General features: G+C 48.7%; 5 protein-coding genes and 1 non-coding gene across 14 annotated transcripts in view; 5 read left to right on the top strand and 1 right to left on the bottom strand.

Moving 5' to 3' along the window:
- The window catches only part of ACRBP (acrosin binding protein), a 17374-nt gene extending 15212 nt beyond the window's left edge, over positions 1 to 2162 (top strand). The window contains exons 6-10 of the mRNA XM_021292677.2: positions 1 to 112; positions 336 to 512; positions 612 to 779; positions 851 to 937; positions 1492 to 2162. The exon at positions 1 to 112 is cut by the window's left edge and continues 21 nt beyond it. Of these exons, the coding sequence (XP_021148352.2) occupies positions 1 to 112; positions 336 to 512; positions 612 to 779; positions 851 to 937; positions 1492 to 1605 (658 nt within the window). The 3' untranslated portion in view covers positions 1606 to 2162. The remainder of the gene's footprint in view (positions 113 to 335; positions 513 to 611; positions 780 to 850; positions 938 to 1491) is intronic.
- Positions 2163 to 2294: 132 nt separating this feature from the next.
- LOC102083488 (protein Wnt-4) lies at positions 2295 to 5812 on the bottom strand. Its single transcript, XM_021292692.2, has 5 exons — positions 5679 to 5812; positions 5089 to 5327; positions 4093 to 4224; positions 3801 to 3943; positions 2295 to 3082 (listed from the first exon to the last, which is right to left on the bottom strand). The coding sequence occupies exons 1-5, from the start codon at positions 5741 to 5743 to the stop codon at positions 2615 to 2617; spliced, it is 1047 nt and encodes a 348-aa protein (XP_021148367.2). The 5' UTR covers positions 5744 to 5812; the 3' UTR covers positions 2295 to 2614.
- An 8400-nt stretch (positions 5813 to 14212) lies between these two features.
- LPAR5 (lysophosphatidic acid receptor 5) lies at positions 14213 to 15325 on the top strand. Its single transcript, XM_005506276.3, has one exon. The coding sequence runs from the start codon at positions 14213 to 14215 to the stop codon at positions 15323 to 15325; it is 1113 nt and encodes a 370-aa protein (XP_005506333.1).
- A 21901-nt stretch (positions 15326 to 37226) lies between these two features.
- CHD4 (chromodomain helicase DNA binding protein 4) lies at positions 37227 to 60615 on the top strand. Of its 9 annotated transcripts, none has more exons than XM_065049982.1 (40): positions 37227 to 37251; positions 38507 to 38668; positions 40679 to 40806; positions 41015 to 41206; positions 41600 to 41718; positions 42154 to 42395; positions 42482 to 42609; positions 43981 to 44116; positions 44561 to 44742; positions 44900 to 45139; positions 46061 to 46264; positions 46371 to 46576; positions 46799 to 46930; positions 47246 to 47342; positions 47715 to 47906; positions 47994 to 48194; positions 49167 to 49304; positions 51381 to 51502; positions 51672 to 51845; positions 52169 to 52310; positions 52784 to 52915; positions 53028 to 53145; positions 53372 to 53496; positions 53792 to 54029; positions 54200 to 54372; positions 54531 to 54711; positions 54788 to 54898; positions 55067 to 55155; positions 55238 to 55371; positions 55889 to 56033; positions 56215 to 56380; positions 56768 to 56877; positions 57117 to 57252; positions 57511 to 57588; positions 57709 to 57846; positions 57948 to 58056; positions 58377 to 58509; positions 59476 to 59671; positions 59786 to 59961; positions 60037 to 60615. In XM_065049982.1, the coding sequence occupies exons 2-40, from the start codon at positions 38572 to 38574 to the stop codon at positions 60118 to 60120; spliced, it is 5844 nt and encodes a 1947-aa protein (XP_064906054.1). In that variant the 5' UTR covers positions 37227 to 37251; positions 38507 to 38571; the 3' UTR covers positions 60121 to 60615. The 9 variants fall into 9 exon arrangements, with proteins under 9 accessions (XP_064906054.1, XP_064906061.1, XP_064906057.1 ...); XM_065049989.1 differs by lacking the exon at positions 37227 to 37251 and adding an exon at positions 37320 to 37475 and having other exon boundaries at positions 54812 to 54898; positions 55070 to 55155; positions 60059 to 60615; XM_065049985.1 differs by lacking the exon at positions 37227 to 37251 and adding an exon at positions 37320 to 37475 and having other exon boundaries at positions 54812 to 54898; positions 55070 to 55155.
- On the top strand, positions 56406 to 56545 carry LOC135578375 (small Cajal body-specific RNA 11). The gene has a single exon (XR_010469889.1). It is a non-coding gene; the product is annotated as a small Cajal body-specific RNA 11 (non-coding RNA).
- Positions 60616 to 61475: 860 nt separating the features above from the next.
- On the top strand, positions 61476 to 67156 carry NOP2 (NOP2 nucleolar protein). Its single transcript, XM_065049996.1, has 16 exons — positions 61476 to 61676; positions 61761 to 61806; positions 61880 to 61956; positions 62573 to 62835; positions 63130 to 63173; positions 63339 to 63514; positions 64301 to 64500; positions 64600 to 64689; positions 64771 to 64858; positions 64958 to 65098; positions 65289 to 65428; positions 65695 to 65784; positions 66064 to 66186; positions 66271 to 66368; positions 66460 to 66590; positions 66701 to 67156. Exons 1-16 carry the CDS (start codon positions 61571 to 61573, stop codon positions 66952 to 66954), a joined length of 2067 nt encoding a protein of 688 aa, XP_064906068.1. The 5' UTR covers positions 61476 to 61570; the 3' UTR covers positions 66955 to 67156.
- The last annotated feature ends 654 nt before the right edge of the window (positions 67157 to 67810 follow it).

The raw sequence follows: 67810 nt of genomic DNA, 5'->3' as shown, positions 1-67810 counted from the left end.
GGAGGCAGTGACAATCCTGTGCTATGCAATGCTGGAGGGAAACTGTCTCTCGTCAGTGGTCACCCAGGCCTGGAAGGAAGTGGAAGAAAGAATCCTTGGGTTTGGAGATTCGGTAAAGATGCTGAGGTCCACCTTTGACCCCCACTGTGTGCAGAGCTCCCTGCAGTGCTGACCACAATGCTCTGGGAGCCAGAGCTCGCCAGCACTGTTCTTTCAGGTGCCACCTCCTGTGAGAAGCTGACCTGGGTGACTAGGTAGATGAAGTCCAAGCCAGGGATAAGGGATCTCCTCACTCTCCTCCTTCCCTCCTGACCTCCCCACTGCACCCATCTTAGGTGTGTGACAGCCTCGGACGGCATCACATGGACCTCTGCCCTGCCTGTGCTTTCTGCTCACTGAAGAGGGAGCAGTGTCAGAACATCAAAATCCTGAACCGTGTTCACTGCAAGACAGGCGGCTTCATCCCCTACATCAACCCTCAGATCTCAGCCCAGTACCACGCTGCAGACAAGGTACAGAGCGTGTCTTGCTGGCCTCTGAGGAGGAGCCTGCACTGGGTGGTGGGAAAGGGGAGGAAGAAGCACAACTTTCTTTATCCCACCCCATTGCAGACCAGCTCTCCAGAGACCTCAGAGTACTATGGCATGGAGGTTTTCAGAGGGCTGAGGGTAGAGTACTGGTGCAGCCGGATAGCCACCCACAGCTGTGAGGACCCTCGTGTGACCCTGTGGCTGAAGGCAGAGTACACTGCCTTCCAAGACGGAGATGCCCCAAGCCAGGTTGGTGCCCGGTGGATGCTCCCATCCCTTCCCTCCTCTTTATTCCCTGGCTTTCATTCCCATCTCCCCAGATCTGTGACTCGGACGGAATTCAGCACCCCAGCTACTGTGTGTTCAAGAGCCACCAATGCCTCCAGCTGAGTCTCTACAACCAGAGGGTGAGAAGCAACCAGCACTGCCCTTTACACAGTCTTCTCCTCCATATCTGGTCCCTCCACAGCCAGCACCAAGTCCCCGCAGAACTCACTGGCCCACTACTTTTTGTTTCCAGTAGAACAGAATTGGGTGTGGCTGGTGGGGGGAATGACAAATAGTGACCCAAGTGCAGTTGGCTTGTAATTGAGGTGGTGGGATTTGTACAGACACTGTAAGAGATGGCAGGGGAGACAGCCACTAATGTTGAGACAGAGGAGCTGTGGGGAGCCTCCCACCTATCAGAGTAACTCTGTATATCCCTGCAGGGGAGGGTCTCCCCCACCTACTAGGTGCTTCCTAGGTGTTAACAAAAGCCAAAAAACACGGGAGCAGGACAGAGGACTAGCTGTATCTTAGGAAGCACACAGTGCAGCTATCATCCTCTCCCTCCCACTTCCTGGCTGGTTCTCCCCTCCTCCCCCTGGTGCCCCCATCATCCCAGACTTCAGATGCCATCCATCATGGGGGTCCTTTTTCCCTGGGGGAAATCCTGTATGAACTCAGGCTCTCCTTGCAGGTGTCTCGCCTCAGCTGCCACAAAAACAAGACGTACCGGGTGCTGAGTGAGAAGGAGGGAGAGGAGGAGGTGCGGCTGTGGCGCCAGAGATACCTTAGCCTCACCAAGGGGTGACGCACAGTAGTGGGGAGATGTGCAGGAAGCTCAGGGCTCCGGAGCAGGTTCCCTGGGGCTGTGGTGGGGCAGAGAGCCTGGATAGACTTGGACAGCTCTTCCCAAACCCTTGCTGGCCAGCCAGCTCATCATGGCCACATCTCACCTTTTGAGTACCTGTGTTGTGCGTGCGGCAGTGGCACACCATGAGGGGATCCTCACTCTACAGCATTTCACTGTAGCACCTGCTAGTACTACTCCTGAAAACATTTTCTCCAGCCAAAGGAGCGCTGAGCATCAGAGAAGGCATCAGCCCTGGGAACCTGGATTTAGAGCCTTTGGCCCAAGCGTCCTTGTCTGAAATCCCCAGCGATCTCTTGCCTCCCTGCCCCTGCAGGCCTATACCAGCTGACAGATCTCCCAAGGATGAGTCTTATTGTATAAAGAACCCATTTATTCCACAAACCTAATTTGCTGCCTTCTCTCTGATGCTGCTGCTCTATTACACTTCTCAGTGACCCCTCTCATGTGGGTGGGTCCCCACTCCCCCCTGTTCCTCTCACTGGTGATTCTCACCCGCTGCAGCCCATGGCTGCTGACCAGGAGCACTTCAGTGTGACCTTGTCCCCTCCCAGCCCACAGAAGGGAGCAGAGCCAGGCACCCTCCAGGTCAGAAATGCAGCACATGAGGTAGGAGTTGACATACACAATTTCCTTTCCATCACAGCTGGTTTATTTCTAAAGTCTAAGAGTTCGTTGGGCTTGTGTCCTCCAACCCTCCATCCAGAAAAATAATTCAAACCACAAAAGAGCCCAAAGAGGCTGTCAAGAGCATGCTGTGTGGGGAACACCCGGGAGCTGATGGCTCCCCCAGCACCAGGGACTGCTGTCAGTCAGGGCAGCAAAACCTCACATGTCCTCTGCTCCCTCTCAGGCTGTGTGTCTCCCCCACGCCCCCCTATGTCTTTCCCTGGGCTTTTCCTCTCCTTGCAGCCCCCCTCAGCCTCCCACTGCCCAGGTGCGCTCCCGCTCAGCAGCAGCTGTGCACCTCTACCAGGTGCTGGCACTGCTTGCACTTGATGGAGCAGCACCAGCGAAACTTGCAGCTGCATCGCTCCACCACCTCTGCCTGGGCCGTCTGGAAGCCCCTGCCGCAGCACAGGAGCTCACAGCCATACATGGCCAGGGATGTCCGGTTGCACTGGTGGCCAGAGGTACCAAAGACACCGCTCTGGGGATCCTGGTCACAGAAGTCTGGGCTGGCCAACAGGTAGACCAGGTCATGAGCTGTGTAGGACTTGAAGTGAGAGCTCTTGGGTACCAGGAGGTTGCGGGAACCAACCCACTTGGGGTGAACCTCTGTCGCCCCCTCAAATTTTTCCTTGAGGATGTTGCCCACTTTCCGGAAAGGAGGCATGACCTTCCAGCTTGTGCGTACCTGGCAGGAACCAGACATGCCGTGGCACTTGCACTCCACCTTCATGTGGGCCAGGAGAGCCTGGGGAGCAGGATGCAGCTGCCAGTCAGACCTGGGACACCTTGTTCTACACCTCCCATGCCTGCGGGCACCCCAGCAGGCACTGCTCCCCCACAGACCTCCCATGGGGCTGGAGGGCAGGATGAGCCCAAGGGAAGGGAAAGAAAGGAAGGCGCATTAAAAGTCTTTTTAAGCCAAGCCAATATGACACAGAAGGTGATCCTCTCTGTTGGAAATAGGCTGGCTTGGGTCTGTAAGAGAAATCCCTGAGGCAGGGGAAGAGACAGGGACCTGCTCTGATCCTTAGGGAAGGGGACTGACTGTGAGGAAGAGGAACAGATCTGCCCAGAGCCAGAGGATGCTCAAGGGACCAGATCTTACAGCAGCCCTTACAGAGGATGGTGTCTTTGCTCAGGAGGGACTAGAGGGGCAGCAAGACTGATTTCCTTTGCAGAAAATTCCAAGGGAGGTAAATCACAAATGGGCTCTGTGGGGAAAAAGACTCTGCACAGAGGCAGATAAGGGGAGGCTGGGACCCCCCTCTGTACAGGTGAGGAGCCAGCTTGGTGTGAGCAGCACAGTGCTGGGCTGAGGAAAGGCAGCAGGACACAGACCTGCCCTAGGAACCTGTGGCTGCCCCAAACTGCTTCTTGAGGTAACAGCCTGGACCAAGCCCTGTCTAGCCAGGGAGAAGCCCCTGAAGTCAGGCTTGTTTCCCAGCCCTTTTTCCTGCCCTTACCTTCCTCCCAGCCTCGTTGTTGGGCAGGTTCATGAGTGCTCGGCTGGAGGACACACCACGGTTCCTCTCAGGGTTGTCTACAAAGGCTTGAGAAAAGGCAATCCCATAAGACAGGTTATCAGAGCAGCCTGACCATTCGAAACCTGCAGAGGGAAAGCAACCATGAGGTGAAGAGGGACAAGCCCTGTGAGGAACTCCCAAAGGGCTGAGGTGCCCTCACCCCCTGGTGACTGTCTCCCCCATGGATTTTCTCCTCTGCCACCCCCTCCCTGCCACCAGCCTCCTCCTTCACCTTCTGGGCTGACTCCTCGAATCTTGCGGTCACAGCCACACTTCTCCAGCTCCCCACGGCTGCAGACACAAGTCACAGCAAAGGCAATGCTGGAGGCAGAGATGGCGAGGATGAAAGCAGACTCCTGCGTGCCTGCAGTGGGGCGAGAAGTGGCACCAGTCTGTGGAGGGGGAAGGCATCAATAGAACATGGCGGGGGGGAAAGAGGCTGTGACTGCATGCAGGAAGGGTGTATTCAAATAGGGACTGCTTGGGAGAAATCACTGTCAGGATGCTGCAGTTCCCAAGGCCTGGAGCCAGCAAGGGGAACAGCTCTGTGGGGTTCTTCTGGCTCAGTGCCCTCATGTTGGGCACCCTCAATTCCTGAACTGGGTGTCCTATTGAGGGAGAGAAGTCAGCAGCCCCCAAGGGAAGTGAAAGGGGAGCCATGGTGCAGGACATCAGGGGCTGAGATTCCCATGCAGAGTGCTTTGTCAGGGAGAATCCTGCCACCTTGTCACTGGGAGCCAGAGAGACCCTGCTCATAGCTCCTTCTGTGCAAACACATGCAAAATCTGTTTCATGCTGTTTTGGGGATACAGGCAGATCCTTTTTCCCTGGCCTGCAATAAAAAGGGACTTCAGCTTCAGAGAAAAAGATTTGATATGAGCTGCTACTCCAAAGGACTGGGCTGATGGCAAGGTGGAGGAGAAGATCCATCAGTCTGCAGAGCTGGTACCCAGAATCATTCAGATGGGACCAAAAAGCTAAGCCTGGTCAAATGAGAAAGAAGTTTAGCCAGAATATTAATATTTGTAACAGTATGTGCATTTGGTTCAGTTTGCTCTGTGTTGACAGCTTTGTTAGCCTGTGGAGGAAGGTAATGGCCACTCTTGGGCTAGTTCCTGTGTGGCACTTGAACACTAGCCCAGGAAAGGCTAATGTGTCAAGCATACCCCATGGACACACTGAAGGGACCCCATGCCAACTCTGCCTGCACCATCTCCTCCTCGCTCACTTTGGATGGCAACCTTGCCAAAGACCTGCAGCCCCTGCAGAGTGGAGCAGTTCCACCGGCAAGCGTGAAACTGATGCTGACACTCCTCAACAGCCAGCTCTGCACCTCGCTTCACTGCATCCATGGCTTCCACCTGTCGCTGGCAAACATAGACCTGCTCTTCCACTAGCCCCATCAGAACCTCACAGCCACTGGGGTCCTGGAGGACCATCCACAGAGAAGGCTCCTTGGCCAGGTACCTGTGGGGCAGGGAAGAGAGTCAGTGGCAAGAGAGGCTAGAGCGAAGGCCAGGTCTGTGCAGGACTATCCCTCTATAGCCTTATGTTAGAGCAGAACCAGGGCAGGGAAGGGGATGTGCTGCCTCTTGTCTATGCCAAATTGGACATTCCTGCTCCCCACCCTGGTCTTCACTTCTTCAGCTTCATCATCCCTCTCTCTTCATGCTCCCAGAGATGTCCCTCCTAATGTGCTGCCTTTGGGTTGCCCAGGTTCTTTCTTCCACCCTTTGCTCTCAAATCTGTTTTCCTGGGAGACAGCCCCTCCCCAGGTGACTTTCCAATCCAAATAATACAAGCGCAAAGCATACTTACAGCCAGGCCACAGCAAGAACGTGCTGCACAGGGACCAGCACCAAGCACAGCCACACCATCTCCATCCTGTTCCTGGCAAAACTCCACCTTCAGCCACGGTGCAGCAGCCACCTGAATGCCCTCCTGCGATCTCCCACTGCTTGTGCTCGACCGTCGCTCTCGCAGTAGTTCTTACAAAGCACGGGTAGCCCCTTCCTTGGGCAATGACCATGGGCTGCCCTGGTGTGCCTGGCAGCATTGGAGACACAGCAGCTAAGCAGAAACCCTGCAGGTTGTCCCCTGAAGGGGCATCCATGCCAGTCCTGTTCTCTATCTACAGCTCAGACAGCATTGTGAGAGAGCTCAGAACTAGGGCTCTGGAGCAGGCATCCATCAGAGGGAGCTCACATGGCATCATTGTCAGACCCCCGGTCTCTGCTGTCCTGTCAGCAGATGATCTGGTTGTCTTCCTCCACAGTCAAGTCACTTCATCAGCAGGAAGCAGCCCAAGACCCAGTCAGCAGCAGACAGAGCCTTCCACACAAGAAAAACCTGGCAGCACCAAGCAGCTGTCGCTAGATCCGCCAGCTTGTCATCATTTTGTCACCAAGCCCGTTAGGGAGCTGGAGAGTTTCCCTGCAGTGACAGCTCATGGGAGCAGAGAGGGGAAGACCCACTGCCTCCTTCATCCCCAGCCACTGTCCTTGAGGACCCTCCCTCATCTGCCTCATCCAAGCTAGAGATTCTTCTTTTCTACCCTGCAGCCCACATAGTTACAGCAAACAGACACAGCCTGGCTGCTCCCTAAGTCTCTTAACTCTTTTCCTGGCAGCTCTTCCTTTGCCCACCTCATTTTCTTCCCCATGGCAAAAGGAACAATCCTTGCCCTTCTCCTAAGAAGGTATAATGGGGTGCCTGCCCCTCTTCTCAGTGGGTAGCTGTTTCCTAAGAGCCCCTGGGAGTCCAGGAAAATGCGAGATATGTGACCAGGCAGCTGAAACATCCTGGGAGAAATCCTGCTTCCTCCAGCAGGACTGGGAAGTGCCGGCTGGCCCCATCCCCCTGGAAGGTGAAACTCCTCATGCAGCTTGGAGGTTTCTGCTTTTCCTGTCTGAATCATTCAGAAAGTGCAACGTGGTTGCTCTGGCCCTGCTTATGGTTTTTCCACCATGGTCCTGCATGTGGGTTAACCCCTTTGCTGTACCCTTCCACTTTTCCCTGCACAAAGGGGTCTGAAGAGCACTGGGGATTATCAGTCATCCTTTTGAACCTGAGCAGCCCCTCTGTGGTAGTACACTTTCCACCTCCTTGCCTTCCCAGCTTCCCGCATCCCTCATTCTGTTGGGTCCTTGCTCCTGCTTTCTGGAGTCAGCACCCTGGGGCAGCAGGCATGTTGGGATCTGCAGCATCAGGGTGTAGCCTCTGACACACATTCCAGTAATCTGGTCCTACCTGCTGCCGACTCAGACAGTGGTGAGGAAATGCCGGGGGTTGCACTGCTCTTCCCCACTAGCTGAGCCTCCAGGAGACAGCGAGGGGCAAAAGTGTGAGCCCACCTGGGTGGGAGGAGACGGAGTTTGCAAGCTGATGCACCGAGACCCGGTGAGGTGAGTGAACCTGGCTGGGTGAGGGATGCTGTGGGGCAGCATGGGCTCACAGGCAAGGCTAAGTGCCACTGTGTCCTCCTCTTCTGACACACATGGTAAAGCCAGGACAGCTCAGCCAGGTGTGTGCACATGTGTGCAGGGCGTGGGGGTTGCAGGGGAGGGGACAGTTCACAACAGAGGGTGTCAGAGAATCCTTTTGCAAAGGAAGAACAACACCCCCCTGGTATATCTGCAGGCCTTCATCAGTCCCAAAGCCTTGATGGGAACTGAAGAGACACAAAAAGGTATGAGAACAAAGATCCCAGCAACTAGGAAGTGAGAAAGGGGGTCTGGTTTAAAAAAAGAGGCACTAAAAAGAAGCAGGGTGAGGTCAGTGATTCGGGTGCTATTGTACCCTTCAAGGATTTATGAGCAGCAGGAACATATATCCCCTGGCGTGTCACTCCCTAAATGAGGAGACAGTTTATGGCAGAACAAGGGAGGCAGGGAGTGAGAAAGTCAAATACGAGCAGCAGCAGCCAGCAGGCAGAGGAGCCTGCAAGGGCTGCAGAGAAAGATGGAGCCCACAGGCTCCTTCTCGGGGCAGCTGCTCCTGGGCAAGGACAACAGTAGGATTAGGAGTGTCCCAATGACATGTGTCTTCTTCCAGGTGTGCTGGGACTGGCAAGGCAGAAATTGGACTTGGAGGAACAGAGTGCCAGATGGGCTCTGCAGAGGGCCAGATCCCTTCCCAGCTGCACTTGGCGGTGCCACATCACAGATGTCCTGCTAAATCAGCTCTTGTACTTTCCTAGTGCTGTGCCTCCTGCAAGACTTTATTGACAGGGACTGATGTCTGTGGCAAACACGCCTTCGCCTGCTGTGGGCACCTCTTCAGAGACTGGTTCTTTTTGAATCAGAGCCACACACCAGTGATATGCAGGTTGGTCCCACCCCAGGCAGGGACTTGGCCCCAAAGTACCCAAGCCCATGGGAGTGACAGGATCTGAGCCTTTGCACTGGCCAGAAATTAAATCAACTTTGCTTTCACTTCCTGTATTTCACTTCAACCTCCTGTTTTGCAATATTTTGGGGAGGGGGATGTTTTAATTTTCCCCTGTCATCCCTGGGTGGGTCAGAGTTAGCATGGGGGCAAAGACGAGCAAGTAGTTGGCACTATGACCCAGGGCAGGTCTCCTCAGTTGCAAGGGTACTTGGGTGTTCCTTCTTTCATTATTATGTTTGCTTTCATAATACGTGGTTTAGCCTATCAGCTTTGGATAGCAAAGTTCATGCTTTGTGGCCAGACAAAACTGCATCAGGAAGTGAGAAAGAAGGGCAGATGAACTGCAGCACGACAGGCATAGAACCAGCCATGGCACAGTAGAGGACAGCTGTGATTCGGATGAGCAAGCAGCCAAAGACCTTGTCTGGCTCTGTTTTGATTCAAGCTGCTTGCAGTTTGGGTGTCTGGATCGAGACCTCTGCGGTGACAGCGATCACTACCCAGCAAGCCTGCCTGCGCCCTTGAGTCTGCACCAGCAGAGAGGTGAGATGGAAACATCTGGAGAGCTGGATGGTCTGGGCATGCTGGGCACTGGTCCCTGTGACCTGCTGCCCATGTGCTGCCAGACCTGACCACAGGGCACAGGGGAACCCTCAATGCCACTTCAGTTGCCGGGTGAACCAAGAGGTACAAATAGCAGTGTTTAGTCAAATGAAGGCTTTCTTTGGGATCCTGTGATGCTATAAACGCACGGGCAGCCAGTAGAGCTTACTTGCCAAGATGCCCATAATGGAAGTCCTCTTCCATGGGAAGAAGGAGGTTAAACTTCTGAGGTCTAGGCAGTAGCACTGTGATCAGACCTTGTGGGTTAAATACAGGGGTCTCAGCTCTGATGCTGTGTACCTCTCATTAAAAACGAGCCATCCTAAGTCTTTCATGTCTTCACAGTTCTAATCACCATAACAATCAAATTTCTTAGTTAGAAAAAAAGGTGAAAAGTGGGGCTTAATTATCACCTACAGCAGCTAAAAAGCATCCACATTTATGAAAAAATATACTTTCAATTTGTAAAAAAAAGTTGAGTGGGTTTTTTTGAGGTTTCGTGCACTCTGTTATTTCCTCTAGATTTCAGATTTACTACATGAGCTTGTGCAGTTTGTATTTTCAGCTGCACTGCTCTGCACTCCAGTGTCACATTCTCTGTCTGCATCCCCAGGGCAAGCCGCAAAGTCTTCCAGGGTTTAAATGACAAGTCATTCTCGGAAACACTGACCCCAGCTCAGCAAGATTTGCTAGATGTCTTTTTCCACCACATTTCTCAACCGCGTGCGTAACCCTGTGTCCCACCACACCGTGCTCTTCCATGATTTTTGCAGTGGCTATTGGTGAGGCAGAGTCAGGAGAGGAGATGGATGGATGGGTCAGGAGGAGAGGATGGGGCCAGATTCCTTTCAGTGGTGCCCAGCAATAGGATGAGGGGCAACAGGCACAGAATGAAGCACAGGAGGTTCCATCTGAATATGGGGAGAAACTACTCTGAAGGTGACAGAGCACTGGAACAGGCTGCCCAGAGAGGTTGTGGAGTCTCCTTCTCTGGACACATTCAAAATCTGCCTGGACACGTTCCTGTGTGATCTGCTCTGGGTGAACCTGCTTTAGCAGGTGGGTTGGACTCGATGATCTCCAGCGATCCCTGCCAACCCCAACAAGTCTGTGATTCCGTGACATGCCTAGGACCAGGCAGCAAGATGCCACCTTGGTATGAGCCTCTAGCTCATCTCAGTCCAGCACCCCATGCCAGCCAGGGCCCTGGGCAGCCCCTGAGCCCTTGAGGGAGGCACATGGCTGTCATCTGAGTGGGGTGGTCACAGGAGGGGGTGTGGGGGAGGGCATGGTGGTGCATTGTTTTCAACAGGCTTTTGGGGGTTGTCTGCCCATCCTCCAGCTGCATGTTCTCCTCTCCTCTCCCACAGCAACAGCAGTCAGTGTTGCCCTCATCTCACACCTATACCAGCACCTCTTCCTCCCTCACTGGTGCTTTCCCTTCCTTCTGGTTTCTGCAGCTCCTTCTGCCCTGCAGCGGTTGCTTACAGTGTATGTGTGTGTGTCCACACATACACATGCACATATGTTGCGTCTTTGTTATTTCTTCTGTGCCCCTCCTAGGGCAAGAATACTAGTTACAAATTCATTTTCCACCTGAAAACAGAAAGAAGTATCTGGCTAGGTAACATCTGTAGTTTGAATTGCTCTTTTCTGTTCCTGCTTGGGAAAAGGCCACGCTCTCAGCAGATGGCTTTCAGGGCTCATGTTGATCTTCACAGAGAAATAAAAAGATGCTTCCTCCACCTCCCTGGCCACATAAGGCCAGTCACCAGAAAGTTCCTTCAGGATTTCAAGACAGCATCTCTTAATGAAGAGGAGGATGATTCAGCTGTGGTACCATTGCTTGCTTACACAGCTGATGACTTGAGACCTCTCAGCAGCTTTCATGTAGAGCAAGGGTGTCAGACTCATTTTCACCGGGGGCCACGTCAGCCTCACGGTTGCCTTCAAAGGGAGTAGTTACATTTATACAGTCCTAAAATTACATTCGGCCCTTTGAAGGCAACCGCGAGGCTGACGTGTCTCCCGGTGAAAATGAGTTTGATGCCCCTGGTGTAGAGCAACAAGTACTTGAGGTTCTTTTAGAGGCAGCCACAAAGAACATGGCCTGTGGCTCTCTGACATTAACCAACATGGGTAATCCAACCAGTTTAAACTCTTCTGTCTCCCTGCTAGCAGCCTGCTTTACCCATAGCTTTCCTCTTCAGTGAGGGACAGTCAAAACAGTACCTCCAGAGCTCTGTGAAGAAATGCTCCATCCCCACATCTTCATCTTCCCAAAGACCGTGCACGTATGCATCTCATTTCAGGTCTCTCAGATCTTGATCTGTATCTGTCATGTCAGATTTGAGACTATCAGCTCAGCTTCAATAACACCACCGCTAGTGAATTCTTGATTCTGTGTTTCCATCCACCCACAAAAAAAACCCAAAACAAAATCCCCTCAAAAAGCCCCAATCTATTTTCCACTCTCAGTGATCTTTGCTGTCAGCTTAAACTCTCTTGTTTGGTATCTAGAAGGCTGAAGGGCTGGTATGTAAGGAAAGACCACTCAGGAAAAAAAAAAAAGTGATGGTCAGCAGAGAACTAAACAGATTTCTTGCACTGATGTTGATAGCAGGAAAGCCTGGAAGATTTTCACAGCAGAAACTCTCTTTGCAGGGAAATGCATCAAAGGACTGTCTCTGATCAACATGGTGGTAGGAATGGTTGTGGAGCAGCAAGATGCAGTGTCTGACACCACATGGCTTCTACCCCAGAGGTCCAAAAACAACTGAAGGGTGAAATACCTGACTAAATGCGGTGTAGAAACATTTGCTTGAAACTGCTTTTAAAGGCTCACTAGCATACACAATTTGAAAAAACACTTCTTGGGAATTTCAGACCAAGGAGCTTGATGTCTGTGCTGAGCAAATTAGTAGAAGCTATAATAAAGGAAAAAATCAATTGGCATGCAGTCACATCTAATTACTGGGGAAGAGTCTTGATGGCTTTTATAAAGGGATGCTGTGCCTCACAATCCTTCTTTGAGTGAGTCAACAAGCACACAAACAGTGACCCATGTGGATTTCAAAAAGGCTTTCAAAAGGGCTTTCACCAGTGGTGCTTAAGAAAATTTAGAGAAAATGTTCTTACCTGGATAAAAAGTGCCTAAAAGATAGGACAGAGCATGAGGGTAGATGTTCAGTTTTCCCAATAGAGTTCTAAGACACCAGTGCTGAGGCCTGACCTGTTTAACTTATTCATGAGGGATGAATAATGAAATAACAAATCTGTTGGAGACATAAAATTATTCAAGTTATAGAAGATGAGGGTTGGCTGCAAAGAACTGCAGAGATTAAGAGAAATGTGAGTGACTGGCCTTAAAATAACAACTGAAATTTCATCTAGCTATGTGATGAGAAAAAAACAATCTGAACTGACCATTACCCTCTGCAAACAAGATCTACGCCTACTCAGCTCAGTGCATCCACATCATCAACATTGTGTATGTTTTGAGCACCCCACCACGGGTCTCACAAAGGCTGCAGCAGAACTGGAAAGGTTCTGAGAAGGGCAACAAGGACAGAAAGGATCCTCTGTGAGGAACAACAGTGAAGACAATGACCCTTTAGCCTCAAAAAATTAAAAAAGGTCATTGGGGGGGGAATATGGTAGACATTTATAAAATCGGCAGTGATAAGGTGAAGGAGAATAGGGAATTTTCTTTTTCCACAGTGTCTTCCAGCACTAAAACTAGGAACTGAATCTAGCAGGTAATATTTCAAAAATGAGTACAAGGAAGCAGTTCTTCACCTGAGATGTGATTAAGCTGTGGAAGTCATTGGCACTCCTGGCACTGGATCTTGTAGATGGTAAATTTTACACAGACCCAAAAGTAACAGGAAAAAAGTAATGAAAGAAATGTTGCCAGAGGACTACTGATTATAAATAGGTCACCTCTGGCTCAGGAAATCCCTGAGCTACAATATTTTGGAAGCAGAAAGAGAACTTGAGGGAGCATAACTACATGGTTGCACTGTTCTTATGCCATTATCTCTTCATCATCCACAATCTGAGATAGAATACTAGCTGTAGATAGACCAGTGATCTCAAATAGTATGGACCACGCTTACACGTTGTATTCACTAGAGGTGGTTGTTGAATACCTCTTGATAAAAATACCTTGTTTGTGAAGACAAATCACCTTCACCTGACACCTTGTTGGTCTGGGCACGCATGTTAGAGCACGTCATGTTCTCTCACAGACTCTCGGTCTCACTCAGTCTCAGTCAAGACAAAGGTACTCACCAGTCTGTTCAGTCTGCAGTCATTGCAGGGGGGAAGGAGCTAGGGTGGAGTCAAGTCTAATTGTAGTATAATTCTTCTTATCTGCAATGGATATACAAAGTCCTGTTTCTCTGATATAAAAGAATACTACGCAGCTTTTTTAAAGTTCCTTCCAGTCAGCATTTTTCCCTCAAAACACTTTCTTTCTTTTTCTCTTTCTTTTCTTTTTCTTTCTTTCTTTCTTTCCTTTTTTCGTTCTTTCTTTCTTTCTTTCTTTCTTCTTTCTTTTCTCTCTCTTTCTTTCCTTCTCTCTTTCTTTCTCTCTTTCTTTCTTTTTTTCTTTCTTTCTCTCTCTCTCTTCCTCTCTTTCTCTCTCTCTCTCTCTTTCATTGCTTTTTTTTCCTGCTTACTTCTTTTCCTGCTTGCTTGCTTTCTTCCTCTTTTTCTGGAGCTGCCTTGACTACTCTCCCCATGTGCTCTTGTGCTGCCCTTTTCTTGTATACATGTGCTTTCAGCGATGACCCAAGCAACATGCATTTTCTGGGGCTGAGCAATAAATGGTTCTGTACAACAATTACTTTGTCTGTGCTCTGGCTCCTTCTGCCATGTAATTACTTACTTTTTTACTGTCCATTTTTCTTAGTCTTTTGGTTTCTTTGTGAGTTCTTACAGCAGAAGCCATCATGGTGAGATTTTGACTTTTTAAGATATTTTCTCCTCTAACTTAAACTCTCCTGTCTTGGTCTTCCACTCTGACCAGGAACTGTACTGACAATCAACAACTGGCAATGAGGCTTCATTGTATCAGCAACCCCATAACCACTGGAAACAACTGCTGAACTAGAGGCAGAAGCTGACTCTAGCTGACCACATTACCATTCATGCTAGATGACCACTGACCAGCAATCCAAAGCAGCACCAGTCAAGAGAGAGATGTGCCTATCTACCACCCAGCTGCAGATGAGGAAATGACCAGCCCTTATCTTCTTAAAGGGGAATGACTTCTCTCAGTGCTTTTCTTTGTGCCTCCTTAGCCTGTGAGCAGGCTCAGCCATCTCAACAAGACCCTCCCCTGATCCTCGCTGGGCATGTCAGCTTCCAATGTGTCTCAGACATGCAAGGATTACAGCTTCAACCACCACCTCCTCCTGCCTGGATACATCCTGATATTCATTACAGGTCTGACACTGAATGTGATGGCCCTATGGATATTCATCCGCTACCTGCGCCTGAAGTCTGTGGTGATGATCTACATGTTCAACCTGGCCATAAGCGACCTCACCTTCACGCTCCCTCTGCCACTGCGACTCTACTACTATTCCAACCACCACTGGCCCTTTGGTAGCACTCTGTGCCAGGTCTCTGGCTCCGTCTTCCAGATTAACATGTATGGTAGCTGCCTCTTCCTCCTGTGCATCAACCTGGATCGCTATGTTGCCATTGTCCACCCACTTCGCTGGAGGCATCTGCGACGCCCCAAGGTGGCCAAGCTTCTCTGCCTGATTGTCTGGGTTGTGATCTTCATGGGCTCCATCCCCACAGCCATAGTCCACAAGCAAAACCACTGTGAGGTACAGAACCAGACCATTTATCTGTGCTTTGAAAGCTTTAGTGACAACATGTGGCAGAATAACCTCTTCCCCCTAGTTGTCTTGGCTGAAATCTTGGGGTTTCTCCTGCCTCTCGGCTGTGTGACATACTGCTCAATTCAGATCTTTCAGGAGCTCTGCAAGGACAGCCAGACAAAGACCCTGCGACAGCAGAAAACCATCCGTCTGCTTTTGTTCAATCTGGTCATCTTCATCATCTGCTTTGTGCCCTACAACACTACCCTGGCAGTTTATGGGCTGATAAAGGCCCATGTGATTGAGGTTGAGCAAGAAACACAGACCTCTGTGCGCCAAGTGTTAATTACAACGATGCTGTTGGCCAGCATGAACTGCACGCTGGACCCCTTGATCTACTACTTCAGTACTGAGGGTTTCCGTAACACCTTTAAGAAACTGCGGCGGGGACAAACCTGGGACTCAGATACAGGGACTCTTAAGAATCAGGTTGTGGAGAATAAGTCAACCCGAGACCATGCTGTCTCAAAAGTAAAACAGTTGCCAGCCAAAAATTTTATCCGTCCTGATGAACCTTTGCCATCACTTTCTACTGCAGTATTTTTGAATGGGCCTATTGAGGACTCGGAAATATAGCCATAGAGAGGTTATGCCATTGCTGAGTCATCCCTTCAATAATCACAGCAAGACTGTGTGAAACAGCCCGGGGTGACTTAGCAAACTGCTCGAGGGACCACAGCAGAACATATGTGGGTGAACACGGTGATACAAAGCTGAAGGATGAAAGGTTGTTTTGAATAAACAGAGATGTTGGTGACATGGTCCCACCTGACTCTTTTGATACAGGAAACATAGTGGGAAATAAGGACTTGAAACAAACCTGATATGTCTAGGTCTGGTCGGCACAGATTCCTAGGAGTCCATTCTGCCTGAGCACGTCCTGGCTGCACAGGAACGTGAAGCAGTTCTGGGGATAATCAGAGCACAGATATAGTACTTGCTGCTGACAGAAGGAATTTAGTAATAATGACTGAGGGAGACTTTATTGTTTGTTTGTTTACTTGTTTTTAACTAGGTACTTCAATTTGAGTCTTAAGTCCAGCTTGTCTTAGTTTTCTGAAAGGGTTGAAGCATTTATCAGTCCTTGTTGGGGTCAAGGAGAATAGCTGAGTGTGTTCACTGCTCTTGCAGAAAACAGGTTCCTAATTGTACAGAAATCACTGATCTTAGTAGAACTGTCTTTAGTAGGTATGTCAAATGTGCTTGTGCAACTGTATACACACACTTGCAGCACAGTGGCTATACATTTACCTAAAGCAAAATGGCTTGGGAAACACTGGTATACCTAAAAATGCACCCAGCATTTATAATGGCCCCAGAAAAAAAGAGAAGGATACTAATACCGTCATCGTTTCTGAAGCTTACATTGACATTAGTGGTTTGTATTTTCTTGTCGCTCGGCCATAGGGTGATTGATTTCAGGTCTGAGTGACTTTCAGTGTTAAAAACAAATGATGTCACAGAATGAGGCTGTGGTGATATGTATTTGCTTGCACTATTTGTACATGCTTTTTCAGCCAGCACTGTATGTGAAAGCCCTATAAATCTCCCCAGAAGCAAGAGATCCAGCTGTACACAGACAGTTCCAGAATCCACAGTTATTTTCACTCCTGCTAGTGACCAAGAGTTGTCTTTCCACCCGTGCAGCAAGACAGCCTCACTGTGGCTTCCAGAAGGACTCAGGCTATCCCAGAGTGGGTCCGTTATGGCATACCTTTGGGGTTTTTGGAAAATGTTGAAGGAATAGTAAGAAGAAATGCTGTTCAGAGGGACGTCCTGGTTCTTAGGCTTCTGAATTAGCAATTAATCTTATTTCATGTCCCTACCTCATGACTACTGCAGGAATAAATGTATTGCAATGCATCATGGTTTTGTGTTGCAATACAGTTTAAGAGACACAGAGCTTAAAATTCATCTTTCCAGTCTCCCTCGAAGACCTCCTCATTTACTACAGGAGGCTGTAGAAGCAGGTCCTTGAGAAGATCTGTGGAAGATTATGAGCCTCTCCACAGAGAGATCCTTGTGCCACAGTCTGCCCTGGGAGACAGATGCCCTAGGCAAGCCAGCTCTGTCCCATTTCTCAGCCCATGCATCACCAGCAGACCAGCCTTGAAATATGACTGGAGATGAAGGACATCTAATGGTGTGTGAGAGACTCAGTGAGAGAGGAGAAGGAGAGTGTGTGGGGCAGCAGGTATTTCTGTTTTGAAAATTCAGGACTGCCCTGTGAATGTGAATCATTTGTGGCATGGTGCAGCTGGAGAGGAAACAGCTGTGTGCATGCCTTCTGCTAGGGTCTTATGTTATCTTTTTTTTTTCTGGCATATATGAGGTAGTGGAGTGACACTGCAGAAACTGCACTGCTGTGTTTTGCCACATCTTCCTCCCCTTTTCTCTTTCCTAGACCCCTTTCCTCGTCCCTGCTCCTCTGGTGCTTTCTCCCTTCCCCAGACCTAACATTCCACACACCTGAGCATCAGTTCAGTGTCTTCACTGCTATGTTTTCTTCCCTGTCCAGGTAAGTTGTTTTTTGTCTTTTCTTTTAACTTGGCTAGAGCACTGTCACAGATTCACAGAAAGATCTGGGTGGGAGGGGACCTCTGGAGGTCTCTACCCCAACTCCCTGCTCACAGCAGGTTGTTGGGGGCAGCAAGCGCTGGCCATTCCCTAAAAGAAGGGCAGCTGAGAGCCAGGCATGGTACCAAGGCAGGAGGAGGAAGGGCCTTCCCCAGCAAGGGCCCCATCCCACATCCCCTGAGCAAGGCAAGCAAGGTGAGTATGGGAATGGCAGCTGAGTTCAGCTGAGAATCCAGATAGTCAGACAAGTCTGTGGTGATGAGGCAGGTGCAAGGTCAATCTAAGAAGTCAGCATCAGCAACAGGTCCAGAGATTGCCAGACAAGTCCATCATGACAAGACAGGTCTCAGGTCAAGCCAGGAAGTCTACCAATGCATCTGGATTAATGCAATGCATGGTCAGGCACAGGCAAGAGTGCTCAGGCAGGAGCCAAGGGCAAGAGCACCAGCTTAAAAGCAGCTCCTGGGGCAGGAGGTCAGCCCTGGCTTAAGCTCCAGCAGAGCTTTCTGGAAATTCTCCACAAAATCCTCAGAAGGAAGAGGCAGCCCACAGCTGCATGGTCTGTGACCTGGCCCCAAGCTGAGCAGGGAGGATGCACTCAGGACCCTGAGCTAGTTCAGGTTCCTCAGGGCCTTGTCTAGGTGTCTTCTGAGCACCTCCAAGGATGGAGATGCCTCAGCGTCTCAGGGCACCCACGCCAGTGCTGAAACATGCCCTGAGGAGAGGATTTTCCTAATGCTGCCTTGTCGTAAGTCATGGCTGTTGCCTCTTGTGCTTTCTCATGGCTACTACAAGCAGAGTCTGGCTCCATCTTTTCTTGGCAAGCTTGCCAAACATGAATGAAATGTCAGGTGGCAGATGCCACTCCTTCGGAAGAGGCTACTCCTCTGCCAAAGTTACCGTATCCCCCCCCAAACACAACACAGAACTTCTCAAAAAAAAAAAAAAAAATCATCTTCTCTTATAGTTTCATTCCTGAAAATAGCAGAACTATTTTTACCTGGAACATTTTATAAATATTCCACCTCCAGCAGAGGAAATTTTAGCTCAAATATTTTGACAAAACTATAAATAACTGAAAAGCTGATCTCTTAATGAATCTCATCAACAGTTTAACAATAAAGGGGGCTGCTGGTCATGCTACACACAGCAGAAAAGTTCCTGACTTTGGGTTTCTGAAGGCTTTCCTTAATTGTTATAAAGGCAATAGTGTGCCCGGCATGAGGTGTTGCATTTTTCCTTTGGATTTTCAGTATTTTTCAGCTTGCATTGTTTCATTTTTGAAGATCCTAGTGTAGCTCACTTGCTTTGGATTCTGGAAGGGATTTGGGGTGTTCTCTCTGTCTGCCAGAGAGAATCAGTGTTAGATAGGTCTTCTGCGTTTTTGCCTTTGTTAGGCTGAGGTTTTTTTATTCCATCATGCAGTGATAAAGAAGTGAACACGCACGTACTGACTCTCAGTGAAATGAGTCATTTACCCTATCTTGCTTTATAGCTTCTGTTTAATGAGTATGTATAAAACAAACAACAACAACAAAAAACCAACCAAATCTGAAAGTCCTAGGGTATGATGGTGTCCAACAATAAAGATTGCTACAAAATGGAACCGCTTTAAAGCCTGTGTTTAAAACAACAGGAAAAAGCTACCTGAAGCAATGGTATTCAAGAAAGGAAAGTTAAATGGGAATGTAAGCTCAGCAAAGCCTTTTCAACCTGTGTAATTGAGCCTCTACTTCCTATTGCAATAATTCTTGCATTAGTATTCTTGCTAAGTATGTCAGGGGTAAAGGACACCATACGCTGCTTGCCTGCACTTGGTGTCATCCGCAGATGTGAACATTAAACAAATGTCTTCTTTTCAAGTAAGACTAAACAAGTGAAAGGTCAGAGACATGGCAAAGGAGCACAAAATACTTATTCTGTTAATATATGGATCAGACAGGGTATCTGCAAAAATGTATAAATATATTAGGATTTCAAGTCTTTTGACTTCCAGAACAGATATGCCAGTCACTTCTGAAACTGGTTCCTTATTTGGATAATGTAGAAACATGTTCTTATGACTGTTAGTTGTGATCTTAAATGTATTTTGTATTTTCTAGAAACATACTGATGCTCTGGGTTCTTTAAGTCAATTTGAAAAGATGTTTCAGAAGTTCCAGAACAAGCCAGACTTAATCTTCAAATTGTTTTTATTACTGCTTATATTCCTTCCACCGCTTGATGTATGTATGCTGTATGTCTCCCACTGCTTGATGTATCCCTCCAAGGAAATGTATTTTGTATTACAAATGCTCTGAGCAACTTAAGCTGTGCCTGCTCTGGGCTTCAGAGGTTACCTCCCTCCTCCGCTGGAAACAGATGTCCTCCAGAGGTCCTTCCAACCTAAATAATTGTATGATTCTCTGACCTGATGGTTTAGATGCTGATCTGATATCCCAAGCATTTTTCCAGCTTCTTCATTATCATTTCCTTTTGGAGCTGTTCTCGCTTGGATCACACTTTGCATACCCTCCCTGCCTTCCAGCTGCACCGGAGGCCTTGATCCCATGGCTGAAAGCAGTCAGGCTAAGCTTTGCTTTTCATTAGTTCTTTTTGAAGCCTTTCTTTCAAACTCTTGTACTCTGCAATGCTAACAGAATCTCAGCAGAGGCCAGGCTGATGCTGCACTGATACCACTGTACACCCTGCTGACCAAAATAATCTCAGGGTTTCCTTGCAGTTTCCCACATTTTCATGTCATCTGCTGTCACTGCTCTTACACTCAAGGAGATCTTTGGCTGTGGATAATTTTTTGTTTGGCTTGCATAGCGAGACAGTGGTCTCTAAGGGGTCCCAAAAATAATAAGAAATAGTGCAATGTCACTAGAGAACCTGCTATGCTGCTCATTTTGTTCGAGGATATTCAGGAGTATGGATGTGCTAACGCCAGACATAGCTGTCACTGCTTTAACCTATTTCACTCAGACAGTAACCGTGACAAGGTCGCAGGGATGTAGTCTTCCATGCAAGCTGTAAAACCTAAAACCTCCCTGCCCTGCACATACTACCCCCTGAAGCACAGTCAGTCACTCTCCACATCAGTCTCTGAAATACAAGGGAACAAGAAAGTACTTTTCCACAGGAGGGCAAAGGGTAGAGGGAAAGGATCAAACTTTTCACCACAAAGTGATGATGAAAGACCTTTCCTGACTCCAGGAGGGAAAAAAAAAAAAAAAAAAAAAAAAAAAAAAAGGAAAAAAAAAAAGAGAGAGAGAGAAAGAGATTGAGAAAAACAGTACAGACATCACTGGGCTATAAAGCAAACTGTCACTGTGTCAGGAATGGACTCGGGTGCCCGGACCAAACCCTCAGCATGATGTGACACCTGGAAGAGCTTGTCCCAGCTTCAGAGGGATACCTGCAGGGTTTCAGTCTCTTGTTCTCTGCCCTCTAGGAACCCAGGAGTGCCTGTATAGTGGGTAAGATACACAGAACCAGACGTAGCCAGCACTAGCTGAAATGAGTGGGATGCTTTCACCAAAATTAATATTTTGTGACAAAAAAACTTTGTTGCAACCAACATAACTGTTTGCTTTCTGATTTGGGTGTTTTTTGTTGTTTTTTTTTTCAGTCTGAATCAACAAACGAATTTCCAAATCCAAAACAACTTACCCATGATTGCAGCTACACGTCCCTCAGAGACCACGCACACGAGCACAGACGCGCTCGGAGCGTTCGGTGGTCGATACAAAGGGGAACACGGCCCCCCGGTGCCCGGCGGGCGGGGCGGGTTGCACCCCCCGCCCCGGGGCCGCTGCCGGCGGGAGGACGGTCCCGGGCTGGGCGGAGGGGGCGGCTGCTGCCGCCCCTCGCCGCTCCGCTGCGCTCCCCGCTCCGCCACTCAACCCGGCTCCGTCTCTCCGCGGCCAACAGCGGCCCCCGGCGGCGGCGGTAGCGCTGCTCCTCGGGGCCGTATCGGCGGGTCTCGCCGGCGGGGGGCTCCCGGCACACGACAGACGCGGGACCGCGCCGCAGGGACCGCCACCCCCGGGACCTCGGGGAAGGACGGGGATCTCAGCGCCCTCCGAGATGGCCCGGGGACCCAGCCGCACCCCGCTGCACCAGGGCAAAGCACCGGGGCCGACCCAAGAGAACGCGGCCGTCGAGCCCCAGCCCGGCGGGGGCTCACCGGGACAGGCACACCCTGCCCAGCCCGGCGTCCACGGCGGCTTCAGCTCCCCGGCCACCCCGGGCGGGCTGGGAACGAGTGGGACCCCGTGTCCGCGGGGCGTTCGTGGCCGGCACTTCCACCCGGGAGGCTCGTTCCCAGGACTGCGGCCATCAGGGCTGATCGCCCTGCGTTATCATGCAGCAGGGCACGGCCCTGTGTCTTGCTCTCTCCTCCTCAAGCCCACGCAGCCTTTGGGAAAAAAAGCAATTTAAAAATTTAAAAAAAAAAAAAAGTGGTAGTAAAGAGAAGCAGCTGTAAAACAGAAGGAAGTAAAGATGTGAGTGCTTCTTCCCCGGCAGCAGCAAGGTGGAGAGGGGAGTTAATTTTGTTGTCAGGACAGCAACACCCCATTACAAGATGAAGAACAGAGAAGCAGCAACAATAAAAGCATTTTAAAGGAATCTTGCCCTCATGGGGCAAGACAGGCTAGTGTCTTCTGTAAGAATTTTACCTGTTCAGAGCCTGGCAAATGCTGAACTTGCACATTTAGGGAGCCCTACGATAAATTAAAAGGGCACACCAAAAAAAGGTTTTGAAGCTCCGCACTTTGGGTTCAGAAATGCCAGACTTGGTTTTCTCCTTGTGGGCTCCTGGTGTATAGGTGTCACGGTTGTCCTTGGTTACACAATGACAGATTGTTTTCTCCACGAAGTCCCTTCTTTGTTCCCTGCGTAGGAAGAACACGGCTCACAGAAAGAGAATAAAAAGTAGCTATTTGCTTTTTTTTTTTCCTTCCACATGACATATACAAATCCATCAGCTGTTTACTGCACATATCTGAACTCCATTCTGCAAACAGGGCTACTGATCTTCTTATGCTTTTCTGTAGTATTTATCATTACCACATCCAACAGCTTCATAAATTTGAATTAACTTCTTTCACAAGGGGCCCATAAGCCAATATGATATTATTACTATTTTATAGGCAGGAAACTTAGCAGCTAAAATGTACGTTCTGAATTACTCTGGATGTCACTTTTCAGAGTGCTATATAGCACATTTAAGTTATTTGCCTCGCTTCTACTGATTTCAGTCACAAATACAAGACCTAAGAAATTCTACCAATCAAACACCAAAGTCTCAAGCTGAGAACCTTTGCAAGAAGGGGCAAAAGAGTGGTGGGTTTTGGCGACAATTTAGTGCATATGCTGATGCCCAGAATCACCTGGGGCCTCTGGGGCAAAGGCATGGGCTGCAAAGGTGGTGGCAAGGGGTTCACAAACACTGTGTGGTGAGGAGATGGATTTTTTCAGATGCTTCTATATCAGCATGCGACATCTAGATAATGAGCAAGGGGAATTAGACGTTCTCATTGATGAGCATGCATTTGATATAATTAGCATTACAAAAAACCCGGTGGGACAATTTGCATGATTGCAGTGCTCGACTCTCTGGTTATGGGTATGGACTATTCAAAGGGGAAAGGGAGGTTAAAAAAAAGTGTTGGGGAAACATGCTGCTGTGTCTTAAGGACAGCAGTTGCTGCTGTGCAGCCACTAAAAGCATCACAGTGTGCCCGGCAGGCTGCCGATCTGGAGGGGCAAGAGGGGCAGTGGGAATGCTATCAGAGACCTGAATCTGGGAGATGTGCAACAGACTCCTGCAGCCATAGCAAGGACGCCTCATTAGCACTTGGTGAAATTATTGGTGATCATTTGTAAGCAGAGAAAGGATCAGCACTGCCACAAGCTGGCTTGGTTTTGGAATGCATTGAGACAGGTAATTGTTGGCCTGGGAATCAGAGGTTGTCTTCTTAACCTGGTTGCCTTATTTGCACATCTGGAGCATAACCTGAACCACCAATACACACACACTTGGTGCTCCAAAAGGACCTGCCTCTGGAGGAGGGAAGTGATGTGGGGAACTAGGAAAAACACGGTGACGGACAGCAAAATACCCGTGAGATCTGGCAGCTGGCTACATGAAGTTTATTACCTAGCCAAAGGGTTCATAGCTATAATCAATGGGAAAAATGCCATCTTAGTTCAAACATAGTACAAGCAAGAAATTTAGAAAGTAAAAGGGTAAGATGGATAAAAAGGTGACATGGGTCATTCTGTACTTTGTACTTTCTAATGGTAAGGGAGAGCAAAGCCGGTGTGTGAGACACTGTGACTTGCTAGAACATGGAAGAATTGAATATAGGAGAAGCAATAGGAAAATTCTCTGGATACTTAATTTAGAAATGGTATTTATTGACTTTAACTGTTTCAGGGTAACTGCCAGGAGCAATATATCATCAATCAGATAAGTAGATCATTGCCACAGGCAGGATGACATCAATGCTTCAAAAGGAGATGGTCAGGCTCATCACTTGAGCTATTTTTGAAGTTTGGGAGGGTCCTGTCATACATACAACTCTCCATTTTGCTTTCTTCAAACCTGACCTTGTGCTGCTCTGTTCCCTCCATGCTGTCCTTCCTCATGTCGTTTTCTAGACACACAGTCTGAAAGTACTAAGAAAAACTACCCTCCCAAAAACCGTAGGCTCTTTGCACCAAAAACATAATTCAGCTGGGAGAGCAGCTTCCCAGGGACTACAAAACATGGGAGGAAGCTGATTGTGCCTGCCTTTTCCACCACTTCTATTTCTGTCCTAGGGTTGACTTCTGTAGCCCTTTGCAAGGGGCAGTCTTCACCAATTTATAAAATAAAAAATAATCTTAAGAAAAAGTGTTTCCTACCAGCTTGGGTTTAGCACAGAGATGGCATTGGTGGTCCTAAGAAATAACCTCCTCAGTGCTGATGGTGTGACCCACCTGAGCTTTGTACTGCTTTTCCTGCATCTGGGTCTGAGCGGGGTGGTGGTTGGGGATCGGAGAGTCTGACAGACAGCTCTTCCCCATGCAGAGTTCCTGTTAGCAGCTGAGTGCTTCGGAGGGTAGCTGTCCTGCTTTATGTTTCAAATTGCCAGGGTTGCCTGTGAGACGTCAGACACTGCACTGCAACAAAGCCTGAGAGGAACAGGAAAGGCTCTGAGACCTACTGGCGAAGATGCTGGTGCTCCACACCAAATGAACATTTTGAGATGCTGACAGCACAGTGACCCTATCAATAACACAGGATCTTCATAGCACCGTCTCTGTGTTTGGATGCCAGGGAAAATGTCCAGAATGGCCTTTTGTTTTGGCTCTTTGGACTCATGCCAGAGCAATGGATGCTTTTGGAATCTGAGACAGGGCTCTGCCTGTGTCTGAACCCGCAGCTACTTGGAGCTTACAGCTTCCCAGTCTCCTGTAGTTCATGAGTGCCCATTGATACTCCTTGTCCTGCGACAAACCTGAACCAAATCCATCTCAAGTTCCTTCCCCAAATAGCTTAGGGAGTGATTCACAGGCTATAATCTTGAAGATAAAACCTGAACAACCATAAAAGGGGGCAAACTACAGAGAAATTCCACTTGGCTGTACAATCAACTACTGCAAAGTAAAATGGAATCTTTGTTAAGGTGCAATGTCCTTGTTTTGGCTGGCAGCTGGAGTTTATTTGGCTGTTGACAAAACAATTGTTTTAAAGAAGGTGCATTTGAAGACCAACTTTAACATCTGACATTGTTCCCATGTGCAGCTCTGGGGGTTTTCTTAATGTTGTTCTTGTTTCTACTTCAAGTAGACTATGTCTGTCAGCAAACATAGCTGGTGTTATAGAGAAACATGTCTAGGAATCCACACCTAGGGCTCAGTCATTCACAGCCTGTCCTACTTTATCCTCCGTGGCATCACAGTTTTTGAAGAGGATGTGTAAAGGAGAAGAATTGCAGCCTTTGACAGATTTTGGATGGACCCCATTCAGCTCTGGCATCCCAGTCACCTGTCCCATCAGCAGTTCTGGTGAAACCCCTTACAGCGTGGGCAGTAAGACAGCATAGAGGGAAAGTATGCTAATTATAAGGGGAAGTGGGCAGAGCATGTAGGAATTAGGAAGAGGTACAGCACAGACCTTGGGAGCACCTTACCTCTTTTTACATAAAGCACTATCTGGTATGCTAAATCCCTTCCCACCACATCCCCACTCAATTAAAAAAAAAAAAAAAAAAAGGATAAAAAGTATAGGATTTGTTAACCAAAGACTTTAACACAGATGAGTCTTCATTCGTTTGGCTCAGTTTCTGTCACATTACCAAGGAGTCCAGAAAGGGAGCAGATGAAGATGCGGGGACCAGGAGGTCTCAGGATGTCATTTATGAGCTGGTGAAGGAGGCAGATCTTTTTTAGGACTAACCCGTTTGTGATTTTTCATGTGGAGAATGGCAGCTCAGAAGCTGTTGTAGAATCCTCTCCATCTTATTTCTTTTCCCTTCTCTCCTTTAGCACCTCATGATAGCAGTGCTGCCCGTCTCAGCATTCCTGAATCATGACTTGGGAATGATGAAATGCAGGAACCTGTGGGTTTCCTTATGCCCCTATAACAGGATAGACACCGGTGCTTGCTTGGCCAGCTCCTTGCCCACCCTTCTGCATCAAATCTCTTTGCCTGGTTGTTTAAGTGCTCTTCCTGCTCTTTGGCTCCTTAATGAGTCTATCATAGCTTGTTCTTTCCCATCTCTAGGTCCAGTGTTGTTACACCCTTCTCAGCACTTTTAGCTCCTCTTCTCTCCTCATTTCACTGGCTCTTTACTCCTGCTTTCTCCACAGCTCCCAAGACTAGCTTGCTTGTTCAACTTGTCCTAGTCTTCCCTCTCTCAAGGCCCTGCTTCTACTACAGCTATGTCTTGACTTTTTTTTAATCCCATGTACTCTGATTTTCAACCTAGTCATGTTGTTCAGCCAGCCAAGGTTCTTTTCTCCCTTTCCTACTCCTTTGTTTTCCAATAACTCCTTGTGTCTTAACCCCCACATCAGTTCTAGTATCATTAGGCTCTTTGACCTCATCTATTCTCCATGTTTCACTTCTCCAAGGGCCTTGCTGTCCTCCTTGCACCCACCTGCCCCTCCTTCACCCTGACTGGACCCAGACGAGTCTCAGCAGGAACCAGGTGCTTGCTCTGGCAGCTCTGGCAGGACAGTGGTCACAGAAGATGAGTGGCTTTCCCCTGCAGCTCTACAAGATGCACATACGGTCATCCCACATTTGTGAGATAGCGGTCAGCAAAGGAAGAACTTTGAAGAACTGCACAGTGAAAGTCTAAAGTGTTCCTACAGAGCCTGTGTGAACCAGATTTTTAAAAAAATTTTTTGGAAGGCTCATCTTTTACCAAAATTTCACATGGATTTTTCTGGGCGTAATGAGCAGTGTAGCTCGGATGCAAGGACAGCTCTCCTTCATAGGCTTCAGCTTCCCCCTCTGAAGCAGCTGGGCTGGAGTAGTTCATAGTAAAGATCTGTTCTTTTTAATATACACTTTAACAGCCTAAACCAAAATGTTTTTCTCTGAGTAGATTAAGCATTCAGGTTGAAGCCATATTTAGAAAGAAAACAAAATTAGAAAAAAAATCAGATGTTGGCAGACAGCCAGAATGGAAAATTTCAACTCCAATTGTAAAAGTTATAAGTAACTGAATAGTTTACAGTAGGAATGCCCAGACAGTCTAATTCCAGCTCAGCTGGTAACTTTCTCCTTGCAAAAATCTGCAGCTTGAACTTGCCACTCTGGTATCAGTCACATCTCTGTTCCTAGCACTTCAGAATAAGGCAGGAATACAGCACTTGCTTTGCTGTAGACCATGCCTTGTCAGAAGCTTTGTCTGAATTGCAAGGCAGATGGAGAAATGAGGCTTGATAGCTGGAAACAGCTAGTTCACACACAAAGCCTGCAACATTTCTTTAGAAAGAGGGATGGGCAAACCTGAAACCTGCAGGTTTTCATAATATGATTGGTCTGTTAGCAGTGTCACCAGTATAAATCAATCAATTTAAACCAATCTTATTACGCCCCTAAAAATGGCTAATGTGGACATGTTCGAGCCTCACCTAAGATGGAACATTTTGAAGTAGCATAATTAAATTTGGTGACTTCTTAAAGGATGAGGCACCTGTTCACTTAGTGCAATCAAACTGAGAGCCTGCAGGCTGGCATGGCTTGCTGCCCAGGACGCCAGTGCCCCTCCTGTGCCTGCTTGCAGTGGGCAGGCGCTGTGCAGCAGCCATGGTCCCTGCAGAAACATGGCTCCTGCTCCCTGGAGCAGCAGCCCCGGCCATAGCAGGTGCCCTATTTCTCTGTGAATAGTGCAATAGGGAGGAGGATGGGAGGCAAGGAGGGAGGGTGTGCAGGGGAGAGGAGGAAATGGCTGCTGGCAGGGCAGGAAGGCTCTGAAAAGCGGCGTGCACAGCCACCAAGGTTGGACCATCTTAGCTCACAACTCCTCTTGCAGCTGTCATGCTGTGAAGTACTGGGCTTCACGCTGGAGCAGGTAACAAGCATGTACATCATCTGCTCTGCCACCAAAGCCAAGAGAGGAGCAACTTCTACTGCAGTAGGTCAGTAGTGGACACCCAGGGGACAGGAACACCCAAACTGCGATGAATTTCTGCCGCATGTGTGTCCAAACCACAGAGCTATGCAATTATAGCCAAACTTGGAGCAGCTTAAGTTCCTCCTCTGCATTAGGCATTCTCAATGTTTTACTAAACTGATGTAACATTGATCTAAACAGGTCACATGCAGATGGTATAGTATGGACCATCCATTGCAAACTAAATGGCTGTGTTAGCTCAGCCTAACGTGACCTCGCTTGGCCCTCCAGTTATTCCCTATGAAAAAGAAGCAACAGCTGTCTTCCCGAGGATGCAGACCGGAGAACTTCCTAGTGGATGCCTTAGTGCATAGAAACATGAACACCAGCAAGCGGGAAGGATTGTGAAAAGGACTCAGTGCTTCTAGGCTCCAAGTCCAGAGCTCTTTCTCCAGGACCATGGAGTGCTGCACGCATTAACTTGCTTGCTTGTTTCTAACCGACACCAGAAGATCATCTGCAAACACCATGTACGACAGGCAGAAGAGAACATGTGGCACTTTGCAGGCTGCATCCTCCACTGCCTTGTGCTACCCTGCAAACTCTTTCCCAGTTAACAGATCTACCGCAGGGGGACACCCTGTAAAACATGGAGTTTGCAAAGGGGGCTCCTGCACCCACCGCCAGAAAGCCACCACAAAAAGGGACCACACCGGTTTCACCGGGATGAGGGCTGATGGAGAGCCTTTCTCCTGGAGCAGCAGCAATAGGTTTATTGCTGGGAAAACAGAATTCTTCCCACCTTTCCTCGCAGCAGTGGCTCAACTTGCTGCTTCTGCTCTAAAATCTCAACCCCATGCTTGTTCTGCAGGGATCTGACCGAATGGACATGGGCGTTTTTGCAGCATCCCACCCCACTTAGCAGCAAGGAAACACCTCGTTACCTTAGAATCACGGAATCATGGAATGGTTTGGGTTGGAAGGGACTTTAAAGATGATTTAGTCCCTTGCTACCACCTATTACTGTTTCCCAGCTCACCTAGATACTTTGAATCCACAAAGTTTGAAGCCTCCATTCATGGTGGAGGAAGTTATGGTTTTTTGGTTCCTTTCTGCCTACAAACCTACATCTTGTTATTTCAGCTTTTGGGCTTTATACTTTGTACTCTTCCCTTAGATACCGGGATACTGGGACACTTTTGCTGGCATTAACAAGAATGTTGCAAGTGCTGAGCCATGCTTGTAAGGATGGGTCATGAATATGCCCAGTAAAACCACTGAGAAGCTCAGAAGTGCTGCCATGAGCCCCTAATAAACATTAAAGAAAACAGGGACACAAAAGTAGCTATGGGGCTGAAAGCAAAACCCAAAGATTATGGTAAAAACCGTGTCCAGAAGTAAAATATGCTCATGTGAGCAGAGGGCAAGATGAGAAGTTAGCTACCGCAGCAGGCACTTGCTAACATGGATGAGAGTGGAGTGCAAGGCTTTCTGTGAGCCGACCGAAACACGACACACAGGGGCCGTGGGTGAGGAGCCTTCTGGATGGCAGCACAGCACCCAGCAAACTAGGTCAGAGCTGGGCGATCACAAACACCGTGCCAGCTCAGCCCCAGAGCCCAGGGTAGCAGGGCCTCCACGCAGACCAGCTGTGGGCACACGACCACCTTGCTGTAGAGCGCCACGGCGCTCGCTCTGGTTTCGTGCTTCTCTGCTGACTCCAGGGTGGTGAGCAGGCAGCGGGCAGTGCCCAGGCTGGGGCAGCACAGGCCGTGGGCTGGGTGGGTGGGTTGGACACCCCGGTGAGGCTCTGGGAAGGTGCAGAGCTGGGGCAGACAGCCCTGGAGAGCCAGGGCAGCAGTGGGCCCAGGCACACGGGCAGGGCCGGCAGGAGAGGGCGAAGCCAGCCCAGATGTGGGTGGCCAGGATGGGGCGAGGCAGCCGGTGGTGGTGGCGGCGGGTGGAGCGAGGGGCAGGAAGGGGCACAGCGGGGGTGCGGGGAGCCCGGGCGGGCGGCGGCCGAGCCCCGCGGGGCCGCCAGGGTCCGGCCCGCGGGGTCAGGCCTCAGCCGCCGCTATTATGGGATGGCAGGCCCGGGGGGAGGGGAGCGGGGGGGGGAAGGCAAGCGGCGGGTATTATGGGATGGCGAGGCCTCCTGCAACGGGGGCGGGAGAGCCGTGGCTATTATGGGATGGCGAGGCCTCCCGCGGCCGGAGGGGGGCAGGTGGGTGGCGGGGAGTATTATGGGATGGCGGGCCCTCTGCCGCTGGGGGAGTATTATGGGATGAGGATGCCCCATAAGGCGGAGGAAGCGGGGGGGGGGCAGGCGGCTATTATGGGATGGCAGGGCCGGCGTGAGGGGGGACGAGAGAAGTATTATGGGATGGCACCGTTGCCCGCGCGTGTGCCCAGGGCTATTATGGGATGCCGCTGTACCTTCGGCCGGCTGCCTCCCCGGGAAATATTATGGGATGCAGCGGGCAGGGGGAGCACGGAGTTATTATGGGATGGCGGTGCAGCCCGGGGCGGGGTGGGTGGAGGCTGCGGCCCCAGCCCGAATCCCGGCGGTGCCCGCTGGGACCCCTCAGCGGTGCGGCCCCGCTGCCCCCTGTCCCACCGCCCGCCCGAGGGCCTCCTGCCAGTGACCCCGTCCCGCCCGCCCCGGTGCCCCTCAGCTCAGCTCCCTCCCCCCCGATTCTCTCAGCAGTCATAACCAATAAAGCCGGCAGGGTATTATGGGATGGCTGCTCCACGGAGTGGGGATGGGGGTGGGGTGGGGGGTGGTTGCTATGGAGCATTTCCCGTGGGTGGCTATTATGGGATGGACTCGCCTTTGTCAACTATTATGGGATGCGGCCGGCTCGGCAGGGCGGGGCGGGGCTGCCCAGGAGCGCCGCTCGGGGCCTGGCCCCGCCGCGCCTCGGGGGAGGATGCGAGTGCAGGGGCGCATCAGGTACAGGGGCAAAAACGCGGTGGGGGCCGTGGCCGCCAGCCTCGCGTGGGTTTTACAGGAATCCTTGGCGGGGTCCCCAGGATGGTGAGGCTCCTGCCTTCAGGAGCCTGCAGGCTTCTGCTCGCTCCCAGAGCAAGTTCTGTTGCCTTCCTAGTCGGGGAACGGAAAAAAAGTAAAACAAACAAACAACAACAACCACCAAAACAAAACAAAACACAACCACAAAACAAAAAAAAAAAAAAAAAAAAGCCAAACCAACCAACCAAAACCCTTCAAACTGAGGCTCCAGAGCATCCCAATGACTTGCACTTCCAATGACCCCCCAAGTTAGAAAGGCGCTTAAACATTGGTCCTAAACATACCTTCTTTAAGAAAAAGCTTGCCACTTAAGTCCAAGTGTTATGAAGCTTGGAGCTGGCAACTTCAAGAAATGCACAGTGCACGGTACAAGGCAATACATGTCCCTGACTAGTTAATCTCAGAGCAGAGCCTGACGTGGTCAATGGTTTCTGCACTGAGGGCGCAGCCCCCAAGTTACCTGCCTGACTGTTGCCTCATTCAGGACAAGAGAAAACCCCCTCCAGACACTGATGGCCCTGGCAGCTTTGCAAACCCCTGGCCACTTTTGAGCTGAAGGTGGCTTAGTAGGTATCACCACTGAGATTTGGGTCTCATATGTCCTTCTCAAGCAAACCCAAGTCCATCAGCTCTGCTGAACAGCAGTGGGGTTCATACCCAGTCAAATGGGGTACATAGCCTCTAGGCTTGCTCGTACTGCTCCCTGTACAACAGTTGTTGCCAGGTGCAGAGCTGAAAATGCTTCTCCCGGGTCCAGCTGGAGGTAGGAGGTGAAGGAGAACTCTGTCCCAGCCTGCTTTTTCAGTATTTCTGATAACTGAGCTCAAGAGACGCATTTCAGTGTTAGTGATTTTTGCCAGCACACACCAACTTTAACACAGGATGCAAAAATAGGGATCGCAGAATTGCAATAGAGGCAGCTCGAACCAAAAGGCCGTTATTGCAGTGCTTTTGAGACCACACTTGCTGCTTCTCTGACTGAACCTAAGTGTTTGCTTCATGAAGAAGAGATCAGGACATCTAAGTCATTTTAGGGAAATGGAAACCTAAAAATGGTAACTAATCCTTAACTTTTGGGTATCTCTTCCAGCTTTCTTTATTCACAAGAAACAAGATTATATGTCAAAAGCCTGGTAATTTTGCAAGGTCAGTTTTTTACAACTGCAAAATAAATGTTGTTTCTTAGATCTTACTAAATGCCTCCATCTTCAGAAAAAAAAAAAAAAAGTGAAGATAAACATGGAAAATGTCTGATGTCTTTCAAAGTTCTGAGTAACTGAAAACAGATTTGTGATGGAAAATATCAAGTAAACTTAGCTATAGGTGTCTCTGATGTTTTTGAAGTGAGCAAACCAGCAAAGCATAGAGAGATAGAGATCAGATTTACAGGGGGCTGAGCGATCCCCAGTCTTCTCTATTAATCTCTCTCATCCTGCCTTCGTTCCCTGCTGCTAGCCCTGCCTCATGCACCCTGCACAACTGGCTGACGTGGTGTAGCTCTGGCTGCACAGCCGCGCCATTCACCCTGCCCCCTCCTCCTGGCAAAACAGGAGACGAAGCTCATGACGAGTGCAGAGCGAAGTCTGAACTGCTGCTCTTCTAACGGGAAGTAGATGCAGAGTCATGCTGGCACATGGGCACTCCTCACCTGGGTGGCTGCTAGAGAGGCTGGATCCTCCATTGACACTAGCATGTTGTTCTCAGAATAGCACACATTGTCAGTTCAATAGTTCTTGGTCTTAACCTGGTTTGTATACTCCCAAATTCTCTGTGTGCAAGTCTCTCTCCACCTCCTTCCAGTGGCATTTGTTTGCATCTTCTTGGACATGACAGGAGGAGCTCGATGAGGAGACTATTTCTTGTGTCATTTACTTCTATGCCTGACACCAAAGCAAAGATACTTCCATTGTGCTAAACAAATAAGTTTATGGATCTCTGTGAAAAACAAACAAACTAACTAAAATAGAATGGAGGTGGGGGCACGATGAAGAAAGCAACAATGAAAATGGATCATTTAGATTTCCTTAGCTTGCCATGGAGACTCTGCAGAAATCTGCAAGTGGAGAGGAGTACCTCGGGCAAAAGAGAGAACTTTGCGGTGTTGGAGAAGACTTGCAGAATTCAGGACAATCGCTTTGGCCAGTGTTGGGGACACAGGTTTCTCACAAGACAGTTTAAAATGGGGTGCAAGGGGGTGTGAAGAGACAGAGAGTCTGGGATAATAACTGAATATTGAGTGAAAGTTTGAACCAGTTTGTTACTAATTTCAAAGTAAAAGTTACTTATCTGGGAGTTTGATACCCCTCCCCTCTCAAAATGATCTAGAGCAAAATCATCTGCCTTACCAAAGAAAAAGGCAAGACTTCTCAGAAATCCTGAGATCTTCAAGGCTACTTGGCAGAAACATGCATCAATACGGTCAGGAGAGCCTACAGGGCTGCTGAACAGAAAACACAAGAGGTGAGACCATTCATGTTAGCTACAAATGGTCACAACTAGGTTAAAAGAAGAGGTGAAATGTACTATGTTAAAAGAAGAGGTGAAATATACCTGCAGCCTTTGAGGAACAGCATCATGTTTACGGATGTTTTACACAGATACTGAAAGATATTTTTCATGTTACTAGTTGTGCGTAACCTGACAAAACAGATATTACAGTCAGGCTAAAGAAATCCTCAGTCAGAGGAACAGCAAAAATGAAGAAGAGTAGAACAGAAGTATGTCTATATCCCAGAACCCAAATGAAGCAATAACGTGGAAGCATCGCATCATCCAGCACCTAATCCCATTAACTCCTCTGCTTTGTTATTAGGCACAGAGTCCAATACAAAAAATAACCTGAGAGTCCCTAAGCTGATCTCTAAGATCCCGTTGTCTACAGCAGCAGCAAGTCATGCTTATAGTCTGTTATCTGTGTCCTACACACAAACAGTTCACACTAGCCTGGAAGGTCTCAGTTCCAAAATGCTCTGGAGTCCCTTCCCCCTACCACCCCTGCCTTCCACACTGGGCAGCACTGAAATACCCAGAAGGGAGGTTTCTGGCCTCCATCAATGCAGGAGTGAAAACACCGAACTAGTACCAAGGTGAAACAATGTCACACTTTGCTCTTCTTGTTACCTTGGAGAACTCTCCGTGGAAAGTGAAACCCAGAAAGGGCCCTGGGCCTGATAAAAGCCTGGGCAGGGGAGGGAGAAGGGTGGAGCAGGACTCTCTCCTGGGTCCTCAGGCTGGGACCTGAGCCCTGAGTGACCCAGACCACACACAAAACTACAGAAATAATTTAGAGGCCGCACCAGGATGTTGCTGTGGTGGTATGAAGCCCACTTCACCCTCAGAAGCAGACATGGGCAGAGGTGTGTAGAGGGTCCTCTGATTAGTTTGGGTTTCCCCAGCACAGCTGCAGCACTGAAGCAAGGAGATGTTGCAGGTGTTTTCCCCAGTGTGCTGTGGGGTTGTTAGGGACACTGACAACCATCAGCAGGTGAGGAAGATACAGGGATCTTGCTGTAATTGTTTCCCAGCCAAGTGCTATAAATTCAGAAGATTTGGTTAAACCAGGTAAGTAATTAAACCAGGTAAGTTAGGGCAACTTCCAGGTTTAAAGTAGCCAAACAACTTGAAATATATCTCATGGTGCTATCAAATGGAAACATTTAGAAGTTGAATTTTTTTTAATTCCATTTAATCTATTTGGTCCTTACAAACACTAAAACCACCCTAATAATAATAATTTATATCCTGCATGGACTTTTTTAGACTGAAAATCAGGGTTTCTGCTGACTGAAAAAGTTACAAAGAAAAAGGAGTTGGAGGTGAGGTGGGGAACCTTGGGGGCTTTCATGATAAATACGTGTTCAGGTGTCATACAGAGAAAGATTTCAGGGAAGCGGTGGCTTGTTGGGAAACTTGGCTCTTTAGTGACTGAGATTCTGGGGTATATGTTGCTAAACTGGCAGCAAACAGCCTTCTCCAGATCATAACCCTGCTGGCAAGAGCATTGGGGAACACCTGTAGAGACAGCCCAGTAACTAACTCCTTCTGCAGGGTCTTCACTTGTGTCATACCTCTCACCACACAGCCAAACCATCAGGAGAAAGAGGTACATGCAGAGTCTGGTGGTCGCTGGGTGGGGCCAGGCTGCTCAGCACAGGAATTTGGCATGTCTCTCTGCCTGCCAGCGCACAGAAGAAGGCATGAAAAGTCCTGCGGGGGCCTGCGTGAGTTTGGTGGTGGCACTATCCACCATATGTTTTTGTAGTGCTGGATATTCTGTTATGCTTGATCCATGCAGAGGATGGATAGCATGTCTGGAATAGTAGCGTGGGTATTTCCTACTGCTTTTCATCTGTGGAGCTGAGATAAATGATAGCAGCAGCACCATTCAGGCAAAGGTATACAGACAGGGGTAGCACATGTGTGTGTACCACAGCTGGCTGGAGAGTTAATGGGATTAATGTATGTGCAAGAAGGTGAATAACACACCGGTGGTTTGGGACGTACTGTCTAGTCTTTGCTGGCGAGGTGGGAAGTGCAGGAGGAGCAGCTCATGCTGTGAAATGCCTGCACACGTATTGTTGTGGGACCATGCTGGAGCACACAGCAGTGATCAGCGCACAGGCGAGATGGCAGAACTTGACTGCATCTCCGCAAAGAGGTGCTGGTGCAAAGAGGTGGGTGGTTGGGAGCTGCACAGACACGCAGGGAGAGTTTGCTGGTAGTCTGAGATGCTCCAGTGTGCGGTACAGGTGATGGGGTGGTGTTATGAAATACCTGTGTGCCCGGTGTATGTGTGGACTTCTTTTCCGGCGTGGTTAGGCAGCCAAAGCACAGATTGTGTTACAGGATCGGTGACAGTCTGTTGCAGTCTATAGCAGTAAATCCTTCCCTCGTGTTGTGGGATGTCTGTGTTGCACTGCGGTGGGACAGAACGTGCATGGGCACCACCAGGCACGGGACAGCGGAGGCGTTTTTTTGAGGAGAACAGCTGCAGTTATTGACAACCACATGTTTACTGAGAGAGGTGGACAGGGCTGTGCATCTTTGTTGAGATGAGCAATGAAGATGCTAAATGGGGGATAGGTGGCACTATGGGATGTGATTTTGTTTAATGGGAAATTAATGATATAGTCGCATGTGCATAATTGGGGTGTATTTATACCTATGGACTGTTCGAGTCTGTATAAAGCGATGATGAGTTTCCCGGTGGAGGGCCGCAGCAGGGAGCAGCATGCGGTGCTAGGTATGGGGTGAGAGAGAGGAAAGAAGTACATGGAGGTGCCGTGTCATCTCTGGGGTACAGGTAGTTCTGCAGGTACCAGCAGTCAGGAGAGGAGGAGGCCTTGCATTGCAGGCCCGCCATGTGGCAGGGAGGCAACAGAAGTCACCGTGGGCTCCCCACACACTCGCTGGTAGTGGCTGCACTGCGGGGTGTCACGGGCTGGGGGTGGGCAGCCTTGGAGGGGCCCTGTAGGCACAGCGTGAGGGATGGGGTGTCAGCCCCGTGCATGCGTGAAGGCAAAAATGTGCCACAGGGGCCATACACACCCCTCAGGATGGGGAAGGGGAGCAAGCGGGGCGCTCAGCCCCAGGATCACGGGCCGACGGCGGGAGCCCGGCACCTCCAGCCAGAGGAGGGTGGTGCCCGCTGCGGGCCGCCTAGGCCCTGTGTCAGCGGGCAGCGCGCAGGGGCCGGGCGATGCCAGAGCGCTCCGGGCTGCGTGGCTGGCCCCGTGCCCCGGGACCTTGACGGCGGCGGGCAGGGCCCCGGGGCAGCGGGCAGGTGGGGCGGACGGGGCGGGGCGGGAGCCGGGGTGGGCTGTGGGGGGCGGTGGCGGCGCGGCCGAGCCCCGCGGGGCGGGCGGCCGCGGGTATTATGGGATGCCTGGCTGGACGGTGGCTCCCGGCGACTATTATGGGATGCCTGCCTGGGCGGCGGGGGGGGGGACTATTATGGGATGCGCGCCCGCGGTGTGACTATTATGGGATGTTCTGGGGGTTACTACAGTGTGCCCCCCCGCCTCCCCTTCCCTTCCCCACTCGAGGGACGTGCCTATTATGGGATGTCGGGCCGCGCTGCCCGGCGCGGGGTCCCGAGCCGGGGGGGGGGGAAATGAGGGAGTATTATGGGATGCCGGAAAGAAGGGGTACGAGCCTGGGGAGTATTATGGGATGTTTCTCGGAGGGGGGGTGGTGGTGTGGGGGGGCTGTATTATGGGATGTTCTCGGCGGGAGGGGTTATTATTATGGGATGCCGGGCCGGGCAGTGAGTGGGAAGTTCTGAGGGGAGGGTGAGTATTATGGGATGTCTCTGGGTGGGGGGGGAGTTGCCGGGGAGACGGAGGCGGGGCCTGTTGCCGGGGTCCCAATGCATATTATGGGATGGAGGCGGGAACGGGGCGGGGCCTGGCCGGGTTTTTAGCCCTTTAAGAGGCGGTGCCGGGGTAGGAGCCATTTTCCCTTCAGCAGCTGCTGCAGCAGCGGTGGTGAGAGAGGAGCAAGGGTCTGGAGCCGGGTGAGGATATGGGAAGGGACGAGGGCGGGCAGGGCCTTCCGTCGCCTCTCGGGGCATCTCTGCGGGTGGGCGACCCTCACCGCCGCGCACCTCGTCGACCCCCAGCCGCAGCTTCTCCCCGGCGCCGCGCCGTCCGCCTTACCCGGGCGCCCTCAGGACGTTTCTCCCCTCCCCCACTCGGCACCGCGCCGAGGAGCGGCGGCCCCACCGGTCCCCGCAGCCCCGGCCGGCGCCTGCCACTGGGCCCCCGCCCCGGTGCGTGTCCCTGGGGAGAGGCGGCCCCTCGCCGCATGCGAGCCGGACTTCCCCGGCCCCGCCCCGCGCCCCCGCCTGGGAGACCGTGGCCCGCCGAGACGCTGCCCCCCCCCGCCCCCTCCTGCCACCCCCGCCCTGCGCCGCGCAGCCCCGCTCCGGGCGGGGGCGCGGGTGCGGCGGGCAGCGGAGCGGGGCTGCCGGCGCCGCCGAGCCTGCCTTTGCCTTTTGTGTGCGGCCGGCGGCGAGGAGCGTGAGGGCGACGCCGGGCTGCCTCTCCGGCCGCGGCTGTGTCAGCCCGGGACCGGCGCGCCAAGTTTGGGCGGGCGAGTTGGGCACTGCCGGCAGCGCCAGTTCCGCCGCTGTCCGCCGTACCGGGCGCCGAGCGGGCTGCCCGCTCCCTGCCGCGGCTGGCCAGCAGCCTTCCGGCTGGCCCAAGGTCTCCTTCGTAAGTACAGCTGCCTTCCTCGCCTTGCTACCTTCTCTCAGCCCAAGGTTGAAATAACCGCGGGCACCCGGCTGCGGAGGAGGGGAGAATTTTCCTGTAGGACATCTGTTTTGGTGTCCTCGTCGGAGATGAGTTGCTGACTCAGTTTAATATCTAGTGTCGTCAAAGCCTGTTTCATCACAACTCTAAGCTGGTACTTGCCAGTGTTTCTGTAAGCTCCAAATCCAGCAAAGTCGCTGTCTAAGCTTTCTCATGGATCCTCCTGGTAGCACTATTGCTTGGGAAAACTGAGTTTGGGTCTACTATAACTTTGTTTTTCTTTTCAATGAAGTGCTGGCTTGACTGGCAAGAAGACGACGCCCTGTATAAGCCCAGGCCTCCCTTAGTTTGGAGGACATGGCATCGGGCATTGGATCTCCGTCGCCGTGCTCAGGGGGCAGTGATGATGATGAGATGGAGATCCTGTTGAACAACGCTATCCCCCAGCATCTAGGTATGGAGAACCTGCACAGCGTGCATGTGAAATGGGGGTGATGCTGGTCTCAAGCTGAATATGTGAAATAAATTATGTGCAGGGGAATGTCAGTTTTTTACTATGAGTCATGTATGTGTTTTTGATTTTGGTATCCAAGTTGTAGGGTTAATATGAAGTGTGAGGCTCGTGGCTTTGTGTCAGGTGGAGCCAATTTTGTTCCAAGCTGTTGCAGGTTGTTGGGGCTTGTGCTTTGAGGAGGTGTTATGGGGTGGAGACAGAGTGTCCAGTTCTGATGAGGTACCAAAATGCCTGTGAGTTTCATATTTTGTGAATGGAGGCCGGGGGGGCGGGTAATATGTGAAAGTGCAGGGTGTCTGACTTTCTTTCATCTGGGAACTCAGACCGGCTGATGTCCAGAGCAAAGTGCCTTGGGCTGTTGCGTGACCCACTTTCCTTCATTACCACACCCAATTATTGAGGTTTCTTGTTCTTGGTTTTTGCTCCATGCTGCTTGTTCACCTTTGCTTTTCTTGTAGTCTTTGTACCTTGCCTTTTCCCCTCATGTTTGCATTCTTGTCATCAATATGAGACTTGGGTTAGAGCCCTGGGTACTCTTCTGTTTTGGGCTTTTTTATTGTTGCTGTTGATGAATTGCTCTGTGGATCTACATCTGGATGCTCTGCTTTTTTATGAAAAGGAATAATCTACGTCCTGATGTGCTGGACTGTAAGACAGGTTTGAGTTTTCCTACTAACTTGTGGTGTGGTGTTGTAGTGTCATGTAAGAAGAATGTTGCGACTGGAAAGGGAAAATGTTGTGGACTCTTCGGGGTTCTGTTTGTTCAGCATTTTTTCTTAAGCTTTGAGTCTAGGGGTTTCTGGCACCTCTGAAATCTTAGGCAGAAAGGGACTGTCAGTAAACCTTGAAAGGAAAATCTTGATGAAGAAAGACTGTTTGTTTAAATCCCTGCAAACTGGAGAGCTTTAGGTGATATGTTGAAAAGGATGGGACCCCAGAGACTCTAATTTGGAGTCTGGGGGGAGAAGAAGTGGGATCCCTGGAAGACCTGATGTTGCAGGACCCTGGGAGCAAAGAGGCATCCATTGGTTGGGAAAATGGCAGTGGCCAGGCACAGGACCCCAGGTTCGGAGGGCTCAGCCTCTGCCATTTCACCCCTGGCTGTGGTAGCTCCTCTGACCTGTGGCTTCCTCCATCCTGCCCAGCTCCTGTGGTCAGGAGGCCATTTTCCCTTGGAGGGAGAAGGAGTGACTCTGGCTGTGTGCGGTGGGCGGGGCGGCGGGGGAGGGTGGGTGGCCGGGCTGCAGGAGCAGCCTGCCACAAAGGGAAGGGCTGTCTGGCTGCCCCTGCCCCTCGGGCGGGGGACAGGCAGGGAAGGGGGGTGCACAGATGGGAGCCTGCATGGTGGGGAGCTGGCATGTGTTCGTCTGGCTGGGCAGCGAGCTTGCTAGCTGTTGGCGCAGAGAGAAGGGGGTTGGGAGAAGGTTGTGTCAAATCCCTATCGGAGTTGCTGAGTAACAACTTTCCTGTGGAGGAGGAAAGTAGTGGCTTACTGGCCTGTATATGTAGGATACCCTCTACTGCTGAAGAGGCTGAATAGCTAGGGATTTCTTTGCTGGATGCCCAAGGACTGAAACAGTATCCTCGTCAGGTTCTCAAATGTATTTGCTGTTTTGTCTCCTTTAGATGTGGCCATCTGTGCTATGCTATTTCCTTTTCTTGGTGGGCTATGTCGAACTTCTGGTCCCCAAGATCTGAGTGCAACTCTGCTTGGAGGAGGAATATTGTGGAAATAGGTGGTCTTGCAGGGAGACGGAAACCATGTGTGCAGTGGTAACTTATGATTACCTAGTATCTGTTGTGAACAGTAGCTGAGTAAGCTGTTGCAATCACTTTTATGTTTGTAAGTATGTAACAAGATGTAGACAAGTTTAGTGGTCTCTGAGGAGTGGACTATGCTGTAGAGCAGGAATGGGATTTGAATGAGACATGTCACCTCTTCCCCTCCAGAGCCTGAAGAAGAGCCTGAGGAAGAGCTTCTGTCAGAGGCTGAGACACCCAAAATCAAGAAGAAGAAGAAGCCCAAGAAACTAAAGGAACCCAAAGTGCCCAAGCTCAGCAAGCGTCAGAAGAAGGAGGTAAGGAAAAGGATTTCTAAGGTCACACACTGAAATGGGGATATATGGGGTGTGAGGATGCTTACTGTCATTGTTGGCCTATGGCAGCAATCCTTTGTATGAACCCTCTAGAGCCTGGGGAGAAGGCAGTGATTTATCCAGGGTATCCAGTGTTTATCCAGGGTATTTACTCACAGTTGCCTGATCTTCTCTCTCCCTCCCTCTCCAGCTGGGAGACAGCTCTGGTGAGGGGAATGAGTTTGTGGAGGAAGAAGAGGAGGTTCTACGTTCAGACAGTGAGGGCAGCGACTACACTCCTGGAAAGAAGAAAAAGAAGAAATTAGGGCCCAAGAAGGAAAAGAAAAATAAAGCCAAGCGCAAGGAGGAGGAAGAAGAGGAGGAAGAAGATGATGACTCAAAGGTGAAAAGCTACCATGCTGAGTACCTGCTTCTCATTCCCGTGTATCTGATTTTGGGGATCATTGTGCTCTCCATTTCTGATGGCATGTGGATTTGGGGCTGTTTGGTGTCTTCTTCCTTCTCTAGACCTGTTTGACTTGACCACTTTTCCACCTTGCATTCTCTCCCCTCTTCTGCCTTAGACACCTAGAATGTAGATTGAAGCCAAAGACTTTTTCCACCACTACTGATGTTCTGTTGAGGCTGTATCCTATGGCAGTGATAAGTGGACAGGGGAAAAAAAAAATCCCTTGATCATGACTGACTGGATCATCAGTAGATGTGTAACGTTCTACTCTTTCCTACAGCAGAACTAGAGGTCTTTCTCAGAGTTGTTGTGATTCTCTTTGCACAGGAGCCAAAGTCATCTGCTCAGCTCCTGGAAGACTGGGGCATGGAGGATATTGATCATATCTTCACAGAGGAGGATTACCGCACTCTCACCAACTACAAAGCTTTCAGCCAGTTTGTCAGGTAAACTACAAGCCTGCACTTGGAAGGACTCTGGAGTAAAAAAAGAGATTGGGCAAGGACTAAGTTCCTTGGTTTTGGAACCTCAGGGTACATTAGAGACACTAATGTCCTACCTAGAGCAAAAACTGAAGCAACAGTAAAATAATTGATCCACGTATTTTTTTTGTTTTCAGTGGTCAAGATAATGGAAGTCCTTAGTCTCAGTCCCCTTTCTTCCCCAGTATGTTAAATTCCATTTTGCTTTCCAAGCCCTTGAGCATTTGCATCCTCCACAGAGTGAAGGATGGGAGTGGAGAGATTCATTTGCTATTGAGATCAGAGATAAGACAGGAATGTAGTTTGAGATAGAGGTGCTGATGGGGGTGGTGGTGGGGTGGAATAATGATCTAGATTTCAAGGTGGTTCAATAACTTTTCCTTCCTTAACTGTACGCAGGCCACTTATTGCAGCAAAGAACCCTAAAATAGCAGTGTCGAAGATGATGATGGTACTGGGAGCCAAATGGAGGGAGTTTAGCACAAACAACCCCTTCAAGGGAAGTTCAGGTGCATCTGTGGCAGCTGCTGCAGCGGCAGCTGTTGCAGTAGTGGAGAGTATGGTGACCAATGTGGATACCGTCCTGCCACAGCCTCCTGTAGATGTGCCACTCAGGAAAGCCAAGACAAAGGAGGGCAAAGGTGAGGTGAACAATCTGATGGGGTGGTAGAGAGTGAGTGATGTCAAGGCAGTAGTCTTTCTGACTTGCAGGCTTTTCTGTTCCCAGGACCCAATGCCCGTCGGAAGCCAAAGGCCAGTCCTCGTGTTCCTGATATCAAGAAACCTAAAACAAAGAAGGTGGCACCTTTGAAAATCAAACTGGGAGGATTTGGCTCCAAGCGTAAAAGATCATCGGTAAGTGATGCTTCTTTCTTGACTTGAGGAGGAGGTGATGATGTGCTATTAGGTTGGTGCAAAAGGAATCGCAGTTTTTGCATTGTTGAAATTTGCCGTTTGATATTGAAATACATTCTGAAATGTGGTGATTTTATGCATCATTTTAATGCGCTTTTCTTGCTTTATTTTGTTTTGCTACTGACTTATTACTTGCTCTTCATATTCGTTTTAGACTATGGAAATGTTAGACAAAAAGCAAATACAAGCAGTTTTATTTGAGTTCAAAATGGGTCATAAAGCAGTGGAGACATCTCACAACATCAACAAAGCATTTGGCCCAGGAACTGCTAACCAATGCACAGTGCAATGGTGGTTCCAGAAGTTCTGCAAAAGACATGAGAGCATTGAAGATGAGGAGCATAGTGGTTGGTTGGTCGTTAAAAGAAAACAACAACCAGTTGAGAACAATCATCAAAGCTGATACTCTTACAGCTACATGAAGTTGCTGAAGAACTCAACCTCAACCATCCTACAGTTGTTTGGCATTTGAAGCAAATTGGGAAGGTGAAAAAGCTTGATAAGTGGGTGCCTCATGAGCTGACCAAAAATAAAAAAAATAATTGTTTTGAAGTGTTGTCTTCTCTTATTCTATGCAATAGAATAGCAACGAACCATTTTTGGATCAGATTGTGACATGCAACAAAAAGTGGATTTTCTATGACAACTGGTAACAACCAGCTCAGTGGCTGGACTGCGAAGAACCTCTAAAGCACTTCCCAAAGCCAAACCTGCACCAAAAAGAGGTTGTCGTCACTGTTTGATGATCTGCTGCCAGTCTGATCCATTCCAACTTTCTGAATCCTAGTGAAACCATTCCATCTGAGACGGATGCTCAGCAAATTGATGAGATGCAGCGAAAACTGCACTGCCTGCAGCTGGCATTGGTCAACGGAAAGGGCCCAGTTCTTCTCCCTGGCAACACCCGACTGCATGTCACAAAGCCAGTGCTTCAAAAGTGGAACGAATTGGGCTATGAAGTTTTGCCTCATCTGCCGCATTCACCAAGCATCTCAACTTTTTGCAGGGACAATGCTTCTACAGCCAGCAGGATGTGGAAAATGCTTTCCAAAAGTTTGACAAATCCTGAAGCATGGATTTTTATGCTACAGGAATAAGCAAACTCATTTGTTGGCAAAAACATGTTGATTGCAATGGTTCCTATTTTGATTAATAAAGATGTGTTAGAACCTACTTATAATGATTTAAAATTCACAGTCCAAAACTGTGATTACTTTTGCACCAACCTAATAGAAATGCTGGGGTTTGTGTCTGGTTGCTTGCCCCCAGCATGTGTGCCTGAGTAGCATAGCTTTTTTTTTTTTATCTCAGAGTGAAGATGATGATCTGGATGTGGAGTCAGACTTCGATGATGCCAGTATCAATAGCTACTCTGTTTCAGATGGATCTACAAGCCGAAGTAGCCGCAGTCGCAAAAAACTCAAAGCTGGGAAAAAGAAAAAGAAAGGTACCAATGGTTACTGTCAGTTGGAGACAGAAGCATAGCCAAATGTAGGAATATTAGAGGAGTGTCTGTGCAGAATTCAAATGTTTAACAACATACTTGAGGGAGGAGAATTGTTTGTGAAGAAAGAACCTGATATTATTTTAGATAAGGAAAAGTTTTTTAGGAGTTCTTTCTCACCTTGGTAGGGGAACAGACAGAGTGCTGAGTTTTCCTGGCCTCAACTGCACTTTTAATTTTGTGTGTGGAAAGAGGCAAAATGGGCCTTGTTTTATTCCTGTTCCAGCCCTTGCTCCCTGCCCTGTGTTTACTTATATAGGTAGAGCAAGAATTTTGGGTTCTGCTTCTCTATATCACTATGTAGGCTGTTGGGAGAGTACCTTCTCTTACTGTAGGAAGCCTGTACCTGTGGCTTGTACTGCTGTAACTCCTCATCACTATCTGTAGGTGAGGAGGACTCCACAGTGGCTGTGGATGGCTATGAGACTGATCACCAGGACTACTGTGAGGTGTGCCAGCAGGGAGGAGAAATTATATTGTGTGATACCTGCCCTCGTGCCTACCACATGGTTTGCCTGGACCCAGACATGGAGAAAGCCCCGGAGGGCAAATGGAGCTGCCCACACTGTGTGAGTACTGGATTTCTCCAGACTGTGCAAGAGATCATGGGGTGGGGGTGTCAAGTGACTAGGGGCTGTTCTTTAGTGGTAATAAAATAATCATAAATATGTGATTGTTTGGTTTGGATTTTTTTTTTTTTTTTGTTCTGATTTCCCTTTCCTGTAGGAAAAAGAGGGCATTCAGTGGGAAGCAAAGGAGGATAACTCTGAGGGTGAGGAAATCTTGGAGGATGTTGTGGGGGATGCTGAGGAAGAGGATGACCACCATATGGAGTTCTGTAGAGTCTGCAAGGATGGAGGAGAGCTGCTGTGCTGTGATGCCTGTCCTTCATCCTATCATATCCACTGTCTGAATCCCCCATTGCCAGAGATTCCCAACGGAGAGTGGCTGTGTCCTCGCTGCACTGTGAGTTTCTGCCTCTACCGTTCTCATTGCTACAAGAGACAATTGATCTAGTGCCTTTGGATTATCATTTTCCTGAAAGTGCTTAGTCCTCTGAAGACTCTATCTTCTCTCCCACTTTTGTCATAAAACATCGAGGCCTGGCTTTTTTTTGTAGCTGGATTGTGCCTTGTCGGTTGGCTGTTGTCTCGACAGCAGGCAGGACAGAGTTACTGCCATTGAGTCTCATAAGGTCTGCTCATGTGCAAAGTAGTTGGGCAGTTTTGGATCCAGGATGCCAAGGCTCAATTAATTTTCTTGGATCCTGTATGGATGTAGAAGCAGGAGAATGAGTGTGAGCCTATTCAGTGCTTAAGAAAAATACTTTAAACTGATGCTGAGCCAAACAGGTTTTCCACACAATAAGCTCTGTAATGCCAAGACCTTTTGTAGTAGATAGTTGAGAGAAATGCGACCCTTTTCCAGGAAGTTATTGAAATTAAGTATTATAAAGTGGTGTTAGGTGCTTTCACTAGGTGATAAGGACTGTTAATATGATGAACCAAAAAAGGTGCCTCAGGACATATCCCTGTGCTGGGATATGTTTTCTGTACAAACTTTCATTAGAGTTGTAGTTGGATAGGCTACTGGGCTTGTCAAGCCTAGCAATTTCAGTATTTCATGTAGAACTACTGAATTGGAGTGGCCCCGGGGAAACAACTAAATTGAGATACTGAATTCAGTTTGGGGTTGTCCTAGGAAAAATAAAAAAATAAAAAAACCCAAACAAACTGGAGAAAGCTTCCAGATCCAAAAAGCAAATACCATCTGCATAGCAAAACTATAACTAAGGAAGGGAACTGTAACTCTGTGTTTCTACTCCTCAGTTGCTTGTATGTTAGAATGTGAGCAGTCTGATATAACAAGCTCGGTTTAACTTTTCAGTGCCCAGCTTTGAAAGGAAAAGTGCAGAAGATCTTGATCTGGAAATGGGGTCAGCCCCCAGTTGGTCCCCCACCACCACGTCCACCTGATGCAGACCCTAATGCTCCTCCGCCTAAACCTCTGGAGGGCCGGCCTGAAAGGCAGTTCTTTGTTAAATGGCAGGGCATGTCCTACTGGCACTGTTCCTGGGTGTCAGAGTTGCAGGTGAGTTGGATGGCTCTAACCACATCATAAGGGTGGATAGTTGGGGGAAAACCTTCTAGGTAGTTGGAGTGAAAACACCTACTGACTGCTTCTGTCTTGACTCCAGCTGGAGCTGCACTGCCAGGTCATGTTTCGTAACTACCAGCGCAAAAATGATATGGATGAGCCACCCTCAGGGGACTTTGGAGGGGAAGAGGAGAAAAGTCGAAAGAGAAAAAACAAGGACCCCAAATATGCTGAGATGGAGGAGCGCTTCTATCGCTACGGGATCAAGCCTGAGTGGATGATGATCCACAGGATCCTTAATCATAGGTAGGGGGAAGTAGCAAAGAGGATTTCAACAAAGACCTCTAAGCAGGGCTAAAGAAGAGTGAGTGAGCTGAACTGCAGTATGAGTGGGGGAAAGAGGGGAAGTTCTTCTGTTGGTATGACAAACATTGTTTTTCTGTTGCTTCATTAAGGGATCCTTCTCCCATTTGAGTGGGTGAATACTGTAGTTTCACTGTGCTTAAGACTTACTGGTTTCCTCTGCAGTGTGGATAAGAAGGGGAATGTCCACTATTTAATTAAATGGAGGGACTTACCCTATGACCAGGCCTCCTGGGAAAGTGAGGATGTGGATATCCAAGACTATGACCTCTACAAGCAAGGCTACTGGAATCATAGGTAAGAGAAGTATCTAGAGGTGGTGTTCCTTTCTCTTCCCTCAAGAGAAAATACTGGACTATGTCAACCCCTAGCACTAACTGGATTAATATGTGGAGATAGCCAAGAAGCATCATCTTGCTGCTGACTCTTTATTCCTCTGGGCAGGGATATCCACATCCTCACCTTGTGCTGCTGCACCAGTTCATGAAGGTTCCAGCCCTGTTCTCTTGAATTTATCTGAGTTGGATGATTGCCCTTGTATTCTTTGCAATAGTTTTCCCTTGATCTGTTATAAAAGCCATTAAACTTGCATATTCTTCTGTCTCTGCATAGGGAGCTGATGAGAGGTGAAGAGGGCAGACCTGGTAAGAAGTTAAAGAAAGTGAAGATGCGGAAACTGGAAAGGCCCCCTGAGACTCCCACAGTAGATGTAAGTTATTCTTTATTGCTTAGGAGTCATCTGATATAGCTTCTTATTTTGGGGAGGGAGGCAGGAAGCTCAAGAGCATATGGTTTTGAGTTCTTCCCTGGCCCAAAGAATTAATGGGTTATAGAGCATGCAGACAAAGGCTCACCTTCTCCATTGGGTGAGACACTGGCTGGCTCTTGGTCAAAGGGTTTTACAAAAAAAAAAAAAAAAGGCTTTTTGGTGGATACCTTTAGCCATTTGGGAGATTTGTCTGGTGCTAGTCTGGTTGAGAAGTCTCATCTGCACTAGGGAATATGTGGGTGACTGGAAAAGGAGTCTTGGTAGCTGTCTAGCCAAGGTAAAGGATGTCAACTCTCTTCCTTTTTGCTGTAGCCAACAGTGAAATATGACCGGCAACCAGAGTACCTCGATGTAACAGGAGGGACCTTACATCCCTACCAACTGGAAGGACTGAACTGGCTGCGCTTCTCTTGGGCCCAGGGCACAGATACAATCTTGGCCGATGAGATGGGTCTGGGAAAGACTGTGCAGACAGCCGTGTTCCTGTATTCCTTATACAAAGAGGTGAGAGCTAGGAGATCACTACCTAGGGAGATTCTGCCTGTGTTAGTGGTTGCACTCATCTAATGTTTTTACTGACTCTATTCATAGGGCCACTCAAAGGGTCCCTTCTTGGTGAGTGCCCCACTGTCCACAATCATCAACTGGGAACGAGAATTTGAGATGTGGGCCCCAGATATGTATGTAGTGACCTATGTCGGGGACAAAGACAGCCGGGCCATCATCCGTGAGAACGAATTCACTTTTGAGGATAATGCCATACGTGGAGGCAAAAAAGCATCCAGAATGAAGGTACAGAACTCTGCTGTAACACTAGCCTGAACTGAGAGATGCACTAGACCGGCTTTAAGCAGCTGAGATTCACATGCTCTCTGATGTCTCTGGGAACTGATTATACCTGTAGTTTCGAAGGAGAAATAACTACAAATTGGTGACTAGTGGGCGTTTAGACACCTGCTCTAGACTGTTTAAACACTCCTACCAGTCTGAACTAATTCAGTACTGGAAAATGAGTTGGCTGAGGTAATAGTGACCCTAGGCAAGTCCTCTCTCTCCTACTTAATCTGTGAAGTTATGCATCATTTTGACAGATCTAAGTCAATCTCTGAGTTGCCATTCTATGAAAAAAGGCAAATGTACAAAAAAGTATGAACATTTTAATCTCTCTGAGGAGCTGACTGACAGTGAGGCCATACCAAGACATCTGAGAAATGGCATTCTGTGTCCAGACAACAAGAAAGAGCCTGATCCTTGGTGGCTAGTTTTTGTAGGACTTTAGTCTTCCTAGTAAAAGCAAGATGAGAGTTAAAGGTTTTTGTGTGACAGAGAAACAGGACTCCTTTGCTTCCCTTGAAATTGAACTGTATTAAGTGCTAACATTAATTTAAAGTTCCACAATAAACTACTTATCTTTTTAAGTCTTAGCTTTTTGATGAGCAACTCCTCCAAATCTAATTTCTGTAACATGCCTCTATTCACTGATTATTTGTTTGACTTCTATGTTACAATATTTGGCAACTGTCCATAAGTAGCAGGTACTGAGGGAGCTGAGGAGACTTACATGTGTTACGAAAAGGATAATGGGAAATTAAAAAGATAGAATGGTTTGGGTTGTATTTTGAATCTTATGACAGGAATCTATGGGTGTAAAAAGTTTATGTGCTGTTTGACCAGGCAGGATTCATCAGAATAACTTAGAGAAATGCTGCATCTACATTGTCATGGGGCATTCCCTGATGCCATTGCCATGTTTGTCCTTTGCAGAAGGAGGCTGCTGTGAAGTTCCATGTGCTTCTCACCTCCTATGAACTGATCACCATTGACATGGCCATACTGGGCTCTATTGACTGGGCCTGTCTCATTGTGGATGAAGCTCACAGACTGAAGAACAACCAGTCTAAGGTATAGGGAAACACAGGCCGTTTATTGGCATGGTGCATATTCTGGGGGGAAGGGGCAGTGGGTGTTCAAAAGATTAGATATCTGCTCCTAAGCACAAAAGTTTCTTAGTCATTTGTTCAATAGTAAATATGATGTGTTACTAGAAAAAAAAAAATCAACATCCTTCCTTTGGAAGTTGATTGTCATTGACAACAACTTCACATATCACTGGTTAAAACAGCTTTCTCTCTGGGTGAGTAAGCATTTAGTGTACACTGGTAAACAGAAAAACCTGGATGTCGTTGTTGCTCTGAAATACAAACTGGCTTATCTGAAAGCAGATGATATATCTGTACCATCTCTCTTCTGGAAAGGCTTACCATACTGAGCATAAAAAAAGTGTCATGAGCACAGTTATCCTGATTCCAGAGTAGGCTTGCTCTGTGCATTCACTTAGCTTTGTAGCAGAATTAATTGGGTGTTATAGAAATGGGAGAGGTGGGCAGAGATGTTAAAAAATGGTTGGGTAGATGCTGAAAGCTACATAGCTGCTTTCATATGAGGCTGCACCTTAACTAAGCTTGTTCGAATTCAATAGACTTGACTGTACTTTCTTAATTCAGCCCCTCCCTAAGTTCTTGTACCTTAATTCGGGTATTGATTTGTCTGTCTTCAGCTGGGTTGTGCTCAATATGCTAAAAACGATTGTTATTGGACATACAGTTCTATAGGGCTTTGGAGAATGTGTAAGACAAAATTGGCTCTTCATTTCTTTTTTTAATTGTTGTTTAAATTGCTCTGGATCTTGGTGTGAGGTGTCTTTCCAAGACATCACAGCTGTTCTTGCAGTCCAATTTCTGGATCTATTTTTTATTATAGGCACTAAGACTGGATGCCATTCTATGCTTAGCATTAAAATTATTGGAAGTGGTAATGAATGCTTACTAGTGATATTTATTAATTGAAAGGGGATGTAAAGGCTCAAGGTTACATTATGACTAATAGTTAGAATTGGTTATCCACTAAGGCCATTTTTCTAGAGCAGTTTCTTGGCCCATAAGGACAGCTTCAGGTGTTTGCAAGACAGGCCAAACACTCTTGGCAGATTGCAGTTATCTGCCAAAGTTTTGCATATATAATCAGTGACTTCCATATTTTATTCTAAAATGAGAGTGTTTTTTGACTATAACTATGTAGAAAGATAAACCCCCATGGAGGCAACTGGAAGGATCATTCTGGTGTGATAACCAAAACATAAGTGATAGTGGGCTTCTCTTCTTTCTGTTTGTGGGTTTTTTTGTTGTTTGCCGTCTACAAGCTACTTTCATTAAGTCTGACCTTGTATTATGTGAAGTGTAAAATAAACAAAGAAGTGGCCAAGCTCGTATATAAATTACTGCTTTATTGTCAATTTGTGCTGGTGAGCATGATAACACTTGTGCTTTTCAGTTCAGTGCTTCAGCTGCTCACTACTTATATCTGGGATTATTTCATTGTAACCAGCACAAATTACCTTAAAGATGTGCTGGCAAACCCTTAGTTCTTTTTCTCCTCTGCTTGTTCAGAGCTCTGGAATATTGCCAGGATTGATATGAATAGGAAAAGTGACTTAGCTATTTCTAGAATTCTCAAGGCAGTGTAGTTGTAAGAATCTGGAACACTAATTTAACAAGAAAAAAATATGTAGTATGGCAGTCTGGAAATGACTGGTGGTCTGAAAGGGCTTGTAACTTACCAGAGCAAAGGAAACCTACCAGCACACCTGATGGCTTGTAGGATTTGCTGCAGTCATGTTTTAGCTGTGCAGAACAATGATCCAAATGAGATCAGTCTCGTGACCCTGACTGGAATGTGAACTACTTGGAGCTCTTGTCCAAACAGCTGATGTCCTCCAAAATGAACCATAACTTGATGTCAGCTTTTTTTATCTAGAGTATTTTTTTTTTTTGTAGGCCTATGACTTAATAAATCTTTGACATGTTTGTGTGTTTTGTTTTGTTTGTGGTTTTTGTTTGTTGGTTGGGGTTTTTTTTTGTGGTGGTGTTGGTTGGTTTGGGATTTTTCTCCACCGTTTCTTCTCTGCTCTCTACTTCCCAGTTCTTCCGGGTGCTGAATGGTTACTCCCTCCAGCACAAACTGCTGCTTACAGGAACTCCCCTGCAGAACAACCTGGAAGAACTGTTCCACCTGCTGAACTTCCTGACACCAGAAAGATTCCAGTATGTCTTGCAGCACAAGTCAGGCTGCTTGTCTTGTTGTTCCTATTCTCTTCTTTGCTTTTTTTTTTTTTTTTTTTTTTTTTTTTTTTTTTTTTTTTTTTGTGGTGTTTTTTTTTTTTTTTTCCTCTCTTTCCTTTGTGTCTCTTTCTGAGTGTCTGTTTCTTTGCAGTAACTTGGAGGGCTTCCTAGAAGAGTTTGCAGATATTGCCAAGGAAGACCAGATCAAGAAGCTGCATGACATGCTGGGCCCACACATGCTGAGGCGTCTCAAAGCTGATGTTTTCAAGAATATGCCGTCAAAGACTGAACTCATTGTCAGAGTGGAGCTGAGCCCCATGCAGAAGTGAGTGTGGGGATGAAGAGAGCACCTGCTGTTGAACTACTCTTGCTCTGTTCTGCTGTTTCAAAGAGGATGCTGAAACAGCCTCATCCTCACTATAGGGCTTTCTATGCAGTGAATAGGAGGAAGATCTCTTGCTGCCACTACAGCAGAGGGAGGGCTAATCCTGTGCTCTGATCTAAGGGATAGAGAGGTGGTGAATGTCACTGGCAGAGCCTAGGTAGCTGGCAGGTAATGCCAGGACTTGTGCAGAGTTCAGCAAGAGAGTATGTTAGTCATTCTCATGAAGAGTGTCTAAGTTGTCTCTTTTTTTTTTCCCTTTTCAGGAAGTATTATAAATACATTTTGACAAGAAACTTTGAGGCACTGAACGCACGGGGTGGTGGTAACCAAGTCTCCTTGCTCAACGTTGTTATGGATCTGAAGAAGTGCTGTAACCACCCCTACCTCTTCCCTGTGGCTGCTATGGTATGTCTAATCACTTATTCTATGTATGCCAATTGCCCGCTGGCTGTTATCAGGGAGCTAGTTAGCTACCTAATGAAGGATGGAGGGAGTTCCCCTTCCTCTCTTTCTGCTTCTGTTTTTTTATCCTGTCGTTGTGTAGACCCAAAATGCTGGAAGGCCTTTCCTCTTCCAGTATCTTTGTATGACAAGTACAATCTATTTTGTGACTCATGCAAGACAGTGAAGACAATAAGAGTAATGGACTTAAGTCAGTAAGAAAGAGGAGGGCATCTAGGAGTCAAATTGCAAGAAAAGAGGCACAGGGTGGCACTGATGTTTCTTATAAGTAGTGCTACATGTTGTGGTTGTGCCATGCTGAATGACCAGAAATGAGTCAGCATCTGATGAACACAGCCAGACACTAAGACCAAGCTACATCCCTTCAAGCTGTTTTCTTCCTCTTCCCCTTACTCCTTTTCTCTTTTCCTTCTCAGGAAGCTCCAAAAATGCCAAATGGCATGTATGATGGTAGTGCTCTTATTCGAGCCTCTGGAAAACTGTTGCTGCTGCAGAAGATGTTGAAGAACCTTAAGGAGGGAGGTCACAGGGTGCTCATATTCTCTCAGGTATATGGGGAAAAAATTGAAGGCTGGGAATTCTTTCTCTGAGAAAGCAGGCTATTGATCCAGTATCCCCTTGCTTCTCACTCTTCTGTGGTGGTGTTTTTCTGATGTGTAGATGACTAAAATGTTGGACCTTCTAGAAGACTTTTTGGAACATGAAGGGTACAAATATGAGCGGATTGATGGAGGAATCACAGGGAACATGCGTCAGGAGGCTATTGATCGTTTCAATGGTACGGAGTTTCTGACTTTCTCTGCAAAAGGAAAACTGTTGCCTAGTATGTGCTTAGTGGTCAACATGGGATTGTTGTGGCCAAAGTCTTCCATTGCTCTCCTGGAATCTTAAATTAGGAGTGATTTTTCTGCCCCCACCACCCAAAGTTATGTGGATCAGATACAAATCCTTGTTTGAGTAATGCACTCTCCCTTGTTTACTTTTGTTCTCTCCTTTTATTGAAGCTCCTGGTGCTCAGCAGTTCTGCTTTCTGCTTTCTACTCGAGCTGGGGGTCTTGGTATTAACTTGGCCACAGCAGATACTGTGATTATCTATGATTCAGACTGGAACCCCCACAATGACATCCAGGTGAGTCTGAATGAGTATGGCCACTCACTATGGAGTAATCCTGAGGAAGCAGAGAAACAAAATGATCAGGAGGAGTGAAGGAATGTGACACTTTCCCTCTAGAAATATACAAAATTAGAGCAATGAGGATGGGTAGAGTGGGAAATGAAAGCATGGAGGGTTCTTCTAGGGCCCAGCCTTCACTAACACTAAGGGCCAACATGAAGGCAACTGGGAAACTTGTTGGAGGTAGGTGGGGTGTATCAGACTACAGCTTGTATAACTCTGAACTGTTCTGAGCACATCTCTTTTCTAGGCCTTCAGTCGTGCACACAGAATTGGACAGAACAAGAAAGTGATGATATACCGCTTTGTGACAAGGGCCTCAGTGGAGGAGCGTATCACTCAGGTGGCCAAGAAGAAAATGATGCTAACTCATCTGGTAGTGAGACCAGGGTTGGGCTCCAAGACAGGCTCCATGTCCAAACAGGAACTTGATGACATTCTCAAATTTGGCACTGAAGAGCTCTTCAAGGATGAGGCTACTGAAGGGGGTGAGTGCCTGAGAGTAGAACTGATGGAGGTGGGGAGGTCTGGCTCCTTATTTAGTGAGCAACTGTAGGCACAGTGCTGGTTATAGCCCTTCAGAGAGGTCTAGGGTGGCATTCCTTTTCCCTCATCCCTTGAGATCCACATGAGAGCTGTGTCTATTCTTTTCCCTCAGGGGATAACAAGGAAGGTGAGGACAGCAGTGTCATCCACTATGATGACAAAGCAATTGAGCGTCTGTTGGATCGGAACCAGGATGAAACAGAAGATACAGAACTTCAAGGCATGAATGAGTATCTCAGCTCCTTCAAAGTGGCCCAGTATGTGGTTCGTGAAGAGGAGATGGGGGTGAGTATGAGGTGGATGTCAGCTAGTATCTTCTGCTGAATGATGTAGGATCAATTAAGCAAATTGAGCTCTGACGCTTTTAAGGGCAAACAGGCATAAATCTACTTAGGTTGGGATTTGGAGTGTAGGGCTCTAAATTTATTACCTCTCTGTGGCAGGAGGAAGAGGAGGTTGAACGGGAGATCATTAAGCAGGAGGAGTCAGTGGATCCTGATTACTGGGAGAAACTGCTGCGTCACCATTATGAACAGCAACAGGAGGATCTGGCCAGGAATCTGGGCAAGGGCAAACGTATTCGCAAGCAAGTTAACTACAACGATGGCTCACAGGAGGACAGAGGTACAAATCTGCAGGAACATGGGGGAGAAATGGGTGAAAGTATATCTTGCTGGGAAGTAATGGAGTAGCGTCTCAGGCTCACGTGCTGTTTTTCTTTCAGACTGGCAGGATGACCAGTCAGATAATCAGTCAGACTATTCAGTTGCTTCTGAAGAAGGTGACGAGGACTTTGATGAGAGGTCTGAAGGTAAGTTCTGGTGAAGCCAGAGTTCTTGGGTCACTTACTCAGAGTGTGGGAACAGCTGGATCTTGATTTGGGCCGTTTATACACTTTGGTGCTGTTCTGCAAGGGCAATATTCACACAACAATATGCTGTGCATTGTCTCCTCTCCTTAGCTGCATTTCTCTCTTCAGCAGCTCGTCGGCCTAGCCGCAAAGGCCTGAGAAACGATAAGGATAAGCCTCTGCCTCCCTTACTTGCCCGTGTGGGAGGGAACATTGAGGTAAGTAGTACCAGGGTAGGTGTTTGCATCCTAGCTGCTTCTATATGGCCGTTGCCATATCTGTCTGTCTTCCCCATTCTAGGTCTTGGGTTTCAATGCCCGCCAGCGGAAAGCCTTCCTCAATGCTATCATGCGCTATGGAATGCCACCTCAGGATGCCTTCACCACTCAGTGGCTTGTTCGGGACCTCCGTGGCAAGTCAGAGAAAGAGTTCAAGTGAGTCTTCAGTAGGCAGGGATGTGGAAGGTTGGCAACATCTGATCGCTTTGGGGAAGAAAGGGAATTGAGCCTTTTTTTGGCATTTCCTTAGCAATGACATAATTTCCTTAATGTATTAGTTGATTCTTTGTGGAGGAATGAAGTATAAACTGAGGAGAGACTAGGAGGTTGTTCCTAGTTCTCTTCCTTGGACTCAACTTGCCAGTCATCAAAAGCAAATGCTTTTAGAGGAGTAGCATGGCCACACAAGCATGTAATGAATGTTCTCCCTGAGTCTTTTTTGGCTTTATGGTTGTTTCTGGCTCGAGATTCTGAGTCAGCTGTGTGTCCTTTATGCATGTAGTAATTCTGTTGGGAAATTCTCCCTTGAAAGGAGGTTGGAACCCCAGAACTTGTGTTACTACAGGTTAGGAGTCTCGGGGTGATTTTCCTTATATGTTAGAAGGGATCTGATAATGTCTGTCTCTAGCTAATGTGGTTTATAGTCCAATTGCTTGTCTCTTAACTGCTCCAGGGCCTATGTCTCGCTGTTCATGCGTCATTTATGTGAACCTGGAGCTGATGGTGCAGAGACCTTTGCAGATGGGGTCCCACGGGAAGGTCTTTCTCGACAGCATGTCCTTACTCGCATTGGGGTCATGTCTCTTATACGCAAAAAGGTAGGTACCTGGCAGACCAGTGGAGTCTTCACTCTCTATACAACTTGTCACTGGGGTCCTGAGCTAGTGAGTTACATCTCCTTTCACACCTATTTTAGTTGTATGCCAAGTAGTCTGTCACTTCTGGTTTGAGAATGAGCTTTGTATGACTTCCAATGATATGTCTTTCTATCTCATGCAGGTGCAGGAATTTGAGCATGTGAATGGCCGTTGGAGTATGCCAGAACTGGCAGAGATAGAGGAGAACAAGAAACTTTCACAGCCAAGCTCGCCCTCTCCCAAAACTCCAACTCCTTCAACACCAGGGGATACGCAACCAAATACACCTGCCCCTGTCCCTCCACCTGGTGAGCTCCTCTCTTGCACAGTCCTGTGTCCTGACCCCATCCTGGCTGTTCCCCTCACCAGACCTGTGGTGGTGGGGCTTGGGGGTGGACGCAGATCAACTTACCTCTCGTGTTAGGAGGGTTGCCAAAGACATGTGTGAGCCCTTAAAGGCAAGAGAGGACACTAACTTTCCTTGGATAATCTGATGTCAGTAAAAAGAGAAGCCCTGCATTTGTACTGAACAGGGGGGGTACTGAAGGGGCGGGTCATCTTGGGTGGTGTTGGTCCTATTTTGATGGGCTTAATCTCTGGCAGCAAAGGGATGTGAGCTTAATAACAGTGAGGGGAAGACCTTACTGATTGGCTTCTCTTCTTTTGTCTGTTGTGCTGCTCTGGCTAATACACAGAAGAAGGAGTAAAAGTAGAAGAAGGAGCCGGTGCAAAGGAGCAAGGAGAGCCATCTGAGCCAGAGAAAGAACTCAGTGCCTCTGCTACTGAATCAGAGGTCCCTATGGAGGTGAGTGCTGGGTTGCTTGTTTGCCTTGTGCAATTGCAAATGTCTCTGCTTCTGCCCCCTCTTCTGTGTTGTCCAGCTACTGAGACAGAGGTGTGTTCTTGGAATTTTATTTAAAGATAATTCTCAGGTCCTCAGAACTGGCCTGATAGTTTTGTGCATCTTTGCTTTCCAAACTGCTGCGACTGTCTTCTGTTTCCATGCACTGCTTCACCTCGCTTCTCATTGATTTCTGTCCTCAGCAATGTGTCCAGCCTGTGGAGACACCACCACAGGAAGCAAAATCCCCGGTGAACCCCTCAGAAGCAGATGAAAAAAAAGTAGAAGAACCAGAGGTGAAGGAAAGAGCAGATGAGCCAATGGAAGTAGAAAGCAAAGGTATCTCTAGGGACACTGCTAAATACCTTGAACAGCAATTAAAGCCCCCCTTCCTCCTCAAGTACTATTTTTCCTAAAGTTGTATCTTGTTTGCTTCAGTACTTCATTGTAAAGAAATGGGTGTAATTGTAGACAATTAGTGGGGCTTTTCTCCAGGACTTTGAACAAGGAGTTAGGGAACAGTAGGTTTCACAGGCTGAAGAACAAAACCTTGGCTACCTGTTGCCCTACATCTCATGTTCCCCTTCTCTCCTGCAGCTGATGTGGAGAAAGTGGAAGACAGAGCACCTATTGAGAATCCCTCTGAACCTCCTATAATCACTCTGGATGAGAAAGGCGAGTCATGAGATCATAGTTCTATTCTCTTTCTTAACTCCTCTCCTGCAAGGATTCCTTGTGGGTCCAACTTGCTGTGGTATCTGCCATGTTCTTTCTAATAATTTCCTGTGTATACAGATGAGAAAAAGGATGATGATAAGAGAGATGTGGTGATGCTGCAGAACGGAGAGATGCTGAAAGAGTCAGTAGATGAAAGGCACAAGAAGGGAGTAAAGCAGCGCTTCATGTTCAACATAGCAGACGGTGGCTTCACTGGTATGAGAAATCTTTATATTATATATTTGAACTTTTTTATATGCCCCTGCTTGTGTTTGTGAAATAACTTTAAACTCTTCTGCTGTCTCTTGCCTTTCCAGAACTACACTCCCTGTGGCAGAATGAAGAGCGAGCTGCAACTGTCACAAAGAAGACCTATGAGATCTGGCATCGGCGGCATGACTACTGGCTCCTTGCTGGAATTATCAAGTATCCTTACTCTACCAGTTCTCTCCCCATGTACATAAGCTGTCACGGTGAAGGTGACTGTTCTGGGTCTGACTGGAGAACATTAAGTGAGAGAGTGCTTTATCTTCTTTCACAAGAGTGAAAGGGTGGTGGGAGGAGGTGTTTCCTGCCAGCATAGTTAAGACTTAGCAGGACATAGTTCTCATTCCTCTTCCTTGGCTCCTGTTCCTCCCCTTTCTGCACCCCCTTTCCCCACCCCCTCTTGAGAACTGCATCTGCCTGGGCTATGTATTCCCTTGTTCTCACATTGCCTTTGTTTGCCTGAGCTCATCCCATCTCAGTCATGGCTATGCCCGTTGGCAGGATATTCAGAATGATCCACGTTACGCCATCCTCAATGAACCCTTCAAGGGTGAGATGAACAGGGGTAACTTCCTGGAAATAAAGAATAAGTTCTTGGCAAGGAGATTTAAGGTAAGGATTTATCTTCAATGTGATAAGGGTCTTTCAGCCAGCTGGACCTCTAAGAACAAGAGCTTGCCCTTCTGAGTTTCTGCTAAGAAAGTGAAGCCTTCTTTAGTGCCTTTCTTTTTAGGGGGGTGAGGTGAGGGAATAAGCAATATCTCTCAGGATCATGTAGTAGCTCCACAATAGGAGCTCCCTTTACTCTAGAACTGGTATTGGGGAGCTTCATTCATGGCTCTCCAATTGTTTATTGAAAATGGGTATGCAGGAGGCTTATGGCTCAAGTGGCTGTTTCCATCACAGCTTCTGTGTGGTGTGCAACAGCCCACTCAGTGTGCCTAAGCAGAATGTATAACCACCATATGAACTGGTGAAAGGGTTTCCTTCAGTCTCTACTGCAGCCTATTCGGGAGTGTGTAGCTTAGTTCTGGGAGTGATTTAAGACCAGCTCAGATAAAGGCCATGTCGTTCTCAGTCTTGGGGCAAAATGTTAATTCAGAGTAGTCTGTGCAATCAGTTCTGCACTAACAGCATTCAAATTGATTTCTCCAAATGTCCCTGCATGCTTTACAGTTTTTAGACTCTTTGTCTGAGCATGGGATACTTCTCACTTGGATTCAGAGAGAAAGCTCTATTCCCTTTGCTCCATAAAGAAAGTAAAATAGCAATCAACTTGGTCTTTAAAAAGAATCTGAGGAGGAATGAGAATCCTGCAGAATTTATAGCAGTCTTCTATTAAACTAGATGTAGCCTAGTTTTTTTTCTGTACCTGGCCTAGCCTAATGGAGTCCTTAGATGTTTGGGGCTCTTTAGGCTTTATTCAACATAAACAGAAGCTGGTGGAAGGAGGTTCAGCTGCAAGATCTCACCTCATGAGATAGTGGAAAACTGGATCAGGAGAGACTGGGGGTGCAAACACGCTGCTTTTTGGGCAATTGCTTAAAGAATTTTTCTCATTACTGCCACATCTTGCAGCTCCTGGAGCAAGCACTGGTGATTGAGGAGCAGTTGCGGCGAGCTGCCTATCTAAACATGTCAGAAGACCCATCTCATCCATCTATGGCTCTGAACACACGTTTCGCAGAGGTGGAATGCCTGGCTGAGAGCCACCAGCACCTCTCCAAGGAGTCAATGGCTGGGAATAAACCAGCCAACGCGGTGCTGCACAAAGGTAATGCAGTATGTTAAATAGGTTGGGATAGGTGTTCAGCATCACTGTTCTCTCTGGTCTTTTCCCTGTGGGGCGTCACTTTTCTCTCTGAACAGATGTCCCTTTTGCTTCCAGTTCTGAAGCAGCTGGAGGAGCTGTTGAGTGACATGAAGGCAGATGTGACTCGTTTGCCTGCCACCATTGCCCGTATCCCCCCTGTGGCAGTGCGCCTCCAGATGTCCGAGCGCAACATCCTCAGCCGGCTGGCCAACCGCAGTAGTGAGCCCCCTCCACCACCCCCTCCCCAACAAGTGCGTACCCTCTCAGGGGGGAGTGGGGACTGCATGGGGAAAGCCGAGGCCCATTGACCAGCCATTGAGTCTCAGATCGTCTTCTCTCACCCCACAGGTGGCCCAGCAGCAGTGAGTCACTGGCCCAGTGCTGTTGACCTTTCAGCCAAGCTGAAGTGACCCCTCCCCCACCCCACACCCCTTCACACTCTACCCCTCTGCCTGACATTCCTGACTGGGTGCTGTTTCCCTCCATGGAAGCTGCTGCGCAGGTCTCAGGGAGGAGAAGAATCTCCTGCCTCCGCAGCCAGCCCGTTGGAGCAAGGAGTGTGCTTAGGAGAGAGGGGGATGTATGATGGACTCTGTACATAGTGACTGGAGGCCACAGCGCCATGTCTGTTACACGGAGAACCTGGCTGCGTTGCTCGCTGCCTCCGCCTGGAATTCCAGTTTTTGTTTTTAATTTTATTTTGAGTTTGTTTACTAAGAAGAGTGCACAGGTGAGACCAAGCAACAGCCAGGACAGAGACAAAGCTACCTCCATCAAGATCCTTTTTAATACAAAAACTGACTGGACTTGTCCACTAATAAGCAGCTTGAAGACAAAAACAAACAAAAAAGAAAAAACAGAGAAAAACCTTGGTAAACTGAAAAATAAAGTTTCCTTGTATTTTATTTTGTTGCCTCTATTTAACAGAAGAGGGGTGGGGTAAGTACTTCTCCTTGTGTGAGAGTGACCAATTAGAATGTTCAGGATTGGAAGGGACCTCAAAAGATCGTCTAGTCCAATCCCCCCAATGGAGCAGGAACACCCAGATGAGGTTACACAGGAATGTGTCCAGGTGGGTTTTGAATGTCTCCAGCAAAGGAGACTCCACAACCCCCCCCTGGACAGTCTGCTCCCGTGCTCTGTCCCCTTCCCTGGAACTTAAGTGGAACCTCTTGTGTTCCAGTTTGTACCCACTGGTTGTCACCGAGAAGAGCCTGGCTCCATCCTCATGACACTCCCCCTTTATGTATTTATGAACATCCCTGAGGTCACCCCTCAGTGAAAACCCTCAGCAATCCCTGCATGATTCCTGAGGAGTCAGGAATGTCCTTTTCCCTTGTACAGCAGGGTTTGTTGTATCCCATGCGTCTATAAATTCTTTCTTCCTCTGTGTGTATGCTGCAAGCTTCCTTCTCTAGAGCTTGCTTTTCCTTACCGGCCCTAAGGCTGCACCCGGATGCCCGGGGCTGGAAGCAGAGCCGCTCCCCGCTACCCTGGCTCCGGAGGGAGCGTTGGGGTCGGTAGCCTCCCTCAGGAGGAGCCCGGCCGTCCATTGGGGCAGGGCCACCTCGGCCCCCCTCCCCGTCCTCTTGCCCTTCGCCGAGCTGCTGCCGCCGACTCCTGCTCGGCCTCCTAGCGGCGCATCCCCCGTGACGCCGTTACCCCGCAGCTCCGCCCCGCGGCTGGCCCGGGAGCCTGACGTTCCTGTCGCCGAGCCACTCAACGAGCAGGAGCGGCGGCAGTAGCCAATGGGTGGGAGCGGGGGCGGAGCCGCGGCCGGGCGCATGCGCCGGCGCGGGGTGGTGGTGCTGCTGGCACGTGTGGCGGCGGGCCCGGTGCGGCCGGAGGGTTCCCGGCGCCATGGGGCGGAAGCTGGACCCCACCAGGAAGGAGAAGCGCGGCCCCGGGCGCAAGGCTCGCAAGCAGCGGGGGGCTGAGGTGGAGCTGGCCCGCTTCCTGCCGCCAGGTAAGCCCGGCCCGGCCTGGTGCCGCCTCGCGGCGCTCTGTGCCGCCAGAGCGGGCCGCCTGACCGCGGCGTGTCTTTCCTCAGAGCCCGAGACCGGCAAGAAGAAGCTCTCCAGCCACGGGCGGAAGAGGTAAGGGCGGCCCGGCGGGGCGGGGGCGGCCGGGACGGGACGGGACTGACCGCCGCTTCTTCTCCCGATCCAGGGCTGCGAAGAGGCGGCTGGGAGCGGGCGGCGCCGCGGCGGGGAGGAGGCCGCTCGGAGGAGGGCGAGAGGCGGCAGGTGAGTGCTGGGTCGGGTCTGGCAGCCCTCTGCCCTGCTGCCCCCCGGGGTGCCCCGCCGCCCCCCCCCACCGACCGGCTCGGCCTTCTTTTTGTGGTACGGGACAGGTGGCACTTCATTATTTTAAACTTTTTTTTCCTAATTTCTGCTCCCTGCTGTACTAGGCGGCAGTGCTGTCTGAAGAGCAAACAGGTAAAATGTATTGAAACACGTGGATAGTGATGTTATTGCAGGCAGGTTGGGCAGCTGAGGCCTTTATACTCGCTGCATTACATTCTGCGTAGCCTCAGAAGCTGTCGTGGTAGGAAGAAGAAAGGAGAAACAAAGATTTGGGAAGGAGAGTACTATAATATGTCTGGAGTGAATACCACAAGGATTTTGTAGCTGTGTTTTTCTATGGCAATTCTACTTAGGTTTCTTTAAAGTTTCATCAGGGAAGAGGTGAGAACATGCTCTTGTTTAGGACTGAGAAAAGTGATGTGGAGAGGAAGTAGTCCCATCTCTTGGACAAGCAGTTCTGGACTAGGCTGAAGACCTGTTTTGTATAACAACTGAAAAAAACCAGTACAGCTGCTTTTGAAAATAGTGTCTAATTTTTGACCACTTCTGTCTGTAGTTGAGGAACAGGTATCCCCACAGAAGGAGAAACATGTTGTAAAGGCAGCAGGACAAACCCCTCGTGGCCGCTCTGGCTTCAGTGATGGCAATTCAAAATGGTTGGCTCCAGCCAAAGCCAAGAAAATCCCATCTAAAGGAAACAACATGGAGTTATCCAGCGATGGTGAGGTGGAAGAGGGCAACTGGGAGATGGAGGGAGAGGACAGCAGCAGCGAGGAGATGGTAGATGACTATGGTGCCTCTTCAGAAGAAGAAGAAGAGGTAGGAGGTTTTTACCCTTAATTACACAAGAAATACTTGATTTTGCTGGCTGAAAGGACCCAGCAGGCCTGGGGAAAAAGAGTGACTTTACTGGGGGTGGATGGTGAGGTGGGGTAGAGCTTTCACCTTCTTCCCATCACAAGCATAATTTCGAGTTTAGCAACTGATCCCAGTGTAACAGTTGGTGCTTTTGTTTGTTGTCCTTTTAAAACAGAGCAGATAAATTTCCTGGATGGTGGGGAGTAAAGGGGCACCTGGGGGTGTTGCTTGATTAAATTTTTTTGTCTTTCTTAGCTGCTGCCTATTGAAAAAGCTGCCCTGAAGCAGAAGCCTGACAGGTGAGGATTTTAGAACATCGCCAGTCTGCAGAGTCATTCCTGGTTAGAAGAGAAGCCTGTGTTGTTCGTTATTCTGTCTTCTCTGGCATCTAAGAAATGGTAGTTGTGAACTGTCTGTGTGATACTGTTCTTGTGTAAAACACCCCGCCTGTTCTTCATCCTTAGGGGGGGCTTCAGTGAGGATGATAGCGAAGAAGAAGAGGAGGAGGAAGAAGAAGAAGCAGAGGAGGCAAGCAGGCAGAAAGGAGGACAGAAGGAAGAAGAGGGCCCAGATCTGCAGATCAACCTGGATATAGATGAACAATTTAAACTGCCAACTAATGAACAGATTGAGAGGGAGGATATCCTTTTTATCTGTGACATTCGTAAGTTGTATGCATGCAGCAGCACAGGGGCTGGATATGGCCAGAGAACTTCATTTGGACTTTTATCATAAGTATTGCTTATCAACAGTGTCTTGTGCATGACAAGGTATTTTTAGATGAGCTGCCCTAATAGATAGCATACAACGCTGTGCTTCTGTACAGCACAGTTAGGAAATCTGTTATGCACTTGGAGCCTGCCCCAATTTCCTTTCTAGTCCCAAATGCGCGTGGATGTCTTATCACGTATTTCGTTCCTCTGTACCCTGATTTTCCTGGTAGGTGTTTGTCTAAACCATTCCAAGAGCCTCTGATGACAGCAATTCCGGTATCCAAAGTGCTTGGTCTTGGGTGATTAACCAAAATCCCGCCCCCAGTACAATTTAATCCTGCCTCTTCTTGTTCTCCTCTGTACCCCTTAGTTGCCTTTGGGGAACTTTTAGTCTGCTTTCTGATACAGGTAATGTCTTCAGTATTGAAAGAGGGTTTTTTTGTCATCTTTTTTTCCCAGTTTTTTTCTGTTTAGCTAAAGTAACTAACCAAGTTATTTTAAATATCTCATAGTTTCTGCCTTGTGAACCGTTTTGTCCAGCTCCATCCTTTGAATGGCCCCCCTCTGCTGAGCTCTGATGAAAGCGTACTCCAACAAGGCCTGTCTGGTGCGGGTGCTGTTGTGTCACAGGAGTCCTGCATGATCGATTGTGCTCATAGAGAGCCTGTGTGTGAATTTCTTGGCTGCTTTTAATTCCTTAACGGTCTTTCTACCTGCTGAGCCGCCTGACCTGCACATCATTCACCAGCGCATCAAGGGCAACATGGAGGTGCTGCAGGACTTTGCGGTGAAGCGGGAGGAAGGACGCACACGAAAGGAGTACCTTGCATTGCTGCGCCGGGACATGGCTGCCTATTATTCCTACAGTGACTTTTTGCTCACGAAGCTCATGGACATCTTTCCACTCCCTGAAGTAGGTTCTTGCCCTGTCCATGTCTTTGACTGATGAGGATTTGGTTGCCTCTCTGGGTCTTCATTTTTATCTCTGTTCTCTGTCCCTTCTTTCATCCAGCTGATAAACTTCCTGGAAGCCAATGAGGTTCCCCGCCCTGTGACCATTCGCACCAACACACTCAAGACACGGCGACGGGACCTGGCACAGGTGAGCTGGAACCTGTGGTTGCCTCTTGCGCTACTTATCACTTGGGGCAGGTGGTCTCAGTCCCATCTCCTTGTCTTGCAGGCTCTAATCAACCGTGGTGTGAATCTCGACCCCTTGGGGAAGTGGTCGAAAACAGGACTTGTTATTTATGACTCCTCTGTGCCCATTGGTGAGATCACCCTTGCTGTTATAGGGGTGAGCTGACCTGCTCTTGGTGGCTCCCTTTCTTTCATGTGTCATCTTCTTTTGTTCTGCTTTCCCTGCCCAGGTGCCACCCCTGAGTATCTGGCTGGGCACTACATGCTGCAAGGCGCCTCCAGTCTCCTCCCTGTCATGGCTCTGGCTCCGCAGGAGAACGAACGCATCCTGGATATGTGCTGTGCCCCAGGAGGCAAGACCAGCTACATAGGTACCGCCCTGGAGCCGTGGGTGGGGGGCTTGGGAGGGATGTTCTGGGAAGTGCTGAGTTTCCACTGGTCTGTACAGAAAGGGGGAACAGAGGGAGACTGGCCTTGGGGAAAGGAGCTGGGTGGCTGTCCCTACAAGCAGAAGCATAGGAGGTTTCCAGCCCCTTGCTGGTGTGTTTTACCTTCTGACAGCTCAGCTTATGAAGAACACGGGTATGATCTTGGCCAATGACAGCAATGCCGAGCGGCTACGTAGCGTGGTAGGGAACTTGCACCGGCTGGGGGTCACCAACACCGTAGTGAGTAACTGCGATGGACGCCAGTTCCCCAAGGTACGTTTGTGCTGGCTCACCAGGGCGTTCTTACCTACAGGTGCTGTGCTGAACCTTTAGTGAAGCTGTGTTCTCCAGAGCCACTTGTCACAGGGAGGATGAGCAGAGCTGCTGGGGAGAGTTTATTTGATGTGGTGACAGGAGGGTGGACTGGGAGGAGTGAAGGATCTTTCCTGCCTTCCCGGTCCTCTGGTTCCCCTTGTAGTTTTGATCTTGTTCTTAGTCTTCACCTGTGAGCATAATTCCAAATATATATCTGCCTGTAGGTGCTTGGAGGGTTCGACCGTGTCCTGCTTGATGCTCCTTGTAGTGGAACAGGTGTCATTTCCAAGGATCCTGCTGTCAAAACCAACAAGGTGAGTGATGAGTGGGGACTTAAGTATGAGTCAAGAGGAAGGACTTTAGGGCAGCTTTATTCTTGAGAGATGCCTGTAATACGGACTCTGATTTTTTTCGTTCTCTTTCCTATTCAGAATGTTGTACCAGAGCTAGTTTATTTGAGCTTAGTTCTGCAGAAGACTCCAGAGTCTTCTGTATCATTTGTGCTTTTCTCTCCTTGTCATCCCTTCATCCACAACAGAGGCCTAGGGTGCTTCCCTGTGCCTCTGGCATCCTAACCTATCGTTCTCTTTCAGGATGAGAAAGACATCCTGCGCTGTGCTCACCTGCAGAAGGAGCTGATTCTTAGTGCTATAGATTCAGTCAATGCTGCCTCAGAGACAGGGGGCTACATTGTCTACTGCACTTGTTCCATCATGGTAGGTCCCTTTCATGCTCTGCTGTGGTCATCCCCTGCTCAGGGGACTGGTGAGCCTCATATCCTAATGCTTAGTCTCTGGCAGGTGGAGGAGAATGAGTGGGTTGTGGATTATGCCCTGAAGAAACGCAATGTTCGTTTGGTGGCCACAGGCTTGGACTTTGGCAAGGAAGGCTTCACCAGGTGTGTGCCAGGTCCCAAGCTGCACAGGTGACTTGGTGGTCCGTTTTGAGTAGAGGCATTTTATCAGTTCTCTCCCCACTTTGTTCTCCAGGTTCAAGGAACGTCGCTTCCACCCCTCCCTCAAGTCTACACGGCGTTTCTATCCCCACACACACAATATGGATGGGTTCTTCATTGCCAAGTTCAAGAAATTCTCTAATGCTATTCCCCAGGCACAAAAAGGTAACCTAGTGCTGGAGCTCAGCTGAGCTGCCTGGACCTGCTCTCATGTGCTGCTTCCCCAGCAGAAGTCTTGTGGGTTCTTCTTACAGCACTTTTCTCTCTTGTTTTAGATGAAGAACCTGCTGTGGAAGCAGCAGCTCCATCCACTGTTCCTGATACTGTCTCAGAGCCTCAGCCAAAAAAGAAGAAAGTTGAGGGATCAAAAGTTGACAAGGAGCAGAAGCTGCCACAGCCTGCTTTGAAGAAGAGACGTTCATTGCAGGCACAGAAGAGGCCCTTGAAGGCTAGCCGGCCTTCTCCCAAAATGATGCGTTCTCAAGTCCCTACCAGGAAGAAGCACAAAGTGAAATCGAATGGACAGTGAGAGGAACTGTTTTTCCACGTGTTGGTCCCCTCCTTGGAGAGCAAAGGCCAGGGGCTGCTGCAGCTGCACATGTACCACTGTGAACTGCTCTTTGCAGATCATCTCTGCAGCTCTGAGTGCCTGCAACAGCGATAGCCCCGTTTGCTGCTTCCCCTGCGCATCAAGGACTGATGTGCTGACCCATTAAAAGTTTTATACTCTTGTACAAGTCTGGTTCTTCCGCTCCCATCCAATGTTCTGGCATTTCTGCTGGCTGTTCTTGTGCTCTGCAATGTGGATATTGGTGAAGAAGCAGTGGGAGCTGAAGTCCTGGCTGCCTGGATGGGGGCTGTATTGTGTGGTGCCTGCCAGCAGAGCACTTCAGCAGGGCAGTGCTGGAGCTCCTAGGCCAGTGCTCTGTGGGCCCCTATTCCTGATTGTCACTGTGTGCTAATCCAGGTCACTCTTGTCATTGTCCCTGTTTCACCCTTGTGCTGCTCTCTTGGTTCTTGGCCTCCCAGACTGCAGCAGAGGTTGCTGCTGGTCCTGGAGCTGTATGATCACCTCCTTTTTTTTCCTTTTTTGTTCACCTAGATGTGGTTGCTTTTCCTTGAGACATAACAAGCAGCATTCTGGGCTGTTTCTATTTAAGTGTTAGCCCAAGGTGCCTTTCCCTTACCACTCTGAGTTGATATTCTCTTATTTGGTTATACTCTCCGGTGAATAAATATTTTTCTGGAGATAATTCATTAGTGAGCTTTCTACAAAGTGTGCTCTACAGCTTCTGTTCCACCACAGTGTGCGTGGAGCTGGGTGTGTAACAGACCTGAGGTATAACTCTTTTCTGTGTAATTGCCACATGTCTTAGCTCACATCA

The sequence above is a fragment of the Columba livia genome, chromosome 1 (assembly GCF_036013475.1).
Source record: "Columba livia isolate bColLiv1 breed racing homer chromosome 1, bColLiv1.pat.W.v2, whole genome shotgun sequence".
NCBI lineage: Eukaryota > Metazoa > Chordata > Aves > Columbiformes > Columbidae > Columba > Columba livia.
The sequence above is the reverse complement of the archived record's forward strand: the minus strand, read 5'-3'. Positions and strand labels throughout refer to the sequence as shown.

Bases quoted from the DNA above. Each gene is read 5' to 3' on its own strand.
- LOC102083488 (XM_021292692.2), bottom strand. From the start codon at position 5,743: ATGGAGATGGTGTGGCTGTGCTTGGTGCTGGTCCCTGTGCAGCACGTT. The intron at 5,328-5,678 runs GTAAGTATGCTT...CCTGCCCCACAG, and splicing joins GTTCTTGCTGTGGCCTGGCT to GTACCTGGCCAAGGAGCCTT. The intron at 3,944-4,092 runs GTGAAGGAGGAG...TTCCCTCTGCAG, and splicing joins TCGAGGAGTCAGCCCAGAAG to GTTTCGAATGGTCAGGCTGC.
- LPAR5 (XM_005506276.3), top strand. From the start codon at position 14,213: ATGTCAGCTTCCAATGTGTCTCAGACATGCAAGGATTACAGCTTCAAC.
- CHD4 (XM_065049982.1), top strand. From the start codon at position 38,572: ATGGCATCGGGCATTGGATCTCCGTCGCCGTGCTCAGGGGGCAGTGAT. The intron at 52,311-52,783 runs GTATGTCTAATC...TTTCCTTCTCAG, and splicing joins TCTTCCCTGTGGCTGCTATG to GAAGCTCCAAAAATGCCAAA. The intron at 52,916-53,027 runs GTATATGGGGAA...TCTGATGTGTAG, and splicing joins GGGTGCTCATATTCTCTCAG to ATGACTAAAATGTTGGACCT.
- NOP2 (XM_065049996.1), top strand. From the start codon at position 61,571: ATGGGGCGGAAGCTGGACCCCACCAGGAAGGAGAAGCGCGGCCCCGGG. The intron at 62,836-63,129 runs GTAGGAGGTTTT...TGTCTTTCTTAG, and splicing joins CTTCAGAAGAAGAAGAAGAG to CTGCTGCCTATTGAAAAAGC. The intron at 65,785-66,063 runs GTGAGTGATGAG...GTTCTCTTTCAG, and splicing joins CTGCTGTCAAAACCAACAAG to GATGAGAAAGACATCCTGCG.